The sequence below is a fragment of the Dermacentor andersoni genome, chromosome 7, assembly GCF_023375885.2.
Source record: "Dermacentor andersoni chromosome 7, qqDerAnde1_hic_scaffold, whole genome shotgun sequence".
Lineage (NCBI taxonomy): Eukaryota > Metazoa > Arthropoda > Arachnida > Ixodida > Ixodidae > Dermacentor > Dermacentor andersoni.
In genome coordinates this window covers 101,054,626-101,126,714 of record NC_092820.1, presented here as the reverse complement: position 1 = coordinate 101,126,714, position 72,089 = coordinate 101,054,626, and the positions used below count along the sequence as shown (strand labels likewise).

General features: G+C 44.9%; 1 long non-coding RNA gene across 1 annotated transcript; it reads right to left on the bottom strand.

Annotated features, from left to right (window-relative positions):
* Positions 1-32,304: 32,304 nt before the first annotated feature.
* On the bottom strand, positions 32,305-48,292 carry LOC140219307 (uncharacterized). Its single transcript, XR_011895493.1, has 2 exons — positions 48,022-48,292; positions 32,305-32,563 (listed from the first exon to the last, which is right to left on the bottom strand). It is a non-coding gene; the product is annotated as an uncharacterized lncRNA (long non-coding RNA).
* Between the last annotated feature and the right edge of the window lie 23,797 nt (positions 48,293-72,089).

The window sequence follows — 72,089 nt, the reverse complement described above, 5'->3', positions numbered from 1 at the left end:
TAGCGTTGACGCCCATCAGCTACACCTTCTCGTAAGTGAAATTTAATGTACCCCTGGACACAGACCACGGTAATAGACGCGCAGCGATGGCCCCAATACATGTTTCAGGACGAGTCGTGTCATGCGGTTGGTCACGAGATGCAGGTTAAGTATGTTCTCCATGAATTCGATGAGCCAAGGCCACTTGTGTGGATATGGCGACATAAACGTCGCCTGCCACTATCTTCTATACGTTTATCTGTAAATCGCTTCGTGAATTAGCGCTCTGCTATGAGGAAATTTGCGGGTCAGCGGCTTTCTTTCGGCTTCACGTGGTGCTACATTCGCCGAATGTAGTAGCATTTTAGTCCGGCTTAGACGTGTATTTAGCAGCCCGCTAGCTGGCCACGCGTACCTGCTTCGCTTATATAAGAGTCACTGTTCGTAGTGCACGCACGGCACATATGAATGCGTGGTGCTTCCCGCAGGCGTCTCACTCGCTGGTCCAACGCGGTGAGTTTCATTACATTTGCCCATCGACGTCACCTCGTTTCTGCTGCGCTTAACGCTGGAGTACTGTCATTTGGCGCCGTTGTAAAAATAAGGAGTAGGTGGCACCAGGTGTCATCGGCCAATCCGACGCGGAAGAAAATTCATGTGACGAAACTGCGTTGTTAAAGCACGCGAAGGGCACAAATCCTCGAGAATGGAAACGTGGTTGCCTTCTCGCTGAGCAATGTAAAACTACGGACCCTAAAAGGCCAGAAATCTTGGTGGAGCATGGCATAAAACACTTTCTTTTTAAAAATGGGCAGAAGCAGTCATATGCAAATATCAGTGGGCTGCAGCAATATGCAAATATCAATGTTCTCAGACATGTCGCGATTGTTCTGTTAGCACACGTCTCAAACCGAACAACGGTGCCCTTGTAAAAAAGCGAGTCCACAACATGACTGCTTGCGCTGAAAGGCAGTTACATTTTGCGCTGCTTTGTGGATATTAGGAGATATGCCTTCTAAGGGGTAGTGGGCCGTGGGAAGGCTCCGCGGTGGAGCAGTTTCTCCAGAAACGTACCGGTGGCGCTGCTGCGTCTTTCACCTGGGCCCTTCATGCTTGTATAAGCTTCGGATGTATCACCGCCCGGCTGGAAAAACGCGTTTCAATTCGCTCCACCGCGTTATCTAATATACAGAAAAAAGAGATAAGAGGCGAAGGAAACCGAGTTGCTTCTTTTTATTCTGTTGTTCTTTTTTTCTTGCGAGGACACAAGCACAAAATGTTTCATGGGAGGGCAAGCACACGCCGGAGGCACGAGTGGCTTATCGGAACCTGCTCTGAAAAGAAAACATTCAGCGTACACATAGGTTTAGCTCTGCACAGAACCCTTTATTTACATTTAAAAAATGGGATCCAATCCAAGCTGTAAAGGTGTGTTGGAACGCGATGCGGCGGTCACATTGGGATGCTGATATGCAAAGCCGCTGTTGGCCTATATTTAGCAGCACGTCATAAACTAAAGGCGGTAAAATTTGTTTAAGGAGTCACCCTACAGCACCTTTCATAATTAGGTAGTGGAATCGGGACGTAAAACTCCAGCAATTTAGTTTTGTGTTTATCACATGAATGTGCGCGTGCCAAGGGAAAATGGCACAGGTTGCTATGGTGTTTGTTCTGGTTTTTAGGGTGTATAAAACAAGCTGTTTTAAAATTTAGGTGCGCAGCGAATGACGGGCCGTTTAATAGTACCGATTTTTGCGCAACACATCAGGCAGGTAGTCACTAAATGTGACGGCGTTGGTGTTCTGGGGAACGAGGACTGGCTGGTCTTGACTCACCATCTTCATTTGCTGGTGCACTGAGGTAAACAACGTTTGTGTACAATCACACCAATGTTTTGTGCTCTGGACAATCAAATAAACACCGAATGAGAAACCGCCAAGGTTCCTTAGCGGCAAGGGCGTGGCGTTGCTAAGTACGAAGTTGCGGTATCATATCTCGGCCACGTGGCCGTGTCTCCGTTGTGGTAAAATCCAAAGCGGCTAATTACTGTCCGCTGGGCGCACAGTACAGAATCCCAGATCATAAAAATTACCCAGGAGACCACCCAATGAGGTGACGAGGGACGTCAACCTCATTACTTGATCGCGATTCTGGCACGTAAAATCCCAGAAATGAATGACAGCGGAGAAGTTTTTCTTTTTATCGAATTTACCCACGCAATAAAAGAACCATTGCCACCATGTGCACAATGATATGTTCCGCATGGCAAATATGAGTGGTGTGCAGCCATATTAGAATTGCAGTTACTCACTGAAGCATCATACTCGGGGCCGCCGCGACTTTTAGGTGATGGCATGAGCGGGCCCATATTTTTTTTCGTTAGGAAATTTCGCTTTTCATTGTTCAAAGAATTTTCCATGACGTGTCTTTCTTGCGCGCGGTCTTTGCGGCCATCAACTTTTTTTTTGCGCGCACGAGACGGGCATTAACGTTAATACTGCTGACGTATTGAAAACCAGAGATTTTCATTGGTGAGTTTGTGTTCAAGCTTTCTACAGGAATGCAGTTCTTTTATCCTTGGGCCTAAATTGTTTATTTTTCTTCCGTCACCACTCCTGCTCAATACCCGTTGACACCCGTCAACGCTAAGCTATTGTAGCGGCTTGGTTAGTACATGAGTGATAATTTTCTTTTTTTTTTTTTTGCAATGAAAGTTCGATGGTCTGAACTTATGAAGCCGAAATATATTTTAAAGGGGTGAAGTGTTCAATGTACTCCACTATTCACGTCAAGCTTTTCGTCCCTTCATATTTTTGCACTTCATAAGGTCACTGTACTCATCCCGGAACGCATTCATTCCAGCGCTAACGCGTTTTGTCTCATCGCGTTTCTCAGCGCTTAAATATATAATTTAACCATGTTCCTTACTGAGTGCCGCCTGGCTCTCGCTTCTGACTTCATGATGAAATTACAAATTATAGTAGAAACCATCTCAGACAACTGTTTGCCATAATGCGATTGGCATTGAGGCAACACAGCGACACACCGTATTGACATCACCAAAAGAGATCGTGTTTGAGGCGCATGGTTTCAGCCAGCCTCCGCTCTCTCGCTTCTCTCTGTATACGTGGCGCCATTCAGCGGCGCTGCCGCGAAGGCCACGCGTGGAACGTGTCTGAATGTGCTATGTTTATTCAGACACGATCGCTGGAACAGATATGATTCGGTCTCGGTTCCACCCACGTCGGAGAAATTTCAATGAATCGTTTTTCTCATTGAAGAGCGGCACGCCCCATGCGGCACACTACGAGTGACAGAAGTTGCCTCCTTGGCCACACAGCCTCCAGCAGCAACTTGTCTATTCAGCAAATACACATGGGCAAAGCAAATACACATGGAAAGGACAACAACGAACGCAAAGCGCTCTGGAATAGGCAAGGAAATCTTCGCATTAACATTGGTTAGCCCCAAAGAAATCTGACGCCGACACGGGCTGTATGAAAAATGTTGATCAGTTATTGCCTTTTCTTCCTGGCATCTTCAAAGTGAAGCCGGGTAAACGGGACATGAGAAGCAAACAATACAAAATATTGGCTACAATAAATACGTTGTAGCGGCGCGGCTATCGCCTCCAGAGCAGGCGAAGAAGATGGGCTCACTTGCAGGTAGCTCGTGAATAGATTACGCTAGCGGGATCAACCTCAGCGCCAGCGGTGTCGGACGCTCCCGATATCCCGCTGCCGCATGGCTGGCCGACCCGGTTACGGCGGCTTATTCTACACGCCGCCTTCCACGAATTGTTGACGCGGACGACCTAAACACTACTTCCCACAAGTTGGTGACACTGACGACCGAGCCCAGCCATGCAAGCAAACCACAAACTTGTGACGCCGAAGGATCAAGCACACCCGCGCCAGCGCCAGCGCAGCGACTCTATCAAGGCGAGTACTGACGCGGCTTCGCGTGCTCGGGCAGACATTCCGCGATTGTAGACTGTTCGGGAATTCTACATCGACATGGGGGACATCTGGTTCATCCAGGTGGACAGCCATTTTTTTTTCAATAAGTTTCCATGCTCCGGCGGCGTTCCAGGTACTGGTTGACATTTCCCCGGTTACGTCTTCTCCGCGGACTTCCGGGCAGCTGTCCTGGGTCACTACTTCACTTCAAGCGCTCACTCACAACAGCTTTCGTCATTTGAACCGTCGTGCCATTCCGCGTCTTGTCGCCCCACATCGGCTGTACCCACCCTTGCCGATGGTCTACACACGCCGGCCCCAGCATCAAAGCTCTACTAGCACCGTGAGCCTCCTGCGCAGCTCAAAGTCAGCTGCGCGAGAACTTTTTCTAAGGATTTCATTCGGCCCGACGCCTGCGCTTTCAGCTACTCTATGGTCCGTCGCTTCCTTCCTCGGGCATTTCCCTATGCCGTCCGCTTTCCTTTCGGGGGCACCTCACTCATTACCGTTACAGAGGCTCTCCAACAGGCTTCACTAGGCGCCCATTTCGCTCTTGCAGGCACGACCACGCCACGTTATAAAAAAAACATTGGAGGACTCTTAAGCTTCGCCTTTAAGAGTAGAACGCGATAGCATTCAAATATCCCTGACTCCTTCTCACGCTTTCCGACAAATGCAGCGTATGTCTCTATAATGTTTACCGGCAAACGCCCGCGGCGAACGCTATGCACGAAGGTGGTCGTGATCGAAGCGCGGCCTCTTGCAGGGGAGGTGATACGGCGGAGGCGAGCGCCATCTGGAAGTATTTCAAGGAAGCGGGCCTCCTGCGCCGGCGTGCGCAAATTTCGGACGCCGTCTCGTGACTGTCGTTTATAGGAGCGCTGGAAAAGGGGTTTGTTCGAGTTTTCGCGTAGCAGAATTATGTTTTCCCGTATATTTAAACTACATTGCGTGAGCTATCATGTGTGCAGGTAGTGTGTAGGGTCTGTTTCACATGATGTAATTTTCGTCTCACCGAAGTGCGATTTCCGTCATTTGCGACGATAATCGATGTCGCAGAGCCTACATCCGATTTTCGGCTATGATCTACCTGTTAGTCGCACAGTCTCAGCGAGAGCTGCGATTTTCCGTCGAAATTGGGCACAGTGCAATTTTGACAGTTTGTTTTGGGAAATGGAGTCTCGCTCAACAAGTGCAATGCGCGGAGACATGGATTTCCGAATGCGGTACGTACGCAAAGGGAGAATAAAATGACTTGAACCGCAGAGTCCATTCTCCCATTTCTATGCGTTCGCTGACACGCTGCGCAGCAAATGAAGTGCTGTTTCATGTTTGCTTCGTACGCCATTGCGAGTTGTCAATACTGCGAGGTATTCGATTCCCACAAAATGACATGACCTTTTAGGGTCGTTACAATTTCCTTTTGTTGAGCAGCATACTAAAATCGCGCGTGCGGAGCAGCTTACGTAATTTCAACCACTGCAAAGGCAAATGACAAGACAGCAAAATACGTGAAATTTCAACGCTCTGCTCAGCACGGTACCATTCAGTTGCATTTTCTTGTTTCTTTTCAAGCGTGAATTTCACGATGCATATCGAAAGGTTATCTTACCTCGCTTACTAAATCTGACAGAGCAGATGTGTAGGCTGAAGTGACCAAACGCCAGCACTCCTGATGCCAACAAGGAATAATCCAGCTTTATTGTCTTCTTAATGAACAAAAATCGTAATGAATTTTCTACGATAGCATTAACTCCGTCGCTTTAATAAACAGCATGGTTAATTTGTTTTCCAACACTTCCTGCACGTTCAGTTGCATCTTATCACTGGAGAATTATTTTCTTGCGCAGAAACCAATAAACCTTGAATATGCTGCCGACTTTGTATCCTTACTGCACCTGTATTAACATTTGCTTTGAACGACAATTACCTCTGCACTTATTAAATTAATTAAATCATTCGCTTGCAATAGTGGCACAGTAACAACATACCCTCCTGCACCCTCATGTTACGCTCGTGCCACAATGGGAAAAGCGGGCAAACAGCCTGTTCTTGTGGAGATGAAACAGTAGAAGACGTTGCATCCCTTCCTGTGAATCTTTGGATCTTTTAAGTACAAACGGTTCTTGTGCATTCCCAGCTGATCGAGTGTGCAGAAACATCCATGCCTTACATGCTTCTAATAGCAGTTTCTAATAAGCTTGTGATCATATATATTAGGGTGTAAACACATGTAACTATACTTGCTGTGGCTACTACCTTTACAAGCAATTAAATTCCATGGTATTTGCAAGAACATTTCAACCTGCGATTTTAAAAGAAATTTCTGCATTTCAACTATACACAATATGCGCTTCATTCAATAAAAGAGCTCAAACTCCTTTTTTTTTGCAATGACAAACTTATTCCAACATTTACCGATATATAGGCAAGAAAAAAAAAAGAAATGAGTAGACAACAAAATTGTAGTTCAATTTATTCACCTGAGACTGTGGCTATAACATTCTGCTGCTAACAAAGGCGAGGCGTTATATTGCCAGCCATGACATGCGCATCTCAAAGGGAGTCATAGGTAAAAAAAGCTCTTTCACTTAGATTTAGTTCATCATCATTTATTGAACCATTAAACTTCCAAATACTATTGAATAGGGGGGGGGGATGCTTGTGCAAAATTTAACACCGATCGAAAGCAAAGGGAACAATTGCAAAACAAGCAACTTTTCTGATACTTCAAGTGTGTAAGCATTCATTGCATGAATATGTATTGTTTAACACCATTGCACAAATGAGCATGATCAGGCATAGCAAGTACTCTGTCAGGAAGCTGCTTTTACAGTTGTATAGATGTCAACACATGAGTGTTGACACTACATCATGCGCACAGCACAAAGAAAACCCTTTTCAAGAGTTCTCCCTTCTGGCACGTGTCAGTCGGCCATGAGCAGCAGAAACTTTATTACAAGGTATTGTGTAATACCAATTACGAAAGTATGAAGAGAGTGAAGGTGCTTTTACCAGCAGTACCTCATGCTACTCTATTAAGAGGAACGATCAGCAAGAAAATTTCTGGTAGGGCACTTAAGTTCGACAGTAACTTATTCAAAGGCAGTCAATTCCAGGTGAGATTTGGGGGTACATTTCGCTCAAACACACCAACAACACAGTCATACTATGAGAAGTACTACTGTCTATGGTGCGCTACAGTCTATGGGAAAGCTATCTTATACAGAAATCAAGCATGATGCAACAAGGTCTGTACAACACTCCCGACTTTCTTGGCCAGCTTGGCCTCTCACTATCCGATAAGTAGCTTACATCGACGTTCGAAAAACGACTAGAAAGAAAACTGCCCCACAGTCAATTGAATTCAATTTATTTCCAAAAATACAAGTGTTCTGGTGGATATTAAAGGCTAAAAGCTTTTGGAAAACAGCTTGACTATGCCGATGGTCCATTACAAGGCATACATGGTGGTTGCATCAAAATCGTAACATTGTTAGACACTCAGAATAAATTGATGACATAAATGCAGAACAACAAGACCGAAAATAATATAAAGACTAAGAGAAAAGACATATTTGATGCATCAGAAAAATGGAAGTATGTGTGTAAGGGTTACTGACAAAACTAATACAATTCGCTCTGATATAGAGACTAGATTATACAAACTAAAAAATGAAAAAAAAAACATTCGATACGCCAGAAGATAGAAATACATGTGTATGGGTTAGAAAATCAGTAACACGTACAGTTGTCTCTGAAAGAACGATAAACAATCACTGATCACATGTTTACAAAATGCATTCGCAGTTCCTTCGATGAAGAAGTATATGTACCTTTATATTTATTTAAAATATGTGGTAGATTATGTTTTAATGACTGTAGGCTATATTTATTACGAAACGACGGAACATACCATGTATCGCTATTTCTTGTATTGGAAGAACTGAATTTTGGTGCCTAAGATGCACTAGACACTATGAATTTTTTTAAGGCAGTATTTGAGAAATCAAATGAATTTAGATAGCGAAACGTGTAGAAATAATCAATTTTTATAATTTTATGCTTTAAGAACGCTGTCCGGCAAGCCGAAGTTGCCGCTCGAGTCCAAGAACTTCGAGCCGTCACTTGAGGCCACCACATCAAGAACTGCCGGACTATTCTTTACTAAAGTTTCTTCTTCTTCTTCTTCTTAAGAACGCTGGCCGCGTTGTCTCCAGATAACCCATGTTGTCAATGCGCCGAATCATTTTCTTTTCCAAAGAAAGGATTTTCATAATATTTGTCTTTCCTGTAGTCGCCCACACTAAGCTACCGTAAAGTAAATGGGAGAAAATAAGGCCTATTAAATGTTCAGTTTTGCTTTGGTTGGAAGAAGACGCCGACATCGAGACAGAACGCCTGTGATAGCAGACATTTTTGTGCAGATATTTTCAATATGTTTATCCCAAGTAAGGTGCGAAGAAAAAGTGACGCCTAGTATTTTATGTTCACCCACAATGTGCAGTTCTTTACCTGCACACACTAATGTTTGATTACTAGTAATAACTTTATTTTTTGCGCGAAATAACATTATTTTAGTATTCGTAGGGTTTATTTTTAGGCAATTAGCGACTGACCATTCAGATAGCTTATTGAGTAGATAGTTGCATTTTTCCATTAAGTCTTCTCAATTCTGACCAGAAATGAGAAGATTAGTGTCATCGGCATACACGATAAATTTTAGTTGTATCAATATTAGTCGGTAATGTCAAGGTTAAAAAGCATAGGACCTGGTACGCTCCCTTGTGGCACGCCATTTAGTAAAGGAACAAAACTTGACTTCCCCTGTTTTATACATACTGCTTTTTTGCGATTAATAAGGTAAGACTCAAATAATGCTAAAGGAGTACCTCTAATGCCATTCTGTTATAATTATCATAGCGAAATTTTATAATTTATGCACTCGAATGCCTTACTGAAATCAATGAATAGTGCCAATGTGAAGAGATTTCTTTCTATGTGTTTTAGTACATGTTCCTTGAGTGTGAGCAAAGCAGTTTCTGTTGACCTACCTTTACGAAAGCCGAACAGAGCACTATATAGAATGTTTTGTCTGTCGAAAAAGTTTGTTAAGCGAGAAAAAAATAATCTTTTCTAATCCTTTGGAAAATACTGGAATGATTGAGATCGGTCTGTAATTTGACACGTCGTTTCTGTTGCCTCCTTTAAAAACTACAATTACCGTACTCATTTTCGTTTTTTCTGGGAATAGCCCAGACTGTAAAGCTATATTAAAAATATGCGTTAAAGCGGGAGTGATGTATTCTAAAACATACTTGATAGGTTTTATTTGGATATCATCAGTGTCAAGAGCTTTACTATTTTTAAGGTTCATGATAGTGCTAAATACCGCAAATTCACTAGTGGGATTGAAAAATAAGCTGTTAGAAACTGAAAGAAACGATGACGTATCAGGCCGAGTTTGGTCTGGCACGGTTATACTTGCAGAGTACTTATTGAAATGGTTTGCGAGTGCTAAACCTGAAATTTCATTGTTATTATAGATTATCTTGTCTGGTCAGCTAGCATGCTTTTCGCGGCCAAGAACCTTATTGATAATGCTCCCCAAGGTTTCAGGATGTTTACCAGAGGCGTTTGCAAACAGATGCTTATGATAAGCACTTAGCGCGTCTATGTTCTGTTTGTAGTTTGTTTCTCTGCTTTTTAAACAGTGTCAACGTTTCAGGCGTGCGTGCTGTACGAACTCTATGGTACAGTCTATCTTTGTGTTTTATCATTTTAAAAAGTTCCTGTGTAATCCAGGGTTTTCTTTTTTTTATTTCCTTAATCTTTTTGGAAGGAAAATGTGCGCTGTATGTTTGTATCAACGCTGACATAAACTTGGAATACGGGACATCTACATCACTTATTTCGTATAGGAATGACCAGTCATAATTTAAAACTGTGCGTTTAAAAAGATCCATATTTCTATCAGTTATATCTTGTATAGTGAACAGATTTGACTCTGAACAACTTTTTCTCACATTGACACGATATGTCATGAACACAGGACAATGATCACTGACGTCCGACGTTACTATTCCAGTATGCTCTACGACAGTGTCAATATTCGTGATAAGAATGTCAAGATATGTAAACGAGGACAACGCAACACGAGTTGGTGTGCTAATTAGGTTTACAAATCCCTCACAGCTAAGTCTATTAGTAAAACCCAGTGTAGCAGCAGTATTTTCAATAAAATTTATGTCAGTGTCTCCCCCACGGACAAGTTGAAATTCGTTAGCCGATACGTATTCCAGTAAATTATCAAAGAAATTTAGAAAGCCAAAAATATTTCCATTTGGCTGGCGATATACGACCGAAATTATATCGGAGTAATGTTTAAGCGTTATAATTTCATAGTCGTTTGCTGATTTACAAAATTCTGATACTTCTTCACAGTTCCATCCCGACGAGACATAGATTGCTACACCCCCTCCTCGCCTACCAGTTCGGTTTAAAACGCAATCAGCATAGCCATCAATGTACAGCAGAGCACTGCTGTCATGATACCACGTTTCGGTTAGCATAATGATATCGAACTTGAAAGAAAACAGATTTTAAAAATTACTAATAATTTCTTGTTTGTTGACTGCAGATCGAGCATTCAAGTGTAGAACGGAAATGCTAGAGTTAGATTGTAATTGTAAAGGATGCGGTAAGATGAAATTGTGATATGCAGTCACGTCAAAAACAGCAGACGTAATCCTGGCGAGATCACGTTCTTCCGATATTTGCACAGCATCAGATGTATCACTTTCTCTTGCATAGATTTTCCCGTTGCTGGTCCACACAGATTTCCATTTATGCTCATATTTCCTTTTCACTGCCATGCCAAGCAGCTCTTTAGCGCTGGGCACAAATGTTCGTTCAGGTAAACGGGGCATATAAAATCCAATCGTAGGTCTCTGTTTGTGATTCTTGTCTTCTTTGCTTTTTTCAAGGTGGCGTCACGTTTAGCTCTAGATTTAAACTGAACGACAATGTTTGTTTTATCCGGGTTGCGTGTTGGCAACGCTCAACGTAAGATTAACTGATTGGCTCATGGATTTCAGTACCTATATCAGAAAAAATAGTAGCGAGGTCCTCATTTTCTTTCGTTACAACGCCCTGTATTTCCAGATTAGCGTTTCGTGAATACTGCTCCGAATGCGTGAGTCGCCTTTCAAATTCACCTGCTTTTTTTTTCCAGAGCAGCACATTTAGCGCGCATTTCGTCATTTTCCTTTGCCTGACTTGAATTCTTTGAGACCTCAGAATCAAGCTTTTGTCTCATTTCCTCGTTTGACTCATGTAAATAGTCAATGCTCTTACTCATTTGGCGTTGCTCATTGCGCACCTCCCGGATCTCGTTCCTAAGGTCACGTTCTGATGCATCTTTGAAGGCTTTGAATTCTTGTTTAATTTCTTTGAGCAATTCAGCTCTTGTCTCTTCCTTCAGCTTTGCGAGTTCCTTAGCCATATCGGCAATCCTAACATACAGCAATTGATGCGCGAAACAAGCAAATACACACTCAAACTTGGCAGTGGCGACGACACTGTATGAATATAAATGCAAATGTATATGTAGAGTGCGCACTAACCTGTAGTAAGAACAAGCAGTAACCTATAGTTGAGCGCCAAGCGGCGTGGTCACCACTGCCAAGTGAAAGGACGGGCGGCTGGTAGTCTGCTTTTATAGCAAAAGCGGTATCGCAAGATGCCGAGATATTCTCTGGAGCTCATGATAGGCACCACGCCTCCTGGTGATAGACAATCCAAAAGCTACGTCTACCGTGCTTTCGCTGACCACGGCGATGCACGTGACGAAGACCGCTTCTTTGCAAAACGTCGGAATGCAGCTCCAGCAGAAACGGCGATCTGTAGCAAGAACAAGCGGTAACCTTTAGTTGAGCGCCAAGCAGCGTGGTCACCACTGCCACTGACAATTAGGCCTGCAAGTTAACACCCACAAATTCTCACCTAGTGTAAGACCATGACGGCAGAGCCAGCCCATGGGTGAAACAATTATGCGATGCCTGGACGCAAATCCTACACCTCGTAAACAGAATAATCTCGAAATCATGGAGAGTGGACGAGCGGATACTATGGAAAATCGCAGATGCTGTATTTATATCCAAGTTATTGTACGGTATGAATTACCAGCAGCGCACAAAAAAAAAAAACTCAACGAATACAGGCATCGGTTAATGGCAGGTCTTTCCAACTTTACCATGCTTGAAGACCTCTATGAGAAAGAGCAAACAAACAAGCATCTAGACAGAGTAGAATTGTAGCCTGCAGCACAAATTCTTTGCCTCAAGAGCTCAGAACCTGGTGCCAAGATACTATGCCAGCTAGCATATGAGATGCAAAGACGACTACCCTTCCCTTCTGAAACACAACCCAAGGAGCACCTGAACTTGAAACCCAACAGGCCCATACCGTGCAATATGGAGGCAGACAATTAGGCCAGGCGACTATATGCAACTGCAAAACACGCAGAGGAAGTTGCTAATCATGAAGATACAAGGAAACATGAGGCACATATAAGTACACTGATGTGGCAATAGCTGTTTAACAGTAGTATGACACTACATAAAATTCAACCCCATACAAGGGACTACCATTCCGGGTCATCCTACTCCTAGAAAAGCTAAGGTGAAACAAATCGAAACAGCACATGCAGTGCAAATTTGCAGACTACAACACCTTGCATGCCTGCATTGATTCACCAGAAAGTGTCTGGGCTTGCACATCAAACAAGATTGTCAGGGAAATCAGGAGATTGACACGCGACTTGCAAGAACAAGGCCAAAAATTAAATTACATGATACATTGCCATGCAGAAATTCCAGGACACAAACGGGCTTATTAGCCCGACATAAGAAGGGGAAACTGGGCGTGTTGTATGTATTCATCATTTGCTAAAGCGCCACAGGTAGACACCAGACAACAACGAAGCGCTGTATGTTTGTCTTCACTTCCTTTAGGTCCATCCTATTTCTGTTTCAAATATATAGTTAATGAATTAATGAGGCTGCACAGGAGAAGAACAATACGCCCGCCCTAGGATCCAATTTCACAACCAAATCTACGTGTGCGCACCCACGCACATACACACATATATACGTTGCAAGGGTGCGTAGCATGAAGCAATATCAACAGGATGACGCTGGGTATAGATGGGGGATAACTTCCAAGTAAGGTTCATTGTAAAATGTGACGATTTATACAGTTTACCAGAAAAAAAGAAACCTTTGAATGCTAGATAAAAATTGGTGCTTGGTTCAACCAAACATGAATAAAAACTCTACAGAAAGAGAAAAACAGAAAAATTCCAAGTGCCGGAAAAAAATCATTACAATCGCCAACCGTGCATGGTAGCCCCTTTGAAAAAGTACTTTTCTTATTCCAATAGACAGACTGACAGCTTGCACACATTTCCAGTTCCATGCGCTTGGAAAAAAATAATCTTCTGTTTCTTGGAAGGTTGCCACATGCGCACTTGGTGATCACAATGTTTTCCCTGGACATGTATATTTATTTGTATTTCCTCTCTTTCCTGTTTTTCATTATGTATGGTATCATCAAGCACTAGTGTCTATCAGGCTTTCTTGCTCTACTACTTTCTGGTATTCTTTGTAGATCACTGAATTTCCGCCATAAACCTTTTAATTAGAAGTTACCCTACCCGGTTCGTTCGGCTTCACACTGTATGCTCTTGCAACAATTGCCGAAATAGAATATTATATAAGGTACACAGAAGCATCATAAGTTCCATTAAATTGATATGTTGCAGTTTGAAAAAAAAATAGAGTATGGCCTGGCTGCAAACGGCACCAAAGAACACCAGGGCGAACAAGAAAACCGAGATGATTTACCAACCGAAAGTTGAATGTGCATGCCGAGTAAATAGTGGTTGGCAAGCCATAAACCGAACATACCCAAAAAAAGAAGCAAAAATTAATGTCTGTTTCCTGGCCGGAAATGCATCTATTTAAATGGAGGCCATACTGACAAGGTTCTCCGAGTGTTTTTAGATCGACAGCTTCCATAATTTCTCTAGGCAGCCGATCGGCACAGAATCCTAGCTTATTTCTCTACAATGCACGTTCAGATGTCGGGAGCGCATTGCAGAGGAAGAAGGTAGCATTCTGTGGATATTGGCTGCCTAGAGAAAATATCGATGCTGTTGATGGAAAGACACTGGGATAATCCTGTGTCAGCATGGTGCGTTTCATGTTGGTATCTGTATAGTTTCACATAAGTTCTTGCTTCTGCTTTTTATGTAACTTCAATTTATTGCTTGTCAACCATGCCGCCGCACGGTTCGGTGTGACCCTTCGGCGCCAACAGCACGTTGTCGCCGGTGTCTCTCTTTTTTTTTAATTTTCGAAAAAGAAAGAAGAAAAACGTACGTGTCATTGCTGGGGGTTGTGTTAAATTGCATTGGTGAGGCATCAAGCGATCGTGTCTCGCGAAGGCCGCTCCCTCACCTTGGTGCTGAGGGGACAGGAGCTTGCATGACACGCGCGTAACGGCCATCAGGCAGTCAGAGATTTGCGTTGTGTGCGGCTGCTATGCGAGTGAACTGGTGTTTGGCAACCCCAAAGGCCAAACTGTTCATTTTGTGCTTTTCGTCACCCGCCGTTGAAGACCGACTGCTCCCAGAGATAACGCGAACGGAACGTCGCCCTGGTCACGAACAATCGACAGCTGTTTTATTATTTCATGGTATACTTTCTGCATTTCAGTACAAGCAATTGTTGACTTACAGTAGAAGCCTTGATCTACGCGTTGACATCTCAACACACAACTTCTGCCTGATACGTTCACGTACCCCAGTCGCTTAATTTTACACAGCTGGCAGTTGTGTTTCCGGGCTATCGCGACACCAAGCTGCTATGATCTTTTATTGGTTCCAACGCTACAAAAGCTATAGCGGCTGACAAGTTGATAGTCATCTCGCAAACTTCAAGAGCGTCGTCTTCTTCGTCAGCCTATCACATTAGTGTCACGTTGACGCAAGGGGATGTCGTTGAAAGTAGTACACACGAGTGCAGTGATTTTTCCTCTTACCAGATGAGCAAAGCGAACTCGGGCTCGCACGAAGTGGCCTACGAATTGGCAGGTGCAATCACCACAAAGAGCAAGGAGGGCAAGGGGAGAATATTGTTGTTTCAATTGGGCACAGAAATCATGCAAGAAAATTTGACTTTTGCCATTTACACTGGACGACAGGGCTCACAGTTTGGTTGGAGGCTCGCATCATCCGTAGTCGTGCCCTGAACGGTCAGATGAAAACAGTAGTCTTCAGCTGGTACGTTCACCTATCGCTGGAGCTCTACTCATATTTTCTCTCATTAGCCACTCTCAAGATGAGTACAATCATGAAGCGGAGCACGTTTGAGGCATTAGATCTTACAGTGCAGAAGGTGCACCAGTGTGAAGAATCGGCTACGCCGTATTCCACAACACCAGCAGGGAACTTGCCCTGCTTGTTGCACCGTGCTGCAGGACCAGGCACTATGATGTGTTTTATTGGGGAGAATTAGACACGGTGCACTTAAGAGCTGGTGTAGCGAGAGACCTCCGTTGCCTTTCCGACAATGTTTTTTCGCTCCTGTTAAGTCTCCTGCTTCACACGAGAGATAGAGTACTGATGTCAATCTTCCAAACAAGCTTTTATTATTTCTATTCAAAATGAAGCATGGAGTGCCTTTTAGCGTCATTGCAGTAATTTCTGGCATTCATGAAACAGCTGCAGCATGAATGCTTCATGCAGTTCTGGGCATGCTTCCTAGTGCTGCAAGAAAGTGTATATTCAAGCCACATAGACAAGTGATGCGGAATGACAAACCCGAGTGTTTTAAGGTCAACTACCCTGACTGCACACTCATTGTCAATTGCACTTAGGTGCGTACAGAAACAGCGTCAGAAGTGAGGCAACTCCATGTTCTCTACTACACGTATAAAAGTGGCTTTACACTGAAATTGTTAGTTACGGTCGCCCCTCTGGTCTCATTGTATTTAAGTCAAAATCCTATGGTGTGCGTTGCTCGTGCACATAAATTGCGCTGAAATCGGGATTCTTTGAAATAATTGGTCAACGTGATGTTATTCTTGTGTAAGAGGGTTTTCCTGGAATAATAACAGGTGTAGTAGGTAAATGTGGCGTTCTGATTATGCAACCATTCTCGTCTGGCAACCACCCTTTCTCACCGGCAGAACTGCAAGGAATATACAATGTTGCTTAAGAGCGCGTCCATCGAGACAGAGGTATACATCGCATAGAAACTCATGGAATTTTGCAGCACCGTATTCCTGTCAGTTTGGTTCCTGGCATGAGTGACATTTTTTATATGCGCAACATTTCGGCAACTGTGCAAAGTCCAATCATTCAACGTTACAGAACCTAAGGCGCTTTATTTTCACTGATGTACAGAAGCAGAGAGTAACAAATATATTTTCGGCATATGTACTGCTCCCAGCTTTTACAAAATACTAACCTTTAAAGGGCAACTTCCACACCGAGATTTTGAAAAATATTCCGATCTTGTACGTTTTCATCATGTATGCGCATAATAAAAAAGCCGACCAATCTATTCGTCTAAACATGTGTAGACTTATGTGCCTAGCTCGCTGCAAGTAAAGCACAATACAGCTGTATTGTATGCTAGTACAACACAGAAATAAATTAGGTGCGCTATTTTTAGAACATTAAACCCAGTATCATACTGAAGGAGCTGCTGCTAGCAGTGATGTTCTAGCCAGCTAACATAGTAGTTTCCAGGTCACCAGGAAATCTAGCAGCTTTATCTGTACCTGTAAAATCATAAACTTGCATGAGACATTGTAAATCAAGAGGACTGCACTAGGCTGAACAAATTTGCAAATGTACCTGAAAAGGAATGGCGTGGCCTTTAACAATCGCACACAAAAGAAAATGGCACGCAACAATTAAAATTAAAGAAGGCATGATGAGATCAACGGCGCAAATCGGACCTCCCGTCTGATATACATCACTTGAATGGATGGACCTCAATGCTACATACACTACAAGCATCAAAAAGGGCTTAAACACTGTAACTTGAAACCAGCCTTAACTGTGCAACAGCAACGGCTCTCACTAAGAAAATACAGTCTGCAAGCTTATAGATACAGCTGAAAGAATCACTGAAACTCCATCAATCAAAGAATGAACATGTCAAAGCAATGGCACCCGTTCACAAGCTTCTTTATGGAATCTTTGGGGACACAGTTATAAAGCAAAAATAGGGGAAGAAATCGGTGGTAATAAAGCATTGCTTTTCACTGGTTAGTTCCTGGAGGCCAGAATATTTCAGGGGAAGATTCATACTAAAACCACCTGGACTAGAACCTGCCAGACACCCCAGTGACACAATGTGTAAAGACAGCGTTTAACATTCTTGCAGCTTCCATAAAGTGACCGACAAGTGCAAAGAATCTGTTATGAGGTGCTTCAAATAAAAAGCTCATGATTCAAATTGATAGAATCAGGCATGCTGTACAATATTTAGGTAGCAATTGTAATTTCAAATTGGAACAGAAATTGAAAAACTGTTCATCACTCTCACTGGAGGTGAAACCTGTATACTAACATACTCTAGGTAATTCAACTGTTAATAAGTGCAGCTTAATTATTGCATAACATCATCTTTTATATTTCAGAGGCCTCGAGTCTGTATCCGAGCTAGTTGGTACAGTGACATTTTAAAGCAGTTGAAGTGCAAATAAAACACGGCCAAAGGAAGATTGAGACACTAGCGTGTCTGGGCAAGGCATGATATGGCAAGCGCTCTGTATGTCCTCATTCTTCCCTCTGTCTGTCTTTTGTTTTTGCTTTAACTGCCTTAACATTACACACCCGCTTTATTGTGTGAGTATTAAAAGGTAAAGAAGCATGCATGTACATGCACATGCATGCTTTTGTACTCATGCGAATTTGCATGCAAGTAACCTAAGTTCCGGGCTCCTCTTGTGAGACACAAGATGACATCAACTCTGCCACAAGTGGGTGGCAGTGCTACATAATTGCACTACTTGCATATTCTACCACATCCCGCCAATACTCGCGAAAAATCACTGTCACACTCACCTATCACTGTTTCCAATATGTTTCCAGCCTACTAATTTATCATCATGACCGCTACTGACTATAACGAAAGTACGATAAAAAATGTTCCATAGCATTTTGCGTGTGAGCACTCTAGAATTTGACACACTGACCGGTAAGCATTCTGTTGCACTGAAAATAGTGTATAATAAGAAGTTGGGTTTTTTTAAGAGCAAACTTATTTCGCGCAAGCAGAAAGCTCCATGGTTTAACGCATGAGCTGCTTAATGCAATATTAATAATGAAACACCTCCAACAACTGAATGTTTCGAGCAAGCAAGTCTTCATCTCTACACAACTGTAGTAGCGTCTCGCTTGCTTGTATATAGAAAAAAGAAACATACTGTAGTGTTTGTGACATAGAAGGCAACCTGAATCTATGAATAATACGGGTGGCAGCGAGGCAACTCAAGTATTCCATCATGAAATGTCGCACAGCTAAAGTAGCTTTCGCACAGACCATGGTCTATGATTATATCTTCTTTCCGACGGTAGGGGCACTTGATTTCAAGCAAGATGACACCATTGGTTGTTTGGAAAAGCCCATCGGGACCTGCACAATGTCATGGCTGACAGAGATGAATCCCAATGCCAACCTGCAAAGCATAATTTGTAAATTTATCTAATATTGTGTACCACATGCACAAACCCATATTCAATATGTTTATCCCAAACAGTAATGCTTTTAAGTATCAGCATCAATCACTCTGTGTGCAGCAGTGGCTGCACACAGAGTGCAGTTATAGAAAAAGCAAGTCCATATATTTTGTTGTGTTTAGTAATGCAGAGTTTTGTGTGCTTCCGACTCCCTTATGCGTCACACGAGTGCAACGGGGAAGTTCGCATGCCTCAAACAGCTGTTGAGCGTTTAATGGGCAGCTCAACAATGTTGTTTTCTTGACAAAAATATCTGCAAGAACGAAGCAAATCTGAATCACAGTATGTGCCTCTCAGATTACATCTGTTTGTGTGCCTGCATAACAGTGACATTCACAAAAATGTCACTTATGAGTAGCGGCAGTTGTTTTGGTGAAAAAAAACTAGAAGACTTTGTCACTCTCTTCCTAGCGCACGTGGTTGCCGTATTCTTGCGAATGCGATTCTTGCGAGCCGTTATTTTTTACCCCCATTGAGGGGCATCACAAAAACACGCATCGACATCGCGAAAGCGGCTACCCAACATAAGTTCTTGAACACATATTGACCTACAACGAGCTGGTCAAGCATATTTTTGACCTGTTTATCGCTCACTTATTCGGGAAACGTTTCAATATTTAAGCTGATGTGTATTAGAGCAACATTGACGCGTGTACTTGTTCCTCTTTCTCGAGTAACCGCGTTTCACCGGCTGAAAAATCTTATCGCCTAGCGCAGGACGCACTTACATGTTGAAGAAGTATTTCCAACGTTATCGATAGTTCTATTCGCTGTCTGTTGTCGCCAAACCTTGTGTAATCTGATTTCATGTATGCGCGACGCGAATTGTGTAATACTTTGCGGAAGACACGCGGGCAGCAGCGATTACTCTGGAACCTTCGATGGCTCGCGTATGAAAGCCGACGTGCTTGACCCGCACAAGCTGGCTCAGTGCCACTGCTTTAAAACAAAATTTATGAATTTCTGGTAAATGGGTTTACTTCATCAAGTCAATCATAAAACAATTGGCGGCCTACGATATATCACCGCAGGAACATGTGGCGTCTTGGAGTTGCACAGTTTCTCGGCCAGAGACTCGAAGGCTATTTTCCTGGCCAGTGTGCGATGTGCAATGGAGCTAGGTATCCTGACTAACCATTTTTTGTGCTAACTGGAACACAACGGGGATCAGTTGAATTTCACGGCCAATAATAAAACATAGAGCAAATTCTGAAAGCATGCATCCGTGCATGCACCAAGAAAGAGTATCGTGTACTACATGCTCTGCTCATGCAGCGGGAGCGGGGAGAAAAAGAACACATGCGAAATTTCAGAAATGTATTGTGTTTTGTTACAAACCAGGGGCAGTTTCCCGGCATTATGATTTCAGCAGCTGCCACGGTTTCCTGGGAGGCTGTAGATGTCACTTTTGGTCTGACAAATTGCTTCTCTGTAGTAGTGAGTGAGGCACACTATCCTGGTGTATAGTGAGCTAGATTCCTCTCCGAGATCAACACCTCTTCTACAAATAATATATCAGCACGGAATGCTGACTTATAAATAAGGTTTTCTGAGACGTCATGCACTTCTCGTTCACTTCGCCCTTGCTCCTCACTTATCAAAGCTAAATCCGGTACGTAGCCTATGTCTGGGAAATTGGCCAGATCATACGGTGGCGATTCAGTTCGGCACTTGCCACCAACATACACGCAAGTAATAACAACTATGAACTGCATATTCTCCAAGCTTCTGGTTAATCAACTAAAAAGGCGAGAAGCAGCTGTGATGACAGTAGCAGATCTAAAAGTATGGTCCGTATTTAGTGCAGTAGTAAAACACACAGTTGCGATCGATTACAGACAAAGACAAACTTGGGCTAAGCATACACACATACCATCTCCGCGCTCAGAAAATGCATGCTTATGTGATATGACACTGTTGAATTGTCAGTGCTGAGCGTCAATACATAAGTGACATAACCAGGACCAACCACTTAGTTCTGCGGAACACCCCTTACACACCCACGCACATGCACAAGCTTCGACATGCACAAATGCTTTACATCAGCATGCTAAACACCAGCATGTCCAATGCCACTGCGCCCAACACAAGATTCGACGCCACCTTTACCAGGTTAATGTCCACTGCTGTTAAACAGGCATATAAATACGAAAATGAAAGCGTGCTTCCAAAAAGCTTTCAATTTCCACGGTACCGAGAACCACAAGTTGTGCAGGCCACATCGTCGCAAGGAAAAAGGTATGGTGTATCTCCAAAGAGCTCTTCGACAGACTCCCTTTCAGGAGTGCCCGGTTTAGGAGATGGCCGACGCCACCCTTGAGGGCGATTAGTTAAAGATGGTGCGTCGGCGTTGTTGACAAACAGGGTGACGGCAGCTATACATGTTTGCAACCACCACCAAGGCCGGCCCTGCGCGTACACTGCGCAGCCAATAATTGCCGCTGCGATGACAGGTGCCAACACAAAAATATGGGTATTTAGTCCAATAATATAAAACGTGTTCCTTAACGCGCACAGACATTTGTGCGCAAATTCGTGGTACGCATACAACAGCTAAGCAGCACTCGAAATTGTTCTTTGCGAGGCTTCGCTACGCCGCATAAAACTGAAAATTATTACGGATAACAAGCCTGTAAACGCTGGGCAAACCACACGAGACGCCAGCTTTCGTGGTCATTGTGAAATAAGAACAAGCTCAACGAATATGCGCGCTTACCTGGATGCTGACTTCGTACGTAGCTTGACGGCCTTGGGAGTCACATTTCGCCGTTACTTTCGAATCGCCATCCTAGCGTTCCAACGTCTCCTCGACATCGCAAGCGTAGTTCGCAGTGCACAGCTTGTGGCTCTTCTCAAGTGCACCAGCACGGAAATATTGGTCAATCCCGGCCACTTTTCTAAAACCGTAGAGCAGCACTACGGGTGAATTGCTGCAACCATGGAGATCACGGCGCAATTTGTGAAACTTGTGTAACGGTTCGCTGTGAAAAAGTTCCGACGCGTCACGACACAACAGAAACAAGTGATAAAAGCGTGCTCGCCGTGGAGCGCACAAAACCTACGTTGACGCGACGGACAACGGCTACTACGCCACATTGCACGCACAGTGTGCTACTGCAAATTGGATTTCCGTCCTTACAGACGCCACTATCTCGTTATTTTCGAGCTGCCATCTGTCGAGAGCTGGCTCCCAATGCTCTAATGAACGTCGTAGTTATTTATAGTGAACGTAGTCGCGCAGTGGGCAACAGAGCCCACTATACGCCGGTCGAAGCTACGGATGATGGCACGTGCTTACAGTGTGCCACTGCGTAGTTGAGGAAGAATAACTCCAGCGTGTTCTTACCCAGCAGTTCTGCAATGTTCGTGCCATCCCACAGCTCCGGCTACTAGAGTAAGACAGCGAGATGAAATGTGTTCTATCGTGACGGTGATAATATTTTGTACAACCCAGCGCTGGCAATGAGAAAACTGGTCAATTTGTTTGACTGGCCCGAGAAAAATAGAGATCAGATCGGCTGTTAGACGAAGAGGGGTCAGAAATCGCACGGCCGCAAATCACGTTACATATTAAACGTGGTCACTCAAAAACATTTCTGATTTCAAGCTAAAGTTTCATGTCTTCCTTTAAAGTTTAACACTAAAATCTGGGAGAGTACGTTTTCTCAGGACATACTCAGAATAGTGCGGAAAGGCGGCACTTAAAGAAAGACTAGGGAAGACCGCGGTGTCTTGTCTTACCGCTACGTACGTCGCGTGTTTTTACAGCGAAGCTGCTTACCTCTAGCCCCTGTACGCATCCGCTGCATAGGTTACCACGGAGCCACTATGGGCGGTTTGCGTCTGTATCACGGTGCGTCGGCAGGAATGCGTGGGCCGATACCGGAGACAGTGCAGTACCAGGCCAAGTCGCGGTTTAGCTGAAGCAGGCTTAAATCCCTCCGCCAACTTATCAAAATACGTTCATATATATATATATATATATATAGTGTTTATCTTGAAATGCCACATTGATATGGTTTATTTGCACCCAAGATAGATAAAGATCGATTGATATGTCTGTAGAGATATATATATACACTGTTTTCTCGTAGAGGCCGCCATATTGTGAACGCAGTAGCGCCGCCTATGAGGAGCGCCACACTGGCTTGGGCGGTAGCGGTGTTTTCCATGGCGGGTATACGCTTGGCGGTGGTTTCTGGTGCTTGTTTTCGTGCTCGTGCGGTCTGTTTAGAATGACGTGCGTCTTCTACGTGGTAAACGGTTCCGTGAGACGTGCTGGAGTGGTTTAAGGTGTCATGATCGGAGTTTTTGCTGGCGTTGAGGCGGACGGAGCACGCAGGGCGATGTGTGCGCGCACATTTGAGCCTACAATCAGCGTCGGAGATCAACTGTGTATTTTTGAAGATCCCATTACCTAATGTGACTTTATTGCAGTATTATCCTCTGTTTCTAAGCTGCGGTTTAGGAGCCATTAAACATACGCAACGATCGTAACAGCGTGGGTACCGTTCTGCTTCGATAGGAGCTGTGATGTTATACCTTGACAAGCGTTCAAACTCCTCGCTGAAGGTTACATTGAGTGACTACTTGGTTCGATGGATGAGGTTTCCGCTCCTGAATATAATAGTTTTCGAATGTAATAGCAGCATACCATACAGTTTGAATTAAGCTTGTCCAGTAAAGGGACTGTTTACGACTTCGCAAGCGTCCTTAGCAGGTAGGTGTTGGATTACAGATATATTTGTTCTATATACCGCATGGTCCAAGCATACGGCATCAGTGGTTATATATCTATAAACGTTGTGCGGCGTGACTATGCGAGGTCGTATTGCGGGGTTAGCCCGTTTTCTCTTACTTTTTCTAGAAAGAGGATGATAACCGTATTTTTTTTTCGGTTGTGTTCGTTGCGTTTTCTACGACGCACTCACACGTATTACGGAAATTTGGTCCTCGAATATAGCCATCGCATTCGTTTTATGCGATCCCTCTCATACATTATGGCTGTATACAGGCCAAGAAGGCAATGCCGAAGCGCAAAGCTTACATTTGTATCGTGCTGGTTAACGAACCGTAGTGATCGCGGTGTTGAGCAACACCATCGGCCTTATGTAGGAAGGCTAGCAAGGTAAGGCAGACATATAGTAATTTCAAGCCTACTAGACTTCAAATGCGTGAGAGCGATGCCGGTGCATCACAAATATTTGATAGCGCCTGCCGCTTAGATGTTTCGTGGTTGCCTTAGGTTGGCCGTGCACGAGCATGCACTCTTATGCTTTGTTTTACTCCCAACGCCAAGCGATCAGGCAGTGAGCTGATTTATCATTTAATGCTGGTAATACAGAGACACCGGTTTTCTTTGTTGAAATAAAACCGATATAAGCAAAATAGTTCACAACACGTACACACACCGCGAGTGATAATGTGCGTACACTGCGGGTGATAAAGCACGTCACATTTTTGCGCCCCCAACGCATATTTCCACCTACTGTAGTTACCTATACACCGAAACGCTTCCCTGACGACCTTATATGAACGGACATGGCGTAAATGTCACAAAGTACGATTTAAAACATCTCGAAATCGTTCCGCAGCACGCGGCAGCAATACTTCCAAGCAGCGCCACGCTGGACCGCCCTAGCCAGAGAGAAGGAAAGGCTGTCCGCGACCAATTCTCCTCACCCGATGAAAAGGTCTATATATAAGAAAGTGCACTCCGAGTAGCAAGTTGACCTTGATGCGCTTTATTTGTTTTAAATCCTCTTTGACGAATAAAGAGAGGTGTAAAATATGTAATGAAAGCGCTTGTGCACATGGCCTACGCTTCTGTGACTATAACGTCACGCGCGTCGGAGATGCTGGCGCGGCTGCAGCAGCGGTAGCGACAGATGCATTAAGGAGGTGTGGTGATCGCGGTGGTGCTTGTGTGGGCGTAGTGTGGTGCCGTATAAAAAAATATGTATGATGCCATAACGTATAAAGCCCATGTAGGCCGTGCATGTATGTGTCCTAAACAGTTTCGCTAGTAATCCACCCTCATATGAATTTTCCGGACCCAGGAATTTTTGTTTTTTTCGTGGATAAAGCAACACCAGTGCGCCGAACATCCAGTCTAACTGAACGATTTCAGCGCATTTGTTGAATTTATTATTGCACGCTGTCTTACAGTTCATGTGAGGAACCGGCATCGAAGCGCATTAATATTGCCGGTATGTAGAACTGAAACAGTTGGTAGTACGCGCGCTCTGTTTAAAACCTACCGCACTGGTATTTCATATGTCGCCCCATGTATCATTACTATTTGTCAGTTTTATAAGACCAGTCTCATGATTTTCTCCCTTTTTTCCCAACAACGAAACTTCGTACCACCAGCGAGAACCCTCGGCACATCCATGTACCTATTGCACTTTTGTCTAGTTCATATTAAGTTGAATATCACCAACCTAGAGGGCCCATTTACAATGCAGTGTGCGGAGTATGCTTCCGGAGACAGCCATCACTGCTACAATACTGAGCTTCCAATAAGCAATGTGAGGCGGCTTGACACACGGTTGCACAGATGTACAGGCATAAAACTTACCTGCGGCCCTTCTGTTTCAGGATCAGGAAAGTTGAACTTTGAACCTTGAACTTTATATCCTATCTATACGTCCTACAGATGACATTGGCACAGAAAAAAGCCAAAAATTGGATTGACTAAGCCTGTGTCTCTTTATTCGTTTGTGGCGACATGTAAGAATGCGTGCATGTATGAATGCAGCACATGAACACATGTAGTAATAAAACAATATAAATGTAAACAATGTGTGAAAAAAATGGGACAAGCTATACAAAGTTACATTTTCACAGCAGCAAATATGCCAACATGAATGCAGAATTTATTGTAATCTTGCTTTAAATTGATGCTCACCTGACCTGCATATTTTCGGGTCCTCCCAGTATCACTGCTTCAGAATTCCTTGGGCAGCCTACCTCTAGAATTTACGTATTAAACTTACCTTGGCTGATTTTAAGTAGGGGAGCTTCTGTTCCATCTGTTTTCCTTGTTAATTTGTTCTCAAGGACATAACACATAGTGCGTAGCCTTCTTTGGAATGCTTACCCATGAAGCTTATACGCCACCCTCGAAACCAAGACTGCAATGTTTTAAGAGGTAAGCAACGTCACTGAATACTGCGCATAACATGATGATCTCCCCAATACACTCGTCTTCACCTCCAATGTTGTGTTTAGCAAATGAAAGAAATGTTGTTGTGCTTTTTGTTTCATAATTTGCCTACTGATGCGAATGCCAGAGTTTGAAGGTATCCTCTCCGCTTCTTTCCGTTCTTGCAGATACAATTCTGTCGTTTGCGTTTATAGCGCATACCTTGCCCACGCAAGTTCTTCCTGCGTTCCAGCTTTGCCACCATAAGGTTCGCATTTCGTGCACGTTACCTCGCTGGACGAAAGGCGATTCGGCTCACTCGTGTGCAGACGCGCTCATTTTAGGCTCCGAAGTTTCCATGTTTTTCGGGGCCCCAGTTAGTGTTTCCCCCGAAAAGCACACATCCATCGATCCGTGAGGTTGAGCGTCATCCGAGGATACCAAGTTTTTCGACCTACGATCGATTTCGGCGCATTCACAACCGAAAGAAGGTCTTCATCACGTGATAGCCGAGCTAAGCCTACCGAAGAGTAAAGAACGGTGGCGGCTGCTGCGCCGGCGAACGCGCATGCCTCGTCAACGATGGTAACGCAAATGGTGGCCTGTACACCGTTGTCTGGAGCGGAGAACAGTTCGGGGGGTGCGTCCACAAGCTGTTAAGTGACTGCAAAAGACCAGATTTATATTTACGAGGCTCAACGTCGCCCCAAACCGGCAAATAAAGACAACCACGTAGCCAACATCCACTCTGCACGGCGGCTGCGAACAACAACGCATGCCACCAAAGATGATAACGAGGACTGTAGGATGGTGCTCACGCTGTGCCAAAAAAATCGGCAAGCGAGGGAGCGCGCGCAATCGGCGACGACCGGCCTTTCTAGCCTAAAAGAAGAAAAATCAAAATTTCACTGTAGACCCAGAAAATTCAGGAAACTTCAAGGTGATTATACGATCTCACGAGGGCCTGCGGTTGAAGACTTTGACACACCCCATGATAGCCGACGCGTTCATCAAGGAACTTCGAAAGAAATCAGAGGTGAGCAGCTCTTGCTCGGCTCAGACATTGTGATATTGTCGACATCCGACCAATAGATGGCCGAGCGTGTGCACAAACTCACTTGAATAGTGCTAAATGGCGGGCCACATGCGGTAAACGCCTACATTGCAACAGGCGAGGGTCCAGCACGTGGAGTGATCCACGGACTGCTGCCGCACGGTCCACCGGAAAGCACCAAGAGAAATCTCCTCATCCGCACGCGAAGCGCCGATTTAATTCATGGCAGAATTCCGGGATACTCTAAAAGTATGGTTATGACCCTCTGCAGAACTTTTGTCCCCCAATAGGCGAATAATGAGAAGGGCGAGTTCGCTTGTTAACCGTATCTTAACACGGTAATAGTGGGTAAAATCTGCCAGAAATCGAGCATCAGACCACCGTGTGACCGCAGCCAGAACTTCCAGTCGACAATTTCTGCAGCACTGAAGAACCAACTGAATCGTATGACTGCAGTCCGCGGTGCTCCAAATGTGGTGAAGAACAGGAGACTTCAGACCGCAGCTGCAGAAAACAACTAAAAAAATTCGTCGTTACACGCAAAATAATGCAAAGGAAACCCAGAAGAAAGGCACAAGACCTCGGGACCCTACCAGAATCGTCAAAGCAGGTTCGCATCTGAGGACGGAGAAGCGAGCTACATCGACAACGCAGAACTTGCGAAAGACAGAAGGCAATTTCGAGGTACCACTCCAGGTCAGGAAAAGATACCGCTTCAGACCAAGAACGAGATTCACTGGGACCCCACGCCACCCCAAAGCCATTCTACAAACGAAACCACGCTCCGGGGAATCCGCTAGCCAACCATTATCGGTGGTACAGCGGTAGGTAGGCTGCTCAGGTCGTATGTCCCAATGTCAAGCCAATTACTCAAAATCCAGAATATCAAAGAATGACGGAGCAAAACGGCCTCTACGAGAACCTGCGGCAGGTCGTGATTTCGCACTACGGCATCACTCTTGCTGCGCCACGGTCACAACCGACGCTGCCCGTGCTGTCTGGTGCATCTCGCTCGGATTGCGAGAGCTAATACCACCAACGATGACATCATCTCGCTTGCGTACCGTTCTGACGAAAGCCCCGGCAAATTACGAACCAAACGAGCAGTACGCGCATCTGAAATGGTGACGCAACATGAATAAGCAAGGGTTACGAGGCGCAGAGACATTCGCAGTTCTCTACCACTGCCACCACTGCAAGCCCTTCGACGACAGGGTCTTCAGCGTTGTTCCCTTCAACGGTTTCACTCTCGGCATGCGCCAGGAACCGGCCAATGTGCCTCACCTTTCTTTAGCGAGTTTCATCGCACTGCATGTGCAGACGTCGACAACGCAAGATGATGGCCTCAACACTGAAGATAATGCGCCGTGTGTCCAGACACTCTCAGCCACGACAACCAAAGAGATCTGTTTAGTTTCGCCACTTCACAGAGTTTACCTACAATTCTGAACGGATGCTACAAATTGCAACTCGTGTATATTGGCTTGCAGTCTCGCTTCCCATACGCATGCCTTTTGGCATACATTTGAATCGGGCTTCGCACTAGGAGCAGGCCCCTGTAGCGGTGCGACTATCGCCTCCGGAGCCGGTGAATAAGACGGCTTACGCGCATGTAGCGCGGAGCGCACTTGACGCTAGCGCACTTGACGTGAGCGGCCGCGCTAGCTGCCGCTCCACAGATCCCGCGGCGCCATGCGCCGGTCAAGGTAAACCATGGTCTAGATTCCACACCGGTCTAGATAAACCATGGTCACCGCGGCTACCTCTTCACGCCGCCTTCCACAAGCTAACTGGTGATGGCGCGGAAGAAGTGTCCGTGTGCACGTCGTGGTTTAGAGGCCCTTCCTAGTTCATCAACATGTGGTATGTTGGCTAGTGCTTGCACGCTCCTCGCATATAGTATTATGCATTATGCAATAAACAAGATGTACGCAAAATAAACGAAAAAAAAGGTTCTGGCCTAACCATTAGAGCACTGGGAGAAACGCACTTTATTTTTCTAAGTTGAGGCGAATCCACTCGGTGAGAACTTGACCAACCGCCAACTGACCGACGGACCGACTTTGGCGAAACCATTGAATGGTATAAAAAGGAAGCTTCCATTTAACATTTCGGTAGAAACAATCTGGCGATAACTGTTGACGATGATGTGATTAGAAATAGAGCGTTCATTTACGTGCGTACAGAGAATTCATTTACGTTCATTTTAAATATGTAGTCATTCATATACTTCTGTTCCTTCGGCTGTATGCGGCATTTAATGTCTCCGGTATCGGCGCGCTTTCCTATAAAGCTCGCTTGCGAAGGCATGCCATAAGCATGACAGCATCAGAACTAATGTACAGTGACATTGTGAGGACGACTGAATGACAAAGAAGGAATGACTGCTAGCAAACGACGAATGCGGTATAACGACGACAGCGTGTTGACAATGAGATAATGATTGTAAATTGGTAACGACAGCATAACAACGAAACCGTGACGATCACAGCATGATAACAATGCGATGAAGACTAGCGTGTGACGACGATTCGTCACGACAACTGAATTAAGGACACTTAGGACAACCTTAGACTAAGCTGCAATGCCGAAGATGGAATGAGTTCAATGGCGTCACGTTGACGGTTATGACAACAAATGTATGGCGACGGCTCTCTGACAATAATCCCATGACCACGGTCGCATGACCACGGTGGCATGACGACAATAGGCGAAAATGACAATGACAATTACGACATTTCCAAAGTGATGACGCAGAGAAGACGGCAACGCGATGACGACGGCAATATCAGAGTCGAATGACGAAGTTGCAGTGACCGTGATGAAATGACAACGATTGCATTATGAGCATGAGCCCATGAGATGGTAGATATGAGATGGTAGATATGAGCATGAGATGGTAGATATATAGATAGATAGGCTCCAATACTTGAAAGTAGGCAAAAAACGCTGAGCGCATTGAGAATTGTGGCGGAATCACGCACTATTGGAACGATTATGCGGAGCATTTTGGAGGTAGCTACTTATTCACTTTCGTTTGGGGCTCTACAGAGTGTCATGATATTATTTCCTTCCCGTCATGAATGCATCTTATTCTTGTCATGACATGCCTTTCATCCCAGGCATATCTTAGTCTATATCTAGTTACCGAAACCACCACGATGGCATCATGACCACGGGGATATACATACTGGTCAAAATGTTATATCTGCACGTCATGTCATGCAAATCCAGATATTTAAAAGAGCAGCCGTGACAGCATTACAGCCATGAGCATGTCATGTTATTCATGTCATTCATACCATCCATTTCGTACATGCGTCTCGTGTTATGCTTATTCGATCTATTTCTAGTTAACGAAACGACATGACGCCATCGCAACCACGAACCCATAATTAGAGGCACAGATGTCACGTCATGCACTGTCATTCATCTCATGTCACTCAGACAGTTGACGTCATGGATGTCCTGCCATGCCATGCATGTATCTTTATACATATAAAAGTCAATCTAACGAAACCTGATTGTGCGATGTTCCCGATGTAACGAAGAAATTTCCATTCCGCGGTAGGTACCCGCCGGGTTCAATGTTGGCACCAACCCGAATTAACGAAACTTGGCCAGCAAACTCGATTAAATCAATTTTTTTCTGAAATAAATGAAAAAAAAAACGGCGGCGATTTCTTTCTAATTTTGACACAGACGGGTTTTTCTTCGAGCGTGTGCTCTAACGGAAACGCGTTCAGACTTGTCGGCACCCTAGTCATGGACAATATTTCAACGAGGCTGTACGCCGCGCACGTGCACAGAACAATGAAATCAGCAGTCATCGATCTCTTGAGGCGGTTAGCTGGGGCCCACGAGGGAACGGAGTGTGCTATCAAGCTGTTGTGGGCTATGAGAAGTGTGCGAGTTCACTGCTCGTGAAGCGCACGCAGGTGAAAGTCACACATTTTTTACACTGCAACGCACTAAATTCACAGTTCGCTACAGAACACCGAGATCTGTTTCCTTTTTTCTTTCTGTTTGACACACAGGCAATCCGGGACGGCCTCGCGGACTTTTCACACGCGTCAGCGGCAAATGAAATGCCGCGGTAGCTTTCGGGTGTCGCTACGTTACCATTTTACATTTTGAAGGCCCCGAACAATAAGTTTCTCGATATTGCGAACTTCCCGATTTAACGAAATAATTCAAGCGTGGTCATCCCTTCGTTAAATGGAGTTTCAATTGTACCTGCACTCAAAGAAAACACCACGGCGGCTTGACGAGCACGTACCTAGTGGCCCAAGCTAGTAGGCAACTTGAGTCACTTGATCTTCGTAAGGGACTAGATAGACAAACTCAAAATGCCTAATACTAGGCAATGAATGCTTCGCATTAAACACCTAGGTGTATCGCTACGAAAGGAGCGGTCAGCTCGATTAGCTTCTCGATGAAGAGTGAAAGCGATTTTTCAAAGCTTGAGCTGCACGCGTCTTCATCGTGCGGAAGATGAGTTCCTTTTGCTAGTGTCATGAACATGCTCCTGCATGACAGGGAGAGAGCATAATCTCGCCACGCATGGAATCTGTACTCGGTACACGTTCATTCGTGTTCCCGCCACAACGGCGCCGATTTATGGCCTTGCACAAGCGCGCACACATGCACACACAGATGTCAACGGTCACCGACAATAGTGGGTGCACTCCTTCATATTTGCACTCATTGGGGTTCCAGGCGTCTTTACTGTCCCGAAGTATACGAATGTTTGGTTCGCGTTGTACGAATTGTTTATCACAGAGGCGAGTTGGTAACAGGGCGGATGCAAGTGCATCTCAGCCGTCATTATATTTTTGGAAATACACAAGCGGCTTGTGCCTTATGGCAGAGACTGCAGAAAGTACCATTGTGTTTCAATTGTTTGGTTTTTGAATGCCAAGGAATGAAACAATTGACTGCTGAACCCCGAACACTCGTCAGTGCACATGTAGTTGTCTGCAATGTGTGTGAGCAACTTCTCCTACGTTCCCGCACACTGAAACAGAGCGCTCCGCGAGCATTTATTGCGTCGCCCAGTGGGTTTCGTCGCTGTAGCCGAGGCTGTCGCCAGAGTTCGCGATGCCCCGAATTGAAGTATTCGCGTAGATGTTTCGCAGGCGCCCTTTTCTAAAAGGGTGGGGACGTATATTTTTTTCCTTCATTACGATCAGTGCATTAGCCGTGCGCCATATTTAAGTTTTGTATGAAGAATATGGTGGGGCCCATGATGAGGCTAAACGAAAAAAAGTTACGTGACACGTGTCCTCGCGTTTCGTTGAGTTCCAGTAAGATTAAAGGCAAGCGACCCCACATATGTTAGAATACCTACAACAGTTCACATTTTATTGCGCAAATACAGAATCATCTGCAGAAAGAAATTACCTAAAAATTGCCTGAATCTTTGTTTTGAAGCATTTCTGACAGGCGAGTAGTGGATACCGCAGTAGCATTTAGAATGCCCTGACAGCTGGAATTATACATTTGTTTAGACGTCGTAGCGTTCCTCTTGAAAACCTCTTCGCAATCCTTACTTGGTCCCATGGACACGGAGGAATTGCGCACGCGTAGGTCATACCAGTAGTCCTCTAGAAAAGAAAGTGTAGAGGCACTTTAACTTTGAACTGCCATAAGTAAATAATCAGAAATTATTGGCGGATGCAACCACGCTCCGCACAATTTATTTATTGGTGCACTAGCATTTTCGCTTTTATAGTTATGTATGAACATCTACATTTCTAGAGCTATAACATATATACCAAATATGACGTCAATCAGCTCACACAATATTTATTTATTTATTTATTTATTTATTTATTTCAACGTACATTAAAGGGACCAATGGGGCATTGAGTAAGGGGGGCTTAGTGTAAATTATATAAACAGGTGGCGAAATTACATAAAAATATACGCACAAATGATAAACAACCAAAGCATGGCACAACGGAGCAGTAGGAACACTATGGAAAATACAATGCATGTGGCGGGGTAGATGGGGGGGGGGGGGCGTGTTGGAGCGCTTAATAAATAATTTAGTAACATATAACAGACAAAAGATAACGTCACAAGCGTACATTTCAATTAAAATTTGAATCGTGAGAACAAACTGACAAGTTAACACTGGCAAGAAATTTACTACGCGAACACCATGTGAACATGTGTAGCTGCGCAGACAACCGAACAACCGCAGAGAATAATTCACTAGATATGATAATTAAGGGGGAACAAGGGTTAGCTTGTAATGTGAGCAATAAGTGACTGTCGAAATTTCACAGGGTTGGCTTCAGCGACTGTGTTATCCAGAAGGCTATTACATAGCCTTATGGCACGAGGAAGTGCCGATGAGTTAAATGCATTAGTATTACCGAAAATACACGTGAAGCTTAGTTTATTGTGTAGTCTACGTGACGTGTGTGGCGAGGTTTTAATTCCTAAAAGATTTTGGATAAGCTGATACACGTATTTGTGAAATAAGCACGAGAGGGCTATGTCACGGCGACTGCCTAATTGTGGTAGTGAATGAGTTGAATTTGCATTACGCTTGAGCGGTGATTATCATTTTTAGAAATGAATTGAGTGGCTCCATTTTGTACATCTTCTCACATGGTAGTAAAGTCGCTTTTATAGGGAGCGCAGATCGAAGAGAAAAATTCGGGTTGTGGGCGGATCAATGCTTGCAAAGCAAGCTTACGATTGAGAGAAGGCAAGTTTCGATGGTTTCGATGTAAGTACCCTAATGAACTGGCTGCTTTGGCGCACACGTTAGTAATATGGCGAGTCCAGGAGTTGTTTCGAATATGGGTGATGCCGATACAGTTAAATGACGAGACCTCAGATAATCTGCTGCTTGTTATACGTTAAGGGATAAGGGTGTAACGCTAAGGGATAGGAAAAGAGCAGATTAGGTGAGGGAACAAACGCGAGTTAATGATATCTTAGTTGAAATCAAGAAAAAGAAATGGGCATGGACAGGACGCGTAATGAGGAGGGAAGATAACCGATGGTCATTAAGAGTTACGGAATGGATTCCAAGGGAAGGGAAGCGTAGTAGGGGGCGGCAGAAAGTTAGGTGGGAGGATGAGATTAAGAAGTTTGCAGGGACAACATGGCCACAGTTAGTACATGACCGGGGTAGTTGGAGAAGTATGGGAGAGGCCTTTGCCCTGCAGTGGGCATAACCAGGCTGATGATGATGATGATGATGATGATGATGATGATGTGATACTGTGGGAAAAGTTAGAATATGAACGCTTTCTGATAAAACATATTACTTTGCATTGAGGGGAGTTTAAGTTCATTAGCCCTTTGTCACACCAATGGGTAATTAAGTTGAGGTCATCTTGAAGAGTCTGGTAGTCTGTGGAACTGGTAATGGGTCGATATATAATGCAATAATCACTAAATGTATGCTTTCAGAATGGTATGTTATTGGGCAGGTCGTTAATATATACAAAAGAAACAGTAGGGTAAGAAATACGCCCTCCTGTGGCACACCTCAGGAAACATTGTATATAGACGAAAATGAATTGGTAACTACGGTGAATTACTGCCTGTTAGAAAGAAAATTTCGGAACAAAGATACAGTTAATGAATCCGGTTTAATGCGGCTAATTTTATAGAGAGGCGACCATGGGCTACGCGTTCAATGGCCTTCGAAACATAAAAATAGATGCAGTTAGTTTGTAAGCTTGAGTCCATGTAAAAGTGCAAATCTGTCGTTAATTCGAGTAGTAACGCCACACATGAGAAACCCCTTCTGAACCCATGTTGCTTAGTGAAAAGAAAAGTTATTAGATTCCAGGAGATGATACATGAGACGCGATAATGTGTTCCATCATTTTACAACAAATGTACTTCAGTGAAATGGGTCGATAGTTTCCAACTTGGTTTCTATCACCTTTTTTAGGTATAGGTACTACTTTGGCGGTCTTCTAATCAGTAGGGATCTGACCATTTGCTAGTGACGGCTCGAAAATATGAAATAGAATCTTGCTTGAAGCCGGAACTGTATTTTTAGTAGTTTAGAATTAATGTTACCGATACCTGCTGAAGTGAATATTTGGGGTTAATAATTAAGGGCGCGATACCATCATTTGTCATGCCTATGGGTGTCATATACTAGTAGTCGAGATCCCCAACCTCTGACAGATCATCTAAACCTTCCATCGTGCAAATGGATGAAAAGAGACTGCTGAAAACTGGGTGACACTGGTATTCTCGAAGAGGAGCGCCATTAGTAGTGTGCAAGGTGAGGTGATTATTGTGACTATTAGGAGACAAAAATTGCCAGAATTCTTTGGGGCTAGATTTGAGCAGCAAGGAAAGGTCTTGAGAAAAATATTTATCTTTAGCAGCAGAAAGAGTTTGGCAGTAGTTCATTGCGCAGTTGCTATATGTTTACCAGGCTGACAGGTTGTACGAACATTTTACGGGTTTATAGAAACGCTTCTTCTTATTTCGGAGCTTACGAAGAGTTTGGTAAAGCATGGATTGCTATTCTCATCTGTTATTCTTATTAGAGGCACGTTTTGTTTAACGAACGCGCATAGCTTGCCTTTGAACGTTAACCAGTTCTTTTCAATAGGGCTTATTTATAACGACGGAAAAAGCGTACGGTTAGAGAAGGAATCACGTTCTCGGTTAGTTACGGCATAATTGCCCTTGGTATAATTGCATATTGTCTTTGTTGTAACTCTCGCAAATTGCAAAGAAACATTAATGGTTATTTAGAGTAAAATGGCATCACTAAAACCGTCTAGATGTGTAACCTTCCGCGTAGTGTCTGGTGCGTTCTTGATAATTAGGGCTAACAGGTTAGGTTAAATTTATGTACATGGCACATGTAGAATAAAGTAAACTGGAAAATTCTTGTGCTCGAATTGGCAAATACATTGCGGCATTTGTACTCACGCTAAGAAGTGCAGAACATCGTGCACGCTATAGAAGTTATGGATTTCTGGGTGGTCGAGTATTATTTAAATATCTGGTAGCGGCAAGGGGTTTGTCTCCACCACACCGAGGAATTAGATGCATGAGTCATTACAGCGGCGCTTGTCTGCTGAACCACCTGCACAGCGATCCGTGAGCTTTAATTTATAAAATTTCAGTCAAACCCTAAGCCATGACCTTGCCGACCATGTCCCGCCAATACCTATAGAGGGTGTTTCACTTAACTTAGGCAAAACTTTAAAAAAATGCAAATGCTCCGCAGCTGAAGAGAACCATGGTAACGTTGTTTGCCGTCGCGTGGAGATACTTAGATTATCTTTGCATTCTGCCTATTTAGACAAATTGCCATACTTAATCAACTTCTCAGTTATTACACTTAAATGAAGAGTGCCGATGAGAAAATTGCCGAGCAAGATTAGAAACTCCCTATACAGCTTTCTGTTGCGCTATACGTGCTACATAAAAGTAGTTTTCCGAGCGTGAGATGCCCGCGAATACACGCAAAGTGTCTCAAGCAGCCAGTCGCACAGCAATTTTGGCTTTGTTTGCGGGAACTTTCACCGTCGGAAAAACACTTTTACGTTAACATTCATCGGGCAACAGAAAGCTGCATCGGTAGTTTTTCATGCTGCTCTAGAATTTTCTCAGCGACACTTTTTATCCAGTTATAGTAACGGAGAAGTTGATTAATTAAGGATGACAGCTTGTCTAAACAAGTGGAACGCAAGGATAAGTATCTCCACGCGACGGCAAACAACATTACCTTGGTTCTGCCCAGCGACGTAGCATTTGCATAAAATAAAAGTTTCGGCCAAGGTAAATGAAGCACCCTGTATATGCCTCAAACGGACGGTACGTTGATTGCATTGGTATTCCATACTGAAACTACTGTCACCGTGAAAAGGTACGAACAACAGGCCATGTATCTTTCATGTGTAGCTCGTGTAGTTTTGCGTTGTCAATAGTTACAGTACATATGATGAGTCGGAAAATGGTGAAAAATAAATATATCATAGGATATTGCACCTCAAACTCACCATATTATGATAAGGCCCACCGAAGTGCGGGACTCCGGAATAATTTTTTACCACTCCGACCTTTTTTTTTTCGAAAGATGCACCCAATTTAGGAGGGCTACGGGATGCATGGAGCGTTTTTGCACACCACCTCCATCCAAATACGGTCTCCGCGGCCTTCATTGAACCCGCGACCGGGTTCTCAGTAGAGCAATGCCATTGGCAAGGAGCTACTATGGTGGGTATGGAAAAGTGAAACAAACATGTACCGCGCAGCGGAATGGCGTTTACCTTCTCAAGTTCATCTTAACTCTGAGTTTATCATGAGTTAGCCTGAGCTCAGCAGCGCGTTTACCAGCAGGCTTATATGTGTCATTTTCTCTATCAGTCTCCGTATATTAACCCATTAGGGACAGGCATAACGATACACATGGTCAGGCAGACGTGCAGGAAGCCTTTCAATTGATACAGGTTTAAAAAAGCGCGCCCAAATTGTCCCTGCATGCCTTTTGAGAGCTTATGGTAAAGTTTACAGGCGCCAGGTGGCAGGAATTGTCTATGTTTATGGTATGAGGTACTGAGAGGTATTTGGAAGGGAGTAATGCTGCCGGGGCTTACTTTCGGGAATGCGGTCTTGTGTTTAAGGGCACAGATTCAGTCGAGACTAGAAGTAAATCAGAGAGCTGTTGGAAGGTTAGCACTAGTTGCCCTCGGGAAAACCACAAACTAGGCAGTACAGAGGGATATGGGCTGGGCATCGTTCGAAGCACGGGAAGCTCAGAGTAAAATGCTATACGAAAAACGTCTGAGGAAATTGGACGATAGCAGGTGGGCAGCTAAGGCGGTTAAATATCTATACAGAAAGAGCGTTGACTCACAATGGCGGAAAAGAACTAGGAAACTAACCAGTAAGTATGCCAGACACGAGGACGAAGAAAGATGGAGCATTAAACGACGGGTTAAAAACGCGGAAGGTGAAAATTGGATAAACTCAATAGAAAAGAAGCATAGTGTGGAACTATATTAATACTGGAAACAGCAGATCAAGAAGGAAGCGTTTTATGATAAATCAAGAGGCAGTGCCCTACTCTTTGAAGCTAGGTCAGGATGTCTCAGAACGCGGAGCTATAAAAAGAAATTTAACGAAGAAGAAGACACATGTATTGTGTGTGGTAAATATGTAGAAACAATGGAGCACCTCATACTAAAATGTGATGGTATCAAGCCCGATGTCGATGCGGCCACAGTCACCCTTCCTGAGGTCCTAGGGTTCAGAGATAACAATAGTCAGGTAAACACATATGCGGTGGAAATTAGCAAAAGGCGATTAGATGATTAGTGGCTCAAAAGCAGAGAGATGACATAAGGTTAAAAGGGTAGGAAGACGTATTTAAAGAAAATCAAGAAATTCAATAACACACAACAAAGATAAAAATAAAAATAAGAGGCAAAATTAAAATCTGAGCATGGTGGCAACTGCCATCGCCTCGTTTCAAAGGGGACGCTCCTACCTTCCATCCATCCAACCATCCATCCTATTTGCAAGCTGCTCGGAAAACCGGGCAATCGTGGTTCTGCAGCTGTCGGCACGTCGAGATGTTGCAACGCTCCCGCGGGTAAGGTGGTGGTTTGCGATATTCATTTCAGCAATAGCATGGTGCACATGCCTTGCTATACTTCTTGCGATATGTGACCACCGGTGACAATTTGTGAGATTAATATTTTCCAACTTTTTAAATCTCCGTCAGTTATTTTTATGCTGCAGCTTCGGTGTTTCAGCGGCATTCGTGTGTCAATGTATTATCTGTCTAGGTTTATTTGACAAGAGATAGCAACAATAATCATAGGTGCAAGTATTTAAGTTTACTTTCAAGTGGCTCCGCTGAAAAATAACCGTATTAGAGAACGGCATCCGACATCTAGACCTCGCTGTTGAAAGGCAAGTTAGACTGAACGCAATCGGCATAATTAATGTCACCAACAGCTACTTAAATGAAAGAAACCTCTCTTCAGATGAAATGGCAGCACTGAAACACCTCCAGCAAGACAGAAGCGTAGTAATCCTACCGGCAGACAAAGTGACCTCCACCATTCTACTGAATAGAAATGACTATAAGAACAAGCCATCAACCTTGTTAAACTCTGGAGAATACGAGAGGGTAAAGAAGCACCCGACCACACGAACACAATCAGTCTTAAACGGGAGGCTGGTAGACATATTCCGGAGCAAGCCAAATTTTCGAACTCTTTACCTCTTATGAATATGCAGGAACGGGTGCGCTCCAGCATTCTGCGGCCTCCCAACAAAATCTAAAGATCCGGCGCCCCTCTACGGCCAATAGTACATTTCTCATGCTCACCAATGCAATCACTGTCCAAGTACCTCCTCCGGATTATTTCACCACTAACCAGAAAGACATCGACGTACGTAGGCAACAAGAGGACTCCAATTGGGCTGACGACAAAGCGACGATTAGAGGACGACGCATTCCTAGTCTCGTTTGACGTGGTATTGCTCTTCACCAGCATACCTTGCTGTGGCCGTGACTCGAGAAGACGCTCTGGAACATGACAGAACCCTCACACAGAGAACCCCACTGAGGGCAGACAAAATATGTCACCCCCTGAAACTCTAGCAAATGTGTATTTCTTCTTTAAAGGTGAATACTACAGGCAGATAAAAGGAGCATGAATTGGGGCGTTAATCTCAGTGACCGTAGCCATCAATATGGAAAACGTAGAGCCCGGAACACGCGTCAACCAACACCGAAAATCTTCTTTGGGTACGTAGACGATTGTTTCAGCATTATAGATTCATCGCAAGCCACCAATCTACTCAGTCACCTAAACTCCATAGAACCAGACATTCACCTCACTTGTGAACGCGAAAAAGCGGATCCTATTTCTCGGCATACGAATTAACCGAGCAGGAGAGACTAAATTTCTCAGCCTACCGGAAACCAACACATGCGTACATACGTACCTGCACTATAATTAAGATCAACCTGGAAGCCACAAAACGTGAATTAGTAAATACTTTAAAAAAACGAAACACATTGCACTGTGGTGATGGACAGAGCCAAAGAAAGAAAAAGTGATTTCACCGAACTCCGAAAGAACGGCTACCCCACCAATTTCACACGAAAAGCGATCGGGCACGAAAAAAGAAACGAACTTCGAAAACAGCCTTCGAGCTCCACACTTTTAAGGAAACGGATATCTCTCCTCTACTTAAAGGGTACCAGTGAAGCCATAAGCACAATGTTCAAGGAAGGCGTAAAGCTCACGCAGAAACCGATTTACGTAACAAATCATCTCCTACCGAAACACAAGGAATACTCACCAAAAGGCCAAAGGGTCGTCCTCAAAATGGAATGTTCCTACTGTCAGGCAGCGTACAATGGCGAAACGAAAAGCTTGACCGAAAGACTGAAGCAACGCAAGAACTATGTGAGAACGTTCTCCAGAGGAAGAAACCTCCTAGCTGAACACTCACAAGATGCGCACCGCAGAATTGCCTGCAAGAAACGGAACTTCTAACAACCGAGCCCAACCAACAAAACAACTGTTGTTGGAGTCGTGGTATATACAGAACACGAGACAGAGCTTGCACCGTTCCAAAGGAAACCTGCCGTCTGTTAGTATTCACAGTTTATGCACAGCCAAAAAAAAGGAGTTAATCGTCTCGGACCATGCCCCGCCCTCCCATAGCCATGAAGAATCTACCCACCCTCTCCCCACCTCAATAACAAAAGAACAATGACAAGACGCTCTCCAGACAGCGAAGGCCCCTAGCCGAAAACTCAGAAGACACGAACCATTCGAAGAAACCGAAATTTTTACAAGTGAAACTAACCAACCAAAACGCCAATGTAAACTGTTCGGAGGAAAACCTGCCGTCAGGTTATACTCATAATACGCACAGAACCATCCTGGACCGCGGCCGCTCTACTACCCTGAAATACCCAAGACGAATCAGCATCCCTTCCTCTCCCGCCAGAACCCTCCTTGAATGCGCCCGGCCTACCATGTTCAAGTAGCCAAGAAGAATTCAATACCCCCCTCCTACAGCCTCGCTCGGCTCCGCAGGACCATGAAAGCTTAAAGGTTGCACCTCGACATCTCCGTCATCCCTCTCTTGAACAAGTAACCGAGTTGGTTCCGAAACGTCGGGAAAATAAACTTGCTTTTTGGTTAGAGCCACTTGAAAGTCATGATAATTGACCCAAGCAGAGAGGCAACATTGCCAAAATGTTTAGCTTCAGGAATTTAGATGTGTCGGTGATTTACATTGAACCACCGCAGGCTCAGGTGAAGACTCCGCGGATGAGGATTCTGGTGGCGTCATAGACAATCTAAGTGGTAGACAACTAAGAACCGGTATTGAGACGCTTCTCACCGACTGGCGCTGCATTGGTATGGTTGCGACTCCGATGACGATGCAGCTTAGTATGCGGGACAAGACGGCGCATCATCATGTGCCACCGCAGCTGTAGAAGATGAACGCGCTGGCACGAATTTATCTTTAAGTTTTAGGTGGAAGAATGGTGACCTTGTGAAAAACTCCAATAGCTCAGGAGCCGAATTTCACTGCTTTACAGTGACCTTTCACCGGTTGAGTTGTTTCAGCTCTTTCTTCATAAATCCGTCATGGACCACCTGCTGGAACAAACCAGAAGCTGCGCGCTATTTCGCAATATACATCACCCTGTCGTGCCGAAAGAAGAGATGAAGTGCTTTCTTTGAGTGTTGGTTCTTTCCGGCTACAACCGTTTGCCAGGAACGAAGTGCTACTAGCACAGCGGCACCAACATGCGGAACACAATGATTTGTGTTCAGCAGGACGATTTTTTTAAGTACGATGCTTTGTTTCTGAAGAACCCGTGTGGGTTTCCTTTGTAGCTTCGTGTTACATGCGGGTGATTGTGGATTTTTGCTTTCACCAACATTTATTCACCTTGCGAAATTCCGCAGAACCGAATTACCTTATTATTATCCTTGTGCTTCGCGTTGTCGAATAATCCGCCCTGGCGCTACAATCTGCTAGCCCCTTGTTAGCTAAGATCATAGGGGGACCACAACGGCAAGGCGTTGACCCACTTTCGAATCCCTCATTAGAACGAATTTTTCTGTAACTATATGGCTTTGTTTCTGGGTAACTCGTATGAGTTACCTTCGTGGTTCATGTCGTTTTTTTCTTTCACCGTAGTTCACACTCTCCTGCGAAGAAATTGTACATCATTGCCTTGTGCACCGCGCGGGCAATACGAGCCTTACTCTTAAAGACAAGCTTGCAACGTTGCGCCGCGTGGTGACACTTTCGAAGGCAAAGCTTCTGCTGCACTTTCAGCCGGTGCGTCAGCTTTAGTTAGGATGATCGTTTGACAGAATACTATGGTCGTCATGGCTGCATGCAATTTACACGTGGGAAGCCAATTCGCTTCGGGTACAAAACGTGATACCCGTACGCCAAAAAGGGGTACCTTGCAAACTGTGAAGTATGCAAAGGCAAACACAGGGACCCAGGAACAGGCACACGGTACGAAAAAGAATTGGGGAAGGCATCAGCGCCGCTCCTTAAAGGGTGGATGCACTCTGAGCCGAAGTTCGCCAGCTCCCATTCTACATTTATTTTGACCATCTTTACACAGGCACGGTGGTACTAAGGCATCTTAAAGCTCAGTGCGATGGAGCCACGGGCACAGTGAGGCAAAACGATGTTTCGAAGAAATGCCTTATCGCTCGGCATGATGTCATCGAATGACAGCCCCGTGGGTACGAAGAGCACGCGCTTTGCGATGATAGGATAATAGTTCTGCGCTACATGAACAACTCTGTTGTAACAATTGCAAGCACCGCACACGGTGTAAAGCCCATGTCATCTACGGACAGCTATTTCCATGTCGAGAAGCAGAGGATCAGAGACCTCGTCCAGATACTGTTGCCCAATACAACTGCTTTATGGGAGGCACAGACCAGATCGAGAGAACCACGGTCGCCTTCTGGATCGCAATTTGTGGCAAGAAATGGTGGTGGACAATATTCTTTGGGCTTGTGATGTGGCCATAAGCAACGCGTGGACGCTTACTTGTAGAACAGGGTCCAACATCACTGAACTTGAATTACGAAGGAAAAGCTACCTCACTCGATGAGACAAGCCGAAATGACCTGGTTGACGAACAACGTGAAAGCCTAGTGGCATTGCTTTTCTGGTACACTGTACTACCAAGTGGCCAACGTTGTTAAAGCCGTACTTAATTGAACGATGAGGAGGTGCACCGGAGAAAATTTCAACAACACCCTGCACACCCAGCAAAGAAATTGTCGCATAGTTATGTGCTTTCCAGGCTGTATACAATACGACTTTAAATGTCCAAAAAATTGATAATTATGTATTCTTTGTATTTACCAAGGCCTGAAATAAAAATTACCACTTTGTGCTGTTGGCTGTAACCCTAGGCGCCCAGCGTGTCAATTTGGTCACAGGCCATGTTTTGTAATCTAGATGCACGCTCACAAAGAAGACACTTATGTGACAAATTTAGGCGCACACACAGCATTGAAACTTTTGTTGCGAAAAAGCACGAAGAAGAAAGACACAACCGCTCCTCAATGGGTTAAGAAAGAAATTAAGGAGCAACATTTTGGACGTTGTAAAAGGATCTGTTAGGATGCTTTCTTACGTCGAAGCGTAATCTATAAAGGTTGTAATGCGACTTCATTATTCCACTCGACTCCCCCAATTTTATCCCAAATTTTATTTTCACTCCGCAAGAGCACCTTCAATTACAATGGTTTTCTGAAACAACAATATATAATGTTTCGCGCTCACATTGAAATGGCTTTGCGGCTCCGAAAACTAATACCACCTATGTGAAATTCTGAACTAGGCGTGCAGACGGTACTTTATATATGAAATTTTGAATTCTAACATTGGTGACAGGTAGTTAGCTAGAAACAGTGATTTCCGATACGAATCACGCTTTTTTCCTATCTCGAGGCTGTTAGGGTCGCTGGCGGTTAAAGTACCCACTTCTCTATTACAAAACTAAACGCTACAATTCGTAAAGCTTTTCCTTTCATATTTCACGATCTACGCGCTTGCTCCAAAGCTTCCTTTGTCGCGTAACAGCATTCGGTGCTGTTTGCAATACATAGACCATATCTAGGTTTTATTGATCGTATACTTGTTCGCCTGCGCCGGTTGTCGGAAGATGTTGAAACACAGTTGCCGTTCCTACTATCAATAGATTAAGCGCCAAAAGTGACGGCACACAAGAAGAAATACAGACAGGAAGCGCCTTGTCCTGTCTGTATTTCTTCTTGTGTGCCGTCACTTTTGGCGCTTAATCTATTGAAAGCTATGCACCAACTAGCCCCACAACGTGTTTTACCGTTCCTACTATATCAGCGAATGTCCCAGATATACTTTTATGATGAGAAGCAAACAAACATTGACACCAATGACAACATAGGGGAAATTACTTGTGCTTAATAAATGAAATAAAGAAAGATAAATTAATGGAAATTCAAGTGGATGAAAAAACAACTTGCCGCAGGTGGGAACCGAAGCCAGAACCTTCGCATTTCGCGTGCGATGCTCTACCAATTGAGCTACAGCGGCGCCGTTTCACCATCCACTTTCTTGGGTATTTATGTGCCCTATGTGCTCGCGAAATGCGACGGTTGTGGGTTCGGTTCCCACCTGCAGCAAGTTGTTTTTTCATCCTTTTTAATTTCCATTAATTTACCTTTCTTTATTTCATTTATTAAGCACAAGTAATTTCCCCTATGTTGTCCTTGGCGTCAATGTTTGTTGGCTTCTCATGATATGACTTATAAAAATCGGGCCCCTCGGTTAACCCCCTTTCTTCCAGATATACTTTGAATTTTAAGGCTCTGTGTGATGTTTTGTGTGGAGCATCTCTAATGAGCCACAAGTATATGGTCGCTTTGCTTTGCCCAAAGTGTGTACTCCATTATTAATAATAGACATGGATATGTCTTTCGACCGGAACCTTATCACAACGTGCTTGCACGTTGAGAGGGAAGTATATAATATAGACACACGCGAGCGCTTTCGGCGGAGCCCTCTGTACATTGACGGCACATACATGGTGTTCTATGAGGAAACATTTATGAAGTTCAAAGGTTGACGGAAGCCCGTCTTGTCGGCATTGAGCATGGTCAATAGTAGACAAATCTTTAGATCGTGTGGTACATCGCGAAGCAGGGACAAGGGACACAAGAAAACGAGGGCAAGCACTTCTTGCGTCCCTAGTCCCTGCTTCACGTTGTATCACATAATCTAAAATGAAAAACCAACTAGCCCAAACAATCACCCTTCTAAGGTAGACAAAACCCGTGGCGCTTCGGCGACCAAAATAAATCTAATCGAAAAAAGGAGTTCTCCCACATGAGAGCCTTGTTCATAGGTAAAGGAAACTAATGTGTTCGAGCAGTTCGCTTAAATAGACTTGAACACGTGACGCAGGTAGCACGCGTACAGTGAGGGCAGACTGCAATCGCACCTGATCAGAGTGTGCAGTGTAGTATGAATCCTGAACTACTTAAAGGCGTTTGCTATATTCCGTTTTCGCTGGCAAGGACACGTGTCCACCTTAGTCGATTACATGGCCCTCTGTAGAGGCATGCTCAACCAAAGCACTTGATTTCCGATTTTTTTTCCTCATGTCATAACTGTGATGTTTAAGACGCCTTTCAATGTCACCACTTCCACGAATATACGCGTAGCCACAATCCGAACATTGGACAATCTACACAAGACCTGCAAATTGCGCTGTCGGTAACCTGTCCTTAACTCGACCAGCGATTGTCGGAGTTTCTGGTTTGGGAGGTTCGCCATTTTAATATTGCCTGGACGCAGAACACAGTTTAGAGCTTCACTTATTGATGAGATGTATAATATTGCGGCGCCCTTCTGACTAGAGGCAGCACAAGGTAACTGTGGACACGCCATTTGTAGTTCAACAGCAGTCAAGAAAGAATTTCGATAACTACGGGTTGATAGTTCCCACCGTGCCACGCTCACATCGTATGCGTAGTCTTCCTGCCTTGTGCAGATTTCGTACGCGCGTAGTAGAAGCGTGGGAACCATTGCCCTTTTCTGAGAAGCAGCACCGGCTAACCTCCCTGTCTTTCCTTCCCTTTTGTCTCTCTCTCTCTCTCTGAGAAGCAGGCTGCGTAGAATCGAAATGCAAGTAGCGTCCTGGGTCAGATGGCTGTCTCAAAACGCCGAACGACAATGTAGACCCCTTCCTTTCAATCAGTATATCAAGGAACGGGAGCTTGCCATCAACTTCCTCTCCCATCGTGAAGTGGATACCCGCTTCCGTGCTGTTAAGGCGCGAAGTGAACGACTGAACTGCTTCTTTGTGAACGACGCAGAAACAATCATCCACGTAGCGAGAAATGCCTTCGAAGGCGGATTGTGACTACGTGTATATTAGGGAAACTGGACACATTGAAAGGCGTCTCAAACAGCACAATAACGGCATGATGAAATAAAATTTGAAATCCAGTGCTTTGGTTGAGCATGTGACTTTAAGGTGCCCACGCAATTGACTGGGGAAATGCACATAAACTTGCCAGAGAAAAATGACTATCTAGACGCTTCTACCGTGCGTCGCTCATGAGTCAGACTGCACTGCCCACTCTAAACAGAACCGAGGGCAATCTGCCGTAAGTGCACGCGCGTTGCCTGCGTCACGTGTTTAAGCCTATTTAGGCGAACTGCTCGAACAAATTTTTGTCTTCTACCTGTGGACAAGCCTTCGTTGTGGGAGCCGAAACCTCGTTTTTCTAATAACTTCAGTTTGGTTAGCACAGTGCCCCGGGTTTTTTGTCTACGTTTCCCAAGGATACATTAATAGCTGCTAATTATCATGGATGCTAGCCACGCGGCCTCCAAATGAATGTAAACAAACTTAAAATATGCTTGAAACCATCCTCACCACCAAGCGAACAACAAAACCGAAAGCGTCCTGGGCGTCATTAACTCTACATATAATGCGTTCAAGAGATGACGCCTGCGCTACTAGACAAATAGCATGGGTGCCAAGGTAATGACAGTGAATTCCAGAGCCGCGATTAGTTTGATAGAGGCATGATATTAGACTGAATCCCTTCTCCTGTTGTATAGCATTTGAAAATACACAACCAACTTAAAACTCGGTACCGCGGTACCATCGTCTGCGACAGTGATCACTGCTCCTGCAGGGGTCGTTGACGAGCGGGGGCAAGTAAGACTCGGTGTGACGATCCCCTGGGCGTTGTAGCCTTTGACACTGGTGGCACGACTTCCCCGCGACGAAAGACCGCTGTCGTAGTTAGAGAAACGAAGCCATAGGAAGAAAAGCATAGTGCCGAACAAGACGGGTTATGCGGCGACAATGGATACGATATTTCGCCAGAGTAGAGCGCTTCGTCTCTACGGAAACAAAGCGCTGAATGAGCAGAGGTCTGTATGTGGCGGCTGCTGTGAATCGCACCCACGCATCACTCACGCGCCGCCTGACGCGAGCTCCCGATTACCGAGGCCGACGCGCCACACTTCGCTCCGTTTGAAACGTGCGGCACGTGACAGCTAGTTTGCCCGTGCCAGCCAATATATCGCGAAATGGAAACACATATAGAGCAGCGCTCAGATGTCTCATTAGATAGTATCGTAATCGTCTGCGATCTTTTTCTTTGTGTTTTCGTCCTCTAGGTTTTCGAGGTTAGGGTGCCGGTTACGTTTGTTTCACTATCGTGGTATAATAGAACGAGTTTGGCTCATGATATACATAATACCTGCTGAATTCCAAGACCCTCTGTCATCCATTGTTATTCAATTTGCTGAATATGATATATGTGATTATGGCAATGACCCATTAATCCCGCGGTCGGCCTCTACGCATCCTGTCCTTACTGCATTTATGTTGGCACTTACCATCCCCATGCTCGACTAAACAGATTTCATTTCAGTCCTTCTGTAAGACCATTTTTCCCACCCATCCACACCTAACCATCGCCGCAGGGTATGAATAGCGAAGTCTTGATAGCATCTGTGTCATACGTACCGTAATCGCCCAAGTCTAGTGTGACGTTAATCACGGCACAGCTGTAGTTGCTGCTTGCGTAGAGTATGATTTCAGCGCCTTCTTTCAAGCCCCCTGTTCGTGAAAAAGGAATCAGGTAGAAATATTGAAAATGTATGAAGGTATGAAGCGTCAAAAATGCTAGCATTTTTGGCTAGCGTTTGGCTAGCGTTTTGAGCACCAGCTTTGACAAACGCGCGTAATTCTTCGTAGCCGCTATCGGAACCGCCGACATTTAATCAGTGCAGGTACGTTGCTGGAGCCAAAACTGCAGTTGATCCAGCGTCTGCAATAAATTACTGTGTTGTAAAGCAATAAAGAATTCATTTTCTTTAATTATGTTTCTTTAATACCATGTTGAAGAAGCGTTTTCTTTGTAATCATTAGCAGGTACTGCATCGCGCAGTCCACGCTTCAGGCATAAGGCAGTGCGACATTAATTTACATTCTTTATTTATTATAGAAGATAAATTATGTGAACAAGCGCAACAAGTCCCCGACCTCTGCAAACCGATCAATTGTTATATCAATCAATAATGATAATTGATGATGTGAACCGTTCCGCCTTTTCCGCAACCGTAGCAAACCAGGGGACAGTCAGTTGAAATTGAAAAAAGAAGTAATAATGTGCAAAATATATAACATATGTCCCATTCCTTTACACTGCCTTAAGCACAGTCGACGAAGTGACTGTGCTCGGTTGCTGGTTTTCTTCTGGTGCTGCAGTTTTTCTCTGTTGACATTATTTTCGTGCATCAGTAACAGGCGACGACGTTTGTGCTGAACCCCTGAAGTCTTCTACGCTGCTGGGAGATCATCCCCGCGGAGCCTGCAATGGAAGATATGGTCTTGGACGCGTCTGGCGGTCAGCATAGACCGCCCGCGGCTCGGAAGCGGCTCAGTTCGGCAGTAGGATCCGACGCTACTGATTCCGAGCTTTCCGACTCCAGATCGGAAGATTCGGATGCTTTCATACCTGTCAAGCACCGTCGCCCACGACGGACGTCTCCGGCGTCGTCCTCAAGTGAAGGGACTATCATATACAACACCATCAAGACTACGACAGTAGCTTTCATTCCCATCGACGCGATGGTAAGCCTGAATGCTATCTCTCGGCAGAAACTTAATGATTTCTTCTTCAAACTTGCCCCTGGACCCCAGGTTCGCGTGAGCCCCTGGAAAAATGTCATTGCCGTTGACACGACTGATGATAAGATGGTGCAAACTCTACTTGGTTTGTCTGAAATCTGCGGTGTTCGCACACGTCCCTACATACCACAGGGTACGAATATAGTGGCTGGTGTCGTATCTGATGTGGACTTGGATCTCAAAGACGACGTTTTTAAGAACATGATCGTTTGCACGCCACCATGCAAAATAATTAGCGTTTGAAGGCTGGGCACGTCAAAGTGCATGAAGATACTTTTCGCCTCTGGAAAGCTGCCTAGTCATATAAAGGCTGGACTTGTGCGCTATCCTGTTCGACCTTTCGTACCACGGCCTTTGCAATACCATAAATGTTTCAAGATTGGTCATGTTCAGGGCTTTCGTACCAGAGATCTAGTCTGTGCCAAATGCGGTGGGAATCACCATGTAGATTCCTGTGAAAGTCAGGCATATCGGCGCCCTAACTGTAATGGTGAACATTTGGCAACGGATAAAGGATGTCCCTCATTGAAGAATGAACTAAAGGCACTAAAAGAAAAAGCCATAAAGAAGGCAGCAGGAGATGAGAGCTCCCGTCGCCGTAGTGCTGCCCCAGCGACTGGAAAAGTAGCGCCTTCAAAGAGTGACAAAGAAACAACACATCAGAAAGTAGGGGGGCGGACCTTCTGCCTCTCAGACACATCGTGGCCAGCGCTTCCATCGAAACCACCGGAACAAGTATCTACAAAGACTTCGACCACAGTGGAAAGCACTGCAAACACAGTATCTAAACCGGTACCAGCCAACGACGATGTACAACTTGTCAATCTTCTAAAGATGCTTGTCAACGTCATCAGATCTCTAATCGCCGGTCGCCAGACACCAGAAGCGTCAGCAGCAGAGCACCTTTTGGAGGCGCTCGTTCCTGTCCTCGACGGCCTTCGCTAGACATTTTACCGGAAACAATTCTAACAGTTGTCAGCAGCCTCGCCCCTTTGTGCTGCAGTGGAATGTCAGGTCGATGCGACCGCGGCACGCTGATTTAGCCCTTCGACTAGTCGCTATGAAGACTCCACCAGACGTTATAGCACTTCAGGAAACCAACGTAAGGAAAGACGAATATCGATTGCCAGGCTTCGTGGGTGCCCACAGTAACACTCGATGCGCGGAACCAGCTTGTGGCTCTTTCCACTGTGTGGAGGCGGCGCATACGCGCAATGCTTCAAAAGCATCAGTGTACGTTCGTGCTGACTTGGACTTCGCGGTTATTGACACAGACGGCATCTGTGACGATGAGTTTGAGTGTGCAGCTGTTACTGTGAGCCTCAGAGGTGTGTATACGACGGTGGCAAGCATATACAACAGGCCTACACGTTCTTCCGATACCTCGCTACTTGAGTGCTTAGTGTCTCGGTGTGGTGCGTCGTTTCTGTTATGCGGAGACTTTAATGCCCACCATCCGTGATGGTGTAGCCGTCCCCAAGACAAGCATGGAGCAGAGATTAACGAGTTCATTATCAAGAACGATCTCCAGATACTGAATGACGGTTCACCTACATTTATTGGTAGAGGAAAGGAGCATCCCACTATAGACCTTGCGATAACAACGAGAGATGTGTGCTTAGCCTGGTCATGTGAACCCGAACCGTGGGGCTCAGATCACCTACCCATTTGGTTAACACCAACACATACTGCGGGTCGCCAGGATGTCGTTTATACAGTTACTAACTGGGACAAGTTCCGACAGCTGATCTCAGAGGCACCATCTCAAGACAGCCTATTTAAACTTATGAGTGAGTGCTTACAAAAAGCTACAGTACAACGAAGACGGAATATCGGCAAACCAAATCCCGATCTAAAGCTTTTGCGGCTCCGCGCATGTCGACGGCGCGCTTACAGATGGGCACAGCGCTCTAAACGACGCACCGACTGGACTATATACAATCGCCTTGATGCAGCCATACGGCGGCATACAAAACAGCTTCGTCGCAAGAGCTGGGAAGCTTTGTGTAGTTCGTTGCATACTGGAAGTGGTTTTGGAAATGTATGGCGCATACTGAAGGCTCTCCGCACTCCTGAAATCTGCAAGAATCCTACGGCTACATTGAGCATAGCGACTGGCCAGTCACCAAAAGTAATAGCAGAGGCATTTGCAGACATTTTCGTCTCTTCTGCATCCAGTGACACCAGAATTAGCGAGCTTCCTTCTTTGACAAGTCACAGCACCGTAACCGCTTCCTACGGTCCAACTTGCCAGATGGACGAGGCAGATTTCACTCTTGAGGAGCTGCGACACGCGCTGAGCCTCTCCAAACGCCGCACTGCTCCAGGCGCAGATGGTGTGACGTACCAAGCATTGCGGAACGTTAAGAGTTTCCATGACCGTATGTTGGACGAGTATAATGAAGTATGGAGAACCGGTGTAATCCCTGCTGAGTGGAAATTTTCCCTGGTAATACCAATTTTAAAGCCCGGGCGTCCGGCAAGGCACCTCAAGTCCTACCGACCAATATCCGTAACTTCAAACATCATCAAGTTAATGGAGCGAATGGTCTTGTTTCGCTTAGGTGTCAGGCTGAATTTTTTCCCTGATGTCATGAGTGGCTTTCGTCGCCGCCGTTCGGCTATGGACAGCATATCAGACCTTGTCTCAGCACTCGAATTTGCTAAAGAAAACAAGCATTCCGCCTACATGCTCTTCCTAGACATACAGCAAGCTTTCGATTCAGTTCCGCATAAGGCGATTATTTTCGCTCTTGCAACCGCGGGAATTTCGGGTCGTCTGCTCCAGTTTGTGCATAATTTTCTATCGGAGCGCCGGATGAAAGTGCTTGTCGGAGGAGTAACTAGTGAATACCGAGATGTGAAGTGCGGTGTTCCACAGGGCAGCGTATTATCGCCGCTTTTGTTTAACACCGTCCTCGCCGCGCTTCCAAGTCGTTTGCCTCGGGACACTGACTTCCCTGTGAGCATAGCTGTCTACGCAGATGACATTGCTCTATGGATAAGCGGCCCTTCGCACCTTGGTCCGCGGCTTCGTGCAAGCTTGCAAAGAGCTCTCAACGCTACTTCGGAGTACTTGGGTGAAGTTGGCTTGCGCATATCACCTGCTAAGTCGGCTGCAATAGCATATCACCCTAAACAACGCGCTCGTCGAACAATGAGCCGACTGTATCTTGACGAAACGCCTATAAACTGGGTGCGTCAACACAGTTATTTGGGGTTGATTGCGGATGATCGCATATCTTGGCGTCCTGCCGTTAAATCTCCCGTACAAAAAATATTATTGAGAAGGCATTGAATTATTATTGGTCAATGTTGAGTTTTTCATTGAGGAATTGGGGAAATTTTGTTGGAGAATTGTTGGGCGGATTGTTCAGTGGTCTTGAATATTGGCCACTGAAATTTAATTGGAACACCATTGGGTGCCTCAATGTTGAATAATTGTTAAGTTACCATTGAAATTCCATTGAGCTTAGACGGCTTGTTGTGTTCATTTTGTTGTATGGTTTTTGGGTTACCATTGATAATGCATTGAACTTATGATGTGGTAGTTCTGTTGACCTGTTGTTGAGTTATTGTTGTCACAGCACTGAAAAGTACGTTGTGGCCCGGTTGAGATGGCATTGAGATTTCAGAAGTGGCCATTGAAATATGATTGACATTTCGTTGGGCTAGCGGATTTTTATTCATATATTCAACTTGCTTTGCTATTCACACTTGCATGCCCCGGTGCCTGCTCATAACTTTCACAAACAAAAGCAAAGGAGAGACGGATCAATTTGAAGTACCTTTATTTACACTAAAGATGCGTGCCCATGAAACATTATTACAGTACATAAGGCACCAATACATCGAACCTGGAGACATAGGCTAGTACCTACAGCACTCGTAACAGTGCAAATACATCTGAAAAAACCTAAAATATGAATTAAATCAAAACAATCATTGTGGTCTTCCCTTGCGACTTCACTTTATGACTAGAAGGCAAAGCGACTCAAAAGGCAGGGCTTAAGCATACCCTTTTAACAACCAACTTTGAACACATGAACACTTGAAGCTGCTTGCGTGTGAACGCACACATCTGAATACGTTACATTAAAATGTTGCGCACACTAACCCATCACAGTAACAGTTACGGCTGATTGTGAGAAGGCAAAATAACAGACTTGAAACAAATGACTTCACGTAAATATATACAAGCTTTAGCACACGTCTTTCACCACGACTAAAATTTACTGAAGTACCAAAGTAGACTTGTCTGAGCTTTTTGTCTGCGAGGTGTATATATTTTCCGTTTGCCCAATGATTTTATAAAATAACATCACTGAACTTAGCTATTAATTGATGAGACATCATTTAGAAAGTTGTCTGGTATGGTGAACAGCTGAATCATGTTTCTGACGAGCTAGGTTTGCAAGAACAGTACACCATTTGTAGATTTTAAATTGAGGTACAGAAGAGTTTGTTGGTGGTATTCCCTCAATTTAGTGAGCTCATTTCCAGTAAATTTTTCTGGGCTTGCACAAAGCTAATTAGAGCACTTTTTGGGTCCTTTTTCACTATACCCAGCAACTAAGTGGTACCTCAGTCAATAAAGAGATACGGCAAGGCTAATACCTTGAACGATAACAGAAAACATAATTCTTTAGCACAAAAAATTCGTAGTAACACACGGCTAACACAATTCCATAGAGCCAAATAGATGGTCACCTGCACTTGCAATATCAACTACCCCAGAAATCGTCATAACGGATGGGAAAAGGTTTCAATGACTGGACAGCCAGATTGGTGAGACAGTCAAAAACGCAAATAAATGCGTATACGAAAAACCAATGACCTCAATTGCGCAGGTAAAATGTTATTAAAATGCTACCAGAATTTTGCCGCATAAAATACATAAAAGATGCGAGAAAATTGGGACAAAGCAGTAACAAAGACGGAGGGAGACACAGCACCCGCGTTGAAAAGAAATTTGAAGTGATATGCATGTATATTTAAGCCCAAGACAATTTTTTCTCCAATATTTACAAAGAGAGCCCATGCACTGACGGCATAAAAGAAGGTTCCTGCGCCTGGAGAATGCAGCACAGCACAAAGCAGCGTCATGAGAACCGAAAACTAGAGCTTAGTATGTTTAAAACGTACGAATACTTGCATACCTACAGGCTTGTGACATGTCATGGCTTGAATGGATGAAATTCATAAACCTCACACAAATGAAGTTACCATCACTCTTATTGGCTTCCTCAGGGGACTCCTTCAAGTTGAACTAGAAAAATGTACATCAGTGATAAAAACAGAGAAGACCCTATAGCGTTCTTCCTGAAATAAACAGCGCAAATATTTCATGTATCAATTCTATGGACACTTCGCCAATTCGGTGTACATTTATCTTGACAACCACCCAAACAGTGACGAGAAGGATGAATTAAGGTAGGAACACACATGAACGCTGACTCAACTAGAAGTTTATTCGTGAAGACAAAGATTTTAACCACATTGGCCAACTTCACAAAGAAAAAGCCATGGATGCGCAGCAGAAACAGCCCGGCAGAACAAAAGAAGGACCGAAACACATGTCCTGTAGAACAAACATGTGCGTCAAAAACAAAAAAACATGAAAACTGAAAGGTTTGTCCTGTAAGTGATAATAACGTGAAATAAATTCTGCAGCAACTCTTTCCCACCATGGGTCACAGAAATCTTGCTTATGAATTTTTCTTCGTGATCAATAAATAATTCTTCCATAAGTCCTCTTGTGTTCTGGTCTTTGTGATGAAACAACCGTTCTTTCTGCTCTATACCTCAACACCAGAGGAGTTCCAGAAGCAATATTTATTGATCACAAACGAAACAAATACATAACCAAGTTATCTGTTGCCCTTAGTGGGGAAGACTTGCAGTTCTCAAGAGTATTTCTCGTTGGGTAGTATCACTCATCGGACAAATATTTCGCTTTTTCGAAAGATTTGTCCGATAGTTCTCGTTTTTCACGCACGTTTATTCTACATGACATGGCTTTTTCATATTTTTTTTCTTGTCGCTCGTGGCTGTTTCTGCCACGCAAGCACGGCTGTTTTACCTTTGTCAAGTTGACCAGCGTCTTTAATACCCCTGTCTTCAAAAATAAACTTGCGCTCTCGTGTGCTCCTACCTATTTCGTCGTCCGCCTCTCTTCGCGTTGCTGTTTCAAGTACGCACGTATCACTTGGTTAGGCTGGTAAACATCCTCGCAAGCAAAAGGAAATACCTCCCTCAAAAGGTAGCCCGTCCTTCACTACTAAAAGCCAGAGCAAATCGAAAGTAAGCCTTCACAGCGTCCATGCGGCAGCTAGTACACCACAGGGCAGCACAATAAATAGTTAAAAATCCCATTTGATGGAGAGTGGCAACAGAGATGCGAGTTTGCTAGTGAATCAGCCACATATCAACGGGTGTCTCTTGCACGACGCCAAGCTGCTCTTGACGTAGAACACTTTAGCATCTGGGCATTTGCTACATGTGTGACCTGCGAGAAGGGAATGCGGACAGAAAATGAGAGTGCGCGGATTCAGAATCTGCCACACACTGCACATATTATTATTTGTTTTGAACACATACACATATACACAGGTATCAGGAAAGGGAAAGCGAGGAGCAGGCTGGCAACTGCCACCGGAAGGGGCACAACGCCTGCCTACTCTTCTGAAGGGAGGTGACAGCAACACAGAAATGGAAGATAGGAAGGAGGGGAGGAAAAAGGAAAGAGGAAAGGAAGAGCAACAGGACATATCTAAAGACCAAAGTAGAACACTGCAACATGTAAAATCTAAAGACTAAAGTAGAACTCTGCAGCCGGAGTTAAAGTGACGCCGCGTCGAACAGCCTCCACAATTATCAACAACATCCATGGCTAGTTCGCTATGCGGCTAATTGTGTTCTCCACGATGAGACGCCAAGTAAAGCTGCACGTTATCACCGTTTCACCGGTAGTCGGTTCACAATGTACACTATAAGGTGTTTGAACCCGCCACCTCCCATCTTCGAAGGAAGAAGCGTTAGGGTACAGTACTGATCACACACAGTAGAGTCGGTCACTGAACGTCACGCTACTATAGAATGTTCATGCTACAAACGTGAATCCAAGTTAGTTAGTTCTATAAAGGTTAGTAGGGCGCGATGGGCCTGATCACGTTTAGATGCACAGCCACTGGGGTATAAACATTCCTCGAGTGTCGCACACCGCAGGCCAAGGAGATGATAGTTTCTCACTAGCGACATGCGCTGCGCACTGAAAGCGGGACACTCAAATATAAGGTGCTGAAGTGTCTCGTAGCAGCCACAAGACGTACACAATGGACTTTCCGCACGCCCTTGTCTGTATAAACGTTCGTGCACGTTCACGCAACCAACCCTCAACTTGAGCAGTTGTGCTCTAGCGCGACGAGGCAAGCCTCGACCACGAACACGGGGCGGGAACGTTCCATTTGCGACGCGCTGATCTGGATGCTGCTTGAGTAGGTGGCGACGAATCAGCAGACGAGCGTCATCAAGCTTGCACAAAATTTCTGGGCAGTCACAGTTGTTATGAACGCAACTTGAAGCGAGCCGATCAGCCTCTTCATTGCCGGTGATTCCTACGTGTGAAGGTATCCATTGAGCAACGAGAGATACCCCACGTGATGCAATTTTGCTCGCAGAGTCATTAATGCTGCGCACAAGTGGGCAATCAAGCTCACTGCGTTGTAACCTGCTAAGGGCAGCACGGGAGTCCGTAAAGATGACAACCTTCGATGTAATTAACTCCTCTTGCACGTATTTCAGTGCAGCATTATTCGCTGCTAGTTCCGCAGTTGTTGACGAAGTTGGATGAGGTATTTTAAAGATACGTCGTAGTTGAGTTGAAGGGCAGTAAAAAGCTGCAGAGGCGCTTTGACCGTCGTTGTGTACAGATGCATCTGTGAAAACTTGAAGATAATCTGGAAACTTTTCGAACAAGTGAGACTGAGCCAATTGGAATATTGCCGAAACAGCCATATCAGACTTTTTGTGCATGTCAGGGATTGTGAGGAAAATGGGGAATACGTGTTTCGTAATACCTTTTGGAGGCGGAGACGTATCTGAAGCAGCATGTTCAGAAATCGTAGTGATATCCATAAATAATGCTGCCATTTTTCCCATATGAGATAATGGGCGGTGAATCAGACGATCAAGGAGCGATTGACCATTCGATGTGCGGTGCAGACGCTCAATATGATATAGAGCTCTCTGATCTGCTTGCAGCCTCAGAGGTAACTGATGCGCTTCAGTAAGTAATGCAATAGATTGCGCCTCACGAGGTAATCCAAGCATTAGTCGAAGGGCAATGCGATGATCTCGCTCCAGTTGAGCCATCAAACTAGGTGGTATGTTCAAAATTGGTAATGCGTACAGCATGCCTAAAAGTACAGATGACTGGTACACCTGAAGAGCCGTTGTTTGGTCGCAACCAGCACCACGAGCAGTCAAGGCGGCCACATACTTAAGAAGGGAGTGTGATTTGCGTCGTACACATTTAACAGCAGGACGCCAAGAGATGCGATCATCCACAATTAACCCCAAGTAACGGTGTTGACGCACCCAGTTTATAGGCGTTTCGTCAAGATACAGTCGGCTCATTGTTCGACGAGCGCGTTGTTTAGGGTGATATGCTATTGCAGCCGACTTAGCAGGTGATATGAGCAGGCCAACTTCACCCAAGTACTCCGAAGTAGCGTTGAGAGCTCTTTGCAAGCTTGCACGAAGCCGCGGACCAAGGTGCGAAGGACCGCTTATCCACAGAGCAATGTCATCTGCGTAGACAGCTATGCTCACAGGGAAGTCAGTGTCTCGAGGCAAACGACTTGGAAGCGCGGCGAGTACCGCGTTAAACAATAGCGGCGATAATACGCTGCCCTGTGGAACACCGCACTTCACATTTCGGTATTCACTAGTTACTCCTCCGACACGCACTTTCATCCGGCGCTCCGATAGAAAATTATGCACAAACTGGAGCAGACGACCCGAAATTCCCGCGGTTGCAAGAGCGAAAATAATCGCCTTATGCGGAACTGAATCGAAAGCTTGCTGTATGTCTAGGAAGAGCATGTAGGCGGAATGCTTGTTTTCTTTAGCAAATTCGAGTGCTGAGACAAGGTCAGATATGCTGTCCAGAGCCGAGCGGCGGCGACGAAAGCCACTCATGACATCAGGGAACAAATTCAGCTCCTCTAGCCTGACATCTAAGCGAAACAAGACCATTCGTTCCATTAACTTGATGATGTTTGAAGTTAGGGATATTGGTCGGTAGGACTTGAGGTGCCTTGCTGGACGCCCGGGCTTTAAAATTGGTATTACCACGGACGATTTCCACTCAGCAGGGATTACACCGGTTCTCCATACTTCATTATACTCGTCCAATATACGGTCATGGAAACTCTTATCAACGTTCCGCAATGCTGGGTACGTCACACCATCTGCGCCTGGAGCAGTGCGGCGTTTGGAGAGGCTCAGCGCGTGTCGCAGCTCCTCAAGAGTGAAATCTGCCTCGTCCATCTGGCAAGCTGGACCGTAGGAAGCGGTTACGGTGCTGTGACTTGTCAAAGAAAGAAGGTCGCTAATTGTGGTGTCACTGGATGCAGAAGAGACGAAAATGTCTGCAAATGCCTCTGCTATTACTTTTGGTGACTGGCCAGTCGCTATGCTCAATGTAGCCGTAGGATTCTTGCAGATTTCAGGAGTGCGGAGAGCCTTCAGTATGCGCCATACATTTCCAAAACCACTTCCAGTATGCAACGAACTACACAAAGCTTCCCAGCTCTTGCGACGAAGCTGTTTTGTATGCCGCCGTATGGCTGCATCAAGGCGATTGTATATAGTCCAGTCGGTGCGTCGTTTAGAGCGCTGTGCCCGTCTATAAGCGCGCCGTCGACATGCGCGGAGCCGCAAAAGCTTTAGATCGGGATTTGGTTTGCCGATATTCCGTCTTCGTTGTACTGTAGCTTTTTGTAAGCACTCACTCATAAGTTTAAATAAGCTGTCTTGAGATGGTGCCTCTGAGATCAGCTGTCGGAACTTGTCCCAGTTAGTAACTGTATAAACGACATTCTGGCGACCCGCAGTATGTGTTGGTGTTAACCAAATGGGTAGGTGATCTGAGCCCCACGGGTCGGGTTCACATGACCAGGCTAAGCACACATCTCTCGTTGTTATCGCAAGGTCTATAGTGGAATGCTCCTTTTCTCTACCAATAAAAGTACAAAAATAAAAAAGAAGTACACACTATACTGGCAAGTAAAAATTTGCGACTCTTTACGAGTGCTGTCTAGAAAAGAAAGAAATGAGTCACTACGGTAAATGTTAGCCAAGACACGCACAGCGATGTTTCACAGCGGGGAGAAATATTCCCGGCTCTCTCGCAGAACCAAAGACCACGCGACAGTGCACAGCCAATACCAAGCAGATATCGAATCTTTGGGTAGAAGTCCAGCAGCAGGAATGACCTAAAGATACGCCGAGAGCGATGCGAGCGTGAGCGTGCCTGTACGAGTGAGAACATGCACTGCTTCTTTGAAGCTAGCCGCTCCGGCGTGTCTCCGATCATCCCACGCGATTTGTGTGAAGAACGTCGCGTACACGCCCTTGCGAGTTTTGCGCGGTAGCGTCTGCGCAATGAGCTAGCTTCATGCACGCGTCATTGTTCACCGCGCAAACGGTGCTCGAGGCGACAATGCGCCGAGTGACGCTCCTTTCGCTTCTGCAAGCAACGCACATTCGGATCGGCCCAGCTCACAGAGGCAGCACAGAACAGTGGCATGTTTCGGTTATCGCCAATTAAAATTGTAGAGTACGCCTTCAACAGAAACACGCCGCGCTAGATAAAGATGCTTACTGCGGTAGTTTTGGCAGTGATAAGCGATAAGGCGAGCCCGACGGCGGCTGTGTTCTTTGCCGACGTCGTCACCACACCTCTGTTCATTTGCGCTGCGTATCCGTGAACAGCCACCGCGCGGAAGCTGCGACTTATCGGTTGGCCGTTCTCCGCCAATCCCAAAGAGGCGAAATATATTTTTTCGGTGCGCCCCATCATTAGGCGCAGCCTAAATCGATGCACGCTTAACCGCTACGGCACAAAAGGTGATCACACTAACCGTATGGTATACGATGAGCCACTACGGATTAAAAAAGATCATTATGATGTCTTACGTGCGAAACCAACGCTCTGATGATGAGGCAGGTCGTAGTTGGGGACTCCGTATTAATTTTGACTTTCTGGAAGTTTTTACGTGCATACAATGCAGAATGCAGGAGCGTTTTTGCATTCCGCTCCATTGGAATGCGGCCGCTGCAGGGATCGTATCCACGACCTCGAGCCCCGAATTGCCACGGCGGCCGCCATAGTTACGAAATGCGTAATCGTGACGTGCAACACCGCCTTCCGGTACGAGTGTGGTTGAAGAAAGTGAACGGTGTGCTTAACATCTCACGCTTGTCAATGTCAAAATAGAAAAAAGGCTACGTGCCCAAGAAAACGAGATTACTTACCTATCTGCAGAAGCTCGGCTGCGACTCTTTCGGGGTGCCTTCTCTCCAACAGGCATCATGACCTCTGCCGCGCAACTCATCAAAACAGCCAGGCTCGCACATCAGTCGAAGACTAGTAGCTGAGTCAGCCAACGACTTCAACAGATAAACGTCCCACTTATCGTCGTTAAAGCATTTCACTAAAATGTGCGTCATCATGTCCGAAAAGAAAAAATACTTTCATCCAAAAGCACAAAACGTGAACCACCACACAAGGCAACCAACTGAGTCCGAAAGCCGTTCACAGCTTCACTATCGTATGGAGTTATAAAAACATTTCAAACACAAAATAACCGCATGGAAAAACAACTAATTAATTTGTAATAATTTTTCATCCACTAACCTTCACAAGGTTTCAAGAACAACCTAATTTGTAGCGTAAACAGCAAGTACTACGCCCAAAATATGAGGCTACGAAACTAGCGGTACCCATGTGTACTGTTGCAAAAGTGTGCTCAAAACGAAGCTACAACGGTTGCAACTGCGTGCGCACACGCACACACCCGAACGCTGCCTTGACGTTGGGGGCGCCACCTAGAAATAGAAATTACCACTAATTTTATTATTTTCACAAAAGTAACGCTACTAGAATAGTTTATAACACCTTTGCAGATGACGAAGTGACAAGTAAGGTGTGATAAGAGTCCGTTACCTGTATTTCTTTCATTTCCCTTTGGTGTTCTTCTATTGCACTGAACATACGGGACCGGTCCTGCAGGCTTGGGAGAGGACGACAGTTCGGCGAGGGTCAAATAAATCGCATGCTTCTTGCAAGGCGAGAGTCGGGAGCAGCCGCAGATGCAGCGATTAGCTGTGATACTGTTGCGGCTGTTTCTGAATCAGAAGCTCCTTGAAGTCAATGGTTACAGCGACTACGCGCTGCGATCTCAAAGCGTGTTCGTTGTTTTATCTCTTCTACCACGGCCGTTGGATAAAAATAGCTTTATTTACTTTCCGGACAGAGGGTGCGTCGCAGGAAATTCGAAGATCTCTCACGTGTATGTTTGCAGCGTGTGCGCCGCTTGTATCCTACGGTTCCCACAGCGCGTCGGATGCTCGAAGGCAGCGTCGTCGCGTGTCGGCGCCTGTCTTATCGCCGGCCACGCTGCCGCCGTGTCTACTTTTGGGGAACTCCACATGCGCATAGTCACCGTCTTTGCGAGTGAACTTCGCATTCTTCTGCTCCCCGAAACGTGCTCATTTTGGATCGTACCAACTGCTATGTCATCTAGTCTACGATGGCATTTGTACACTGGCGAAGAAATAAGTCGTTATGAATTTGGGCGGTCATGAAGCTAGTCTAACGCTGCAGTTTTTAGAGAGAGAAAACGGCTACGAAAGTGGGGCGGTCCCGGAGATATATAGGCGCTTGATAGCGCCAGCTTTAGCGACGGCACGAGGAAGTGGCACGCTGCGCACGCGCCAAGCATTTCAGAAGTTACTGGCTGTCGAACGAGAGGAGCATGCGCGCTTTCGTGGCCTAATGGTTAGAGCGCCGGGCTCGACGGCCGACGTTCAATGTCACCCCATCGGTCACACATTATTTTCTTTTTTATGAAAATGAGGCGAAAGAGGAACCTACCTGCCGCAAAGCGACAGCAATGAGGTTGTAACGCTTGGCATTAAATTTTTGGAATGTCTTCATATTCGAGTCCTAATTATTGATACTGGACTCAACTGCTACACAACAAAAAAACAACTACAAAATCAACACAAATTACCCAATAAATTGTTTATTGAGAACACTCAACGGTAATATTGTCGTGCAAATGTTGAGCGAACTCAATTGCTTTTGAAAATTTGTTGAAGTCCGTTGTTTCAACAATTCCCCAACAATATATCAATGGTTAATCAACAGTCATTTTCGTACAGGCTGTACGACGCAAATCACACTCCCTTCTTAAGTATGTGGCCGCCTTTACTGCTCGAGGTGCTGGTTGCGACCAAACAACGGCTCTTCAGGTGTACCAGTCATCTGTACTCTCAGGCATGCTGTACGCATTACCAATTTTGAACATACCACCTAGTTTGATGGCCCAACTGGAGCGAGATCATCGCATTGCCCTTCGACTAATGCTTGGATTACCTCGTGAGCCGCAATCTATTGCATTACTTACTGAAGCGCATCAGTTACCCCTGAGGCTGCAAGCACATCAGAGAGCTCTATATCATATTGAGCGTCTGCACCGCACATCGAATGGCCAATCGCTCCTTGATAGTCTGATTCACCGCCCATTATCTCGCATGGAAAAACTGGCGACATTATTTATAGATATCACTACGATTTCTGAACATGCTGCTTCAGATACGCCTCCGCTTCCAAAAGGTATCACGAAACACGTATTCCCCATTTTCCTCACAATCCCTGACATGCACAAAAAGTCTGATATGGCTGTTTCGGCAAAATTCCGATTGGCTCAGTCTCACTTGTTCGAAAAGTTTCCAGATTATCTTCAAATTTTCACAGATGCATCTGTACACAACGACGGTCAAAGCGCCTCTGCAGCTTTTTACTGCCCTTCAACTCAACTACGACGTATCTTTAAAATACCTCATCCAACTTCGTCAACAACTGCGGAACTAGCAGCGATTAATGTTGCACTGAAATACGTGCAAGAGGAGTTAATTACATCGAAGGTTGTCATCTTTACGGACTCCCGTGCTGCCCTTAGCAGGTTACAACGCAGTGAGCTTGATTGTCCACTTGTGCGCAGCATTAATGACTGCGAGCAAAATTACATTACGTGGGGTATCTCTCGTTGCTCAATGGATACCTTCACACGTAGGAATCGCCGGCAATGAAGAGGCTGATCGGCTCGCTTCAAGTTGCGTTCATAACAACTGTGACTGCCCAGAAATTTTGTGCAAGCTTGATGACGCTCGTCTGCTGATTCGTCGCCAGCTACTCAAGCAGCATCCAGATCAGCGCGTCGCAAACGGAACGTTCCCGCCCCGTGTTCGTGGTCGAGGCTTGCCTCGTCGCGCTAGAGCACAACTGCTCAAGCTGAGGGTTGGTTGCGTGAACGTGCACGAACGTTTATACAGACAAGGGCGTGCGGAAAGTCCATTGTGTACGTCTTGTGGCTGCTACGAGACACTTCAGCACCTTATATTTGAGTGTCCCGCTTTCAGTGCGCAGCGCATGTCGCTAGTGAGAAATTATCATCTTCTTGGCCTGCGGTGTGCGACACTCGAGGAATGTTTATACCCCAGTGGCTGCGCATCTAAACGTGATCAGGCCCATCGCGCCCTACTAACCTTTATAGAACTAACTAACTTAGGTTCACGTTTGTAGCATGAACATTCAACATTCTATAGTAGCGTGACCTTCAGTGACCGACTCTACTGTGTGTGATCAGTACTGTACCCTAACGCTTCTTCCTTCGAAGATGGGAGGTGGCGGGTTCAAACACCTTATAGTGTACATTGTGAACCGACTACCGGTGAAACGGTGATTACGTACAGCTTTACTTGGCGTCTCATCGTGGAGAACACAATTAGCCGCATAGCGAACTAGCCATGGATGTGGTTGATAATTTGTGGAGGCTGTTCGACGCGGCGTCACTTTAACTCCGGCTGCAGAGATCTACTTTAGTCTAGATTTGACCTGTTGCAGTGTCCTACTTTGGTCTTTAGATTTGTCCTGTTGCTCTCCTTTCCTCTTTCCTTTTCCTCCCCTCCTTCCTATCTTCCATTTCTGTGTTGCTGTCACCTCCCTTCAGAGGAGTAGGCAGGCGTTGTGCCCCTTCCGGTGGCAGTTGACAGCCTGCTCCTCGCTTTCCCTTTCCTGATACCTGTGTATTATGTGTATATGTGTTCAAAACAAATAATAATAATAATAAGCACAGTAGGAAAACGTTTCCTTGGGTTAATAGGGACTTCACAGGAGTTTCACATGTAGTCACTTTAGACAAAAGAAAACAAAAGCCGACAGGTTTTGTGCAAGAAAAGCAAAATATGACCGAATCCACGCAATAAACAATCATGCTCCAGTAATTTTCCAGACAACAACTAGACTTTCAGTGAAAACAACACACATACATAACCAAGGCTAAATATTCCGGTCTGTAAATACTCAACGCTATGTCACTATCTCTTAGGAATGTTACTAAAGCCTTGAAAGTATTTAGTGGCATTGATGCTTCACAGCGGGGTCGAAAAAGCTATTGTGTCTAGAGAGTGGTCATCAAGACGTTATAGTGTTTACAAAACACGTCTGTGTGGCTTGTATCGAGCAATAATTACGTTGCATTAAACGTTTTCCCGCGACTTTTCACACACTCACCGCGACGTTTATGTAAAGCAATGAGACGAACCTTAGGAAGTCAGTAAAGACGCAAAAACGGATAGTTTCCGCACCACCTGGCCATGCCATCAAACATTTTTACGGCGTATTCTCGGGCTAACTTAAGTTTTATGGGTTAGTATGGACTACATTATCCGTTAAAGGAGCCGTAGCTCTTAACAAGTTTCAAATAAAGGTTTTGAAAAATCATGAGGGCCAGAATAAAAATATAGCTTAAAATCAATAAAATCACGCGGACGCACTCACAACTGGCGCCGGGGCATTGCGCGAAATTAGCGAAATAAAAAAAAAGCTTGGCAAAGATTTTGCTACCGCTAATTGTGAAAGCATGCGATAATTTTATGAAATGTTTCAGAGGTGTACCAGGAGCTTGGTTGTTATAGTTGCCGCAATTTTGTTTTATTGTCTGGGGAGTAATCGTCGAGGTAAATGCCTGATGAGGCGGTCATTACATCTACGAAAAATCATAATTCCTAATTGAATAAATATAACGACACCTTTTGTATATTTAATTATTTATTTTACGGCACATATTTCGATGGTTGAATCGTAGCCGGGGAGTTTACTAGGCGTATTCATTTAGATTGAATTCTCAGGACTGCACCAGTTCCGAGATAATTTTCGGTTTCCGATGAAATGCACTAGCCTTCCAGATACTTTTGTACTTTTTTTATTTTATTTATTTATTTATTTAATACCTGCTTCGCCTTTGAAGGCATTACAGCAGGGGGGTGCATAAAAAGAAGCAACATATTTGACACCAATAAAGAAACTAATTACACAAAGTGCGGTAAAAAGCATCATTCGACACATTGGATACAATCATAGGCGAAAGATCATTCCACTCTCTTATACATCTAACAAAAAATGAATAGCGGAAGACGTCACCTTTAAAGGAAAATTCATTCACTTTGAGACTGTGGTCCCTTCTTTGGGATATATAGGACGGCTCTTGAATGTACTTCTCCTTATTGATTCCAGTTTTAGAATGGTAGATATTATGGAAAAATTTCAACCTGAGGTTTCGTCTACGATCTTTCAATTCTTCCCATTTAAGTTTACGTTTGCATTCTCTCATGCTAAGTTGACGATCCCGATTACCTAGAACGAATCGCACTGCCCTATTCTGTATTTTTTCAAGCGTATCGATCAGCTCTTTGGTATACGGATCCCAGCAAACGCATGCGTACTCCAGCAATGAGCGCACATGAGTGAAATACAGTTGTTCTTTTAAATTAAATGGAAGTTCGCTGAAATTTCGCCTTAAGAAACCCAAAACACGTGCAGCCTTTACTTTGATGTGGTGAACGTGCTTAGACCACCTCAAATCACTCGTTAAATGAACTCCTAGATATTTATATTCCCTGGCCGTGCCTAAAGTAGCGCTATTTATGGTATACGTATTCAACTGGTATGAACGTTTCCTCGTAAAGGTGACGTGAACACACTTTTTAACATTCAACGACATTTCTGAATGGGCGCACCAGGATGATATTACATTCAAATCATACTGCAGGTATTCGGAATCACGTTCATTCTATATAATCCTGTAAGGTACACAGTCATCCGCGAACATTCTGAACGAAGATTTGAGGCCAATAGTAATATCATTTATATACATCAGAAACAAAAGAGGGCCCAGAACTGAGCCCTGAGGAACTCCTGAGGTCACGGGAACATATCCGGACGAACAACCGTTGAGAACTACCGACTGCTGTCTTAGAGAGAGATACTCGGCTATCCATGCCATAACTGATTCATTCAGTTTATAGCCCCGTAATTTACTAATAAGAAGGTCATGGGGAACAACATCGAACGCTTTTTTGAAGTCCAAGAAAATACAGTCAACTACTTTACGCTTATTTATTGCTAGAGCCAATTCATGCGTGAACTCAACAAGCTGTGTTGAGCAAGAAAAACCTTGCCGAAAACCGTGTTGACTAGAATGCAGAAGATTACGTTTAACCAAATGTGTCATTATACAACTATAAAGGATATGTTCAAATATTTTACATGGTATACTAGTTAACGACACCGGCCTGTAGTTCTCAACGTCATTTCTTGGCCCATTCTTATGAATAGGTGTAACATGTGCTAACTTCCATTCACAAGGTAGTGCTTTCTCAACTAAGCACTTCTGAAATAGACGGTGATACTACAACGATAACGTTGCCGAACAGTTCTTTAATATCGCCGGTGGTATATCATCTGGGCCACACGCTTTTGCTGGTTTGAGATTTTCTAACAATTTTCGAATACCAGGCACACTAAAAGTGACCTCGGGCATCACTTCTGCCTCAGTTTGAGAAACAATGTTAACAACGCGTGAAAAACTTGTACTAAACACGGACGAAAAATAATTGCTAAAGATGGCTGCCTTAGACGCATCGTCGTCAACGATTGCGTGAGAATATTTTAGAGGAGGAACAGATGTATTATCTTTACCATTGAGACGAACGTATTTCCAAAACTGTTTCGAGTCCTCCACTAGCTTCTTACCAAGACTCGAGAAGTAAGAATTCTTAGCTACTTTAGTTAGACTTTGAAAGTTAAGTTTCATTCTTTTCAGCTCACACTTGTTTTCTACAGAATTATTTTTTTTACATTTCCTGTACATTCGCCTGATACGTCGCAGTAGAGTACGCAGCAGAGTGTTAAACCATGGTTTATCTCTAGTGCGTTTAGTTGACAAGATTCGAGTGGGAACGAAAGTTTCACGCAAATGAAATAGTTTTTCTTTAAACACGTTGCATAACTGTTCAGTATTCAGTTCGGCTGCTAGTGTATCAAAAGTGGGAAAATAGGTTTCAAATGCCGAATTAATTGCATCATAATTTGCTCTAGTGTACGCGTACACCTTTCTGGCAGCTTTTTTGAGAACAGGTATAGTCTCAACATTTACATCAGCCACAACTATATTGTGGTCGCTAACACCGGGTAAAACACGGACATTCGATACAATATTAGGCATATTACAAAGAAGTAAGTCAAGAACATGACCTGTACCGTCATTTCGAGATGCCTCACGGACGTACTGTGTAAATGTGTACTCGTCCAGAATATCAAAAAAAGTCGCATATAATCGGCCTCCGGCAGTATACCTTGGTTCATTGCTTGACCAATTAATATGTGGAAGGTTAAAGTCACCCCCGATCAAAATATGATCCGCTTTAATCGTTTCAAGACACTCAGACAATTTGAATAACTGTTCGCACGTTGTGCTAGGAGGCCTATAATATGAACCGACTACGACACCTTTCCCATTCTGGAGCCTTATTCTACAAAAAACACATTCAATATCAGTAACAGAACAATCCAACAATATACTAGGTATATCTGAACTTACAAGTATAAACACCCCTCCTCCTCTTGCACTACGGTCGCGACGAAAGCATTGATACCCAGGAGGAAAACCTTCAGAATCAGCAATTGCAGAATCAAGCCACGACGCTGTGCCCAAAATGATTGAGGGTCGTATCAATCGAACCACCATAAAGAAATCGTCGATTTTGTTCTTTATGCTCTGACAGTTGATAACCATAACGGTAAGCGGCTGCGCAACTCTACGCGTACAACGTGGTCATTGCTGGACCGTTTACCGTCTAAGTGCAGCGTATCGAACTTTAAGATAACCTTCTTACCTTGCTGCTTATGCTCCCTTGCAAACTCCCGCAATTTCTTTCTCTTGTCCCGAACAAAACGCGAAAAATCTTCCGATATGCTATAATATGTTCCCTTTAACTTATGTGCTCTTGACAGCACAGATTGACGAGCCTTAAAAGAAGAAAATCTAACAATTATTGGACGTGCTATGCCTTCACGATACGGCCCTATTCGATGCGCACGTTCAATGCTGACATCAGTAAGTTCAAGCCTAGAGGTACACAAATTTGCGACAAGTTCCTCAGATTTTACAGCTGTCTCAGCTGCAACTGCGTCCGTAAAGCCATAAAATACTAAATTGTTGCGTCGTTCCCTATTTTCAGCGTCGTCAATCTTTTTGGTAATTGTCGCCAGTGCTTCGTGATCCTGCCGCTGCTGAACTTCAATAGCTGTTAAAGCAGTACTCATGCCATCAATTTTCGCAGCTTTAAGTTCCAACGAAAGAAAACGAGCTTTTAAATCTGTTACATCAAGAGTGAGCTTATACTGTTTTTCTTCCATGGACGTTAGTTTTGCCATGATAGCATTTTGCCCTTCAAGTAACTGCGCAAGCAGTTGTTCAGTAGGCCCTGGATTTAATTATATATCCCCTCCACACAATAATAAAAGCAGCAGGTAGAAGGTGGGTCTCCGTAAAAGAGCAAATTTTCTTTTGTTTTGTGCCTTTGTCCGGTCAGTTCCGGATGGACGAGAGCATAGTACGGTAAACAAAGTTTGGGGTGGAACCGGCAAAACAAGATACTGCCGCTTTAGACAATTAGTGACAGGACCAACCTGCGTAACCAGAAGAAAACCGGTAAGCGCTCCCGCCATGTCGCCGGTTCCACGCCCCGCCGACGAAGTGCCGCTACGATGAATTTGTAGCCGTAAGTCACCACCGTTGCCGCCCAGAACACAGTGTTGCACACTCGAAGTAAAAAAAAGTCCGTACTCGGTTGGTACTTGGCACGTCCAGAAATCCTCGCTTGACGAACATTGCAGTGCCTCAGTCACATTCATCAAGCACACCTCGTCATCCGAAGTGGGCACTGAAGGGGCCCCTGCAAGCAATACGCTTGATGTGACGACCTGCGTAACCAGAAGAAAACCGGTAAGCGCTCCCGCCATGTCGCCGGTTCCACGCCCCGCCGACGAAGTGACGCTACGATGAATTTGTAGCCGTAAGTCACCACCGTTGCCGCCCAGAACACAGTGTTGCACACTCGAAGTAAACAAAAGTCCGTACTCGGTTGGTACTTGGCACGTCCAGAAATCCTCGCTTGCCGAACATTGCAGTGCCTCAGTCACATTCATCAAGCACACCTCGTCATCCGAAGTGGGCACTGAAGGGGCTCCTGCAAGCGATACGCTTGATGTGACGCCCTGCGTAACCAGAAGAAAACCGGTAAGCGCTCCCGCCATGTCGCCGGTTCCACGCCCCGCCGACGAAGTGCTTCAATTCATACAACAGCGTTCTCCTAAATAAGCAACGCAAACAACATTCAATGTTTACTGCAAATTTGAAGGAAGGCGCTTATCTCGAAACCGGTGCCACCTTTGAATTTGTTCGAAGTCGATGTCGTGCAAGCTCACCAGATACATCGTGTGTATTCGGCTAAGTGCCGTAAAGCAGTTATTAAAAATATTTATGGTAAATGTGGGAATTATTCAGATAAGCCTAATGATGTTTTGTAGAAGTAATGGCTACCTCAGAGAGTAATCCATCTAAATGAGTAGAATTGTCCTATCTGCTCAAGGTAATATTTAATATTTTAGTGAAGCTACAACAAAAACACCCTTTATATGAGTACGGTGACGTCAAACGCGACCGAGGATGAAACATACCGGAACGCGTAGATCAAGAACCTAAGCATCACATGGGGACACGCACACGGAAGAAAACCTGTGCAAACTTACTCTTATAAATTATATTTGATGTCCGCATAATCTGACACAACTGGCAACAGCTTTCTTTTCAGTTTAATTTTAACTGATAATACCCTATTAAACAAATATCGAGGTATAGAAGTACTTTGTTTAAATGCCGCTCCCATGACAATGACACTTATTGCACGCAAATTTCCACACGTTTGCAACCAACGAAATGTCCAGAAAAATTCTGTAAGCGAGAACAAGGACTCGCAAGCACGGGCGAGCTTCGAGCACCTCACGAACAGCGGGAATATGTGGGCAGCATAATCCCCCGGTGGCAGGTGCGACGTCCCGGAGTGTCTAAATGTCATCACTGTGAGGGTAATACTACTTCAGTCGTGTAACGTGCACAATGTAACTGGAGAGGGAAGAACATGGGGCGTCACGGGCGATCTCGTAGGTGATGGGAGTCACGGCACGAAGCACTCGGCATGGGCCGGTGTAATGAGACAGCAGTTTTTCTGCTATGCACGTCTCGGTGTCGCCGGTCGTACAAACGTCTTCGACTGTCTTGGGATTTCAGAAGGCGGTCACGGGCAATTTCCCTTGCCTGGGCACAGCGGGAGATGGCGTCACGCGCATATTCACTGGTCGGTGCCGCGTGAACAGGGAGGGTTGTGTCGAGGGGCAGTGCTGGTTCTCGGTCAAACAAAAGGAAAAATGGGGAATAACCAGCTGTGCCGTGGCACAAGGAATTATAAGCAAATGTGACAAACGGCAGAGCGAGGCCCCAGGGAGTGTGGTCTGAAGAGGCATATTTCGCGAGCATGTCTGTGAGAGTGCGATTGAGAAGCTCCATGAGGCAATTTGTTTGCGGATGGTATGACGTGGATAGCTTGTGCCTCGTGGTTCAGGACCGCAGGATGTCCGCAATAACTTTAAATAGGAATGTCCGGCCATGGACTGTGTGAAGTTGTCGCGGAGCTCCATGCAATAAAATCCCGTCGCGTAGAAGAAAATCGGCGACATTTGTGGCGCAGCTTGTAGGAAGCGCTCGGGTGATGATGGCGTAGCGCGTGGCGGCCTAATGCGTGGCCACAGCGATCCACTTGTTCTCAGAGGTAGAAAGAGGAAAAGGTCCAAGCAAGTCCAAACCAACCCGAAAGAATGGTTCCGCGGGAATGTCGAGTGGTTGAAGGTACCCAGCAGGGAGCATTGATGGTGTCTTGCGTCGCTGGCATTTCTCACACGCAGCTACGTATCTTCGAACGGAGCGAGCAAGGCCTGGCCAAAAGAAGCGTTGGCGGACCCGGTCGAAGGTACGTGACACTCTCAGGTGACCGGCAGTGGGGAGGTTGTGAAGTTCGTGAAGAACAGCCGAGTGAAAGTGTTTAGGGATCACAAGGAGTAATGCAGGGCCGTCGGGATGAACGTTGTGGTGGTAGAGTACGCCATCTTGAAGTGTGAATAAGCGAAGGGAACTGTCGGCAAGTGACGATTC